The sequence below is a fragment of the Cyrtonyx montezumae genome, unplaced genomic scaffold (assembly GCF_038088225.1).
Source record: "Cyrtonyx montezumae isolate F1298 unplaced genomic scaffold, pur_monq_1.0 scaffold_8, whole genome shotgun sequence".
Taxonomy (NCBI): domain Eukaryota; kingdom Metazoa; phylum Chordata; class Aves; order Galliformes; family Odontophoridae; genus Cyrtonyx; species Cyrtonyx montezumae.
In genome coordinates, this window is record NW_027072089.1 from 34,518,244 (window position 1) to 34,590,332 (window position 72,089).

At 38.5% G+C, this 72,089-nt stretch overlaps 1 protein-coding gene across 1 annotated transcript; it reads left to right on the top strand.

Moving 5' to 3' along the window:
- The first annotated feature begins 2,528 nt into the window (after positions 1–2,528).
- CA8 (carbonic anhydrase 8) lies at positions 2,529–48,193 on the top strand. Its single transcript, XM_065752264.1, has 9 exons — positions 2,529–2,622; positions 2,799–2,990; positions 6,791–6,915; positions 25,344–25,439; positions 28,583–28,645; positions 29,992–30,040; positions 32,556–32,668; positions 37,583–37,755; positions 47,721–48,193. The coding sequence occupies exons 1-8, from the start codon at positions 2,544–2,546 to the stop codon at positions 37,715–37,717; spliced, it is 852 nt and encodes a 283-aa protein (XP_065608336.1). The 5' UTR covers positions 2,529–2,543; the 3' UTR covers positions 37,718–37,755; positions 47,721–48,193.
- The last annotated feature ends 23,896 nt before the right edge of the window (positions 48,194–72,089 follow it).

Here is a 72,089-nt window from a genome sequence, read left to right on the forward strand (position 1 = left end):
TCTGATTTCCTTCCACCTTGCACACAACTCGTGAACTCATAACCCTCTTGCTTCATTAAAAAATTTCTACCTCACTCCTTCGTCCGCTTCAGTGTCAATTTGATACTGATGATAACTTTTTCTCTCAGGTCAGCTCTGAACAGGAGTCATAGATACTACTGCTCAGCTGAGGAGCACAGGTCCACTGTGTAAATCAACAGCACAGGATCAGGATATTATTCTGTCAGGAAGGCCTCGATGGCAAGAAAAGAGCACTTCCACTTACCATTGTACCATCTCTATTTGGTAGTTTTTGTTGCCTCTCTTGGTTGTTCTCAGGGAGTGCAGACTGTCAGTGCTGGATTTTCAATCCTCTTCCCATCAGTGATGCAAATTTTTGTGTCACCACAGTAGGGGAGAGCCAACTGAAGAGGTCCCTTCTGAACTTATTTCCTTTGACAGAACAAATGTTCTCTATATCCACAGATCAGTTGGCATAGGAAGAGTCCTCCAATGTCTGTGAACTGGAGCATCCCTTTGTTGAATTTCATAGAATCATAGAATACTCAGAGTTAGAAGGGACCCACAAGGATCAGCAAGTCCAACTCCTGGCTCCACAAAGGGTCATCCAAAGTCTAAACCCATTACTGATACATGGTGAGATTACTCTCATGACTGGAGTGCTGCAATGGATGGCCATAAGCTCTTCAGAAGGGATAGTCAAGGAGGGAGGGGTGGTGGCATGGCTTTCTGTTAGAAAATGTGTTGAAGTTGTTGAGCTCACATCTGGGCCACTGTTCACCACCTATCAGTGTTTGTGGTCAACCAAAATTGTCCCAGAGAATTATAGACTTGCCAGCGTGACTCCTATCTACCACAAGGGTTGTAAGAAAGATCTGAATACAGGCCCATCAGCCTGACCTTGGTGCCAGGAAAGGTTATGGAGCAGATCATCTTGAGTGAGATCACATATAATGTGCGGGATAACCAGGGGATCAGGGTCAGACAGCATAGGTTCATGAAAGGCAGAACTTGCTTGACCAACATCATCTCCTGTGTTTGAGTGACTCACCCGGTGGATGAGAGAAAGGCTGTTGATGTAGTTTACTTAGACTTCAGCAAAGCCTTGGACACTGTCTCCTACAGTATTCTCCTGGAGAAGATGGCAGCCCATGGCTTGGAAGGGTACACTCTTTGCTAAATAAAGAACTAGCTGTGTGACCAGGCCCAGAGAGTGGTGGTGAATGGAATTAAATCCAGCTGGCAACTGGTCACAAGTGGTGTTCCCAGGGGTTGGTACTTTCCTGTTCAGTATCTTTATTGATGATTTGGATGAGGGCATTGGGTGCAACCTCAGTAAGTTTGCAGATTACACCAAGCTGGGAGGAAGTGTTGATCTGTCTGAGGGTAGGAAGGCCCAACAGAGGGATCTGGACAGGCTGGACTGCTGGACTGGGCTGAAGCCAGTGGAATGAGATTCAACAAGACCAAATGCTGGATCCTGTACTTTGGGCATACCAACTCCATGCAGTGCTACAGGACTGGGGCTTGGGGCTTGGGGCAGAGTGGCTGGAAGACTGTGTGGAAGAAACAGACCTGGGGATGCTCAGATAAATATGAGCCAGCAGTGTGCTCAAGTGGCCAAGACCAATGATGCCCTGGCTTGCATCAGAAATAGCACTGCTATCAGGAGCAGGGAAGTAATTGTCCTCCTGTACTCAGCACTGGTGAGGCCGCACCTTGAGTACTATGTTCAGTTTTGAGTCCCTGACTACAAGAAACCATCGAGGCCCTGGAGTGTGTCCACAGAAGGGCAACAAAGCAGTGAGGGGTCTGGAGCACAAGTCTTAGAAAAAGCAGCTGAGGAAACTGCAATTGTTTAGCCTGGAAGAAGCTTAGGAGAGACTTTATTGCCCTCTACAACTACCTGAAAGGAGGTTGTGGTGAGGTGGGGCGATTCCCCTTCTCCTGAATAGGAGGATTAGAGGGAACGGTCTCAAGTGGCACCAGAAGAGACGGGAAACGCTCCTCCTAATGCACCCACACTGGATGCCTTCCCAGCACCAAGAGCACATTTCTGACTAATTCGACGCCGTGTCCACAAGGACCCCTTGGTCCTTTCGTACGGGGCCGCTTTCCAGCTGCATGCCCCCATCCCCTGGTGCCTGTGGCTCTTCCTCCCCAGGTGCAGCGGGCTTTGCACTTGTTGACCAAGCTCTCCCTATCCATCCCCTGCACACACGGCGGTGCTGCCAGCGGCACCGCGGCGTAAAGCCGAGTGGTGAGCGGCGTCTCACGGGGAATCCTAGCAAAGCTGCAGTGCCTCGGCTGCCTTCACACACTCCGCCGGGGGCGGTCGTCCGTGCCCGGCCCACCCGCGACGTGAAGCAGCGCTCGGTCCGCGCTCACGGCTCCCTCCGCCCCCAGCCCCTGCCCCTGCCCGCCGCCGCACAACGCCAGCCACCCGCGGGGCGGAGGCAGGGCCGGAGCACGGAGCACTGCCGCGAGGCAGCCTCGCCCGTCCGCCGCGCAGACAGCCCCGGCCCGAGGGGAGCAGCCCCCGCATGGCTGACCGGAGCCTGATCGAGGGCGCCGAGCCCATCCCGCGCAGGGAGGAGGCTCCGGAGTGGGGCTACGAGGAAGGTGAGGAACGGGCGCCGGGCAGCGGCTGCGGCGGGGGAAAGTTTCCCCACGGGCAGAGGAGGTTGAGGCGGATCGCGGGAGAGCCGGGGAGCCCCGGACGCAGCCGGTCTCTGGCGGGGGCGAGGCGGGGGCTCCGGGGATGGATCGCCACGTAACGGCTTCTCCCGGCGCTGCAGGGGTCGAGTGGGGGCTGATTTTTCCCGATGCCAACGGGGAGTACCAGTCGCCCATCAACCTGAACTCGAGAGAAGCGAAATACGACCCCTCGCTCTTGGAAGTGCGCCTGTCGCCCAACTACGTCGTGTGTCGCGACTGCGAAGTGATTAACGACGGGCATTCCATTCAGATCGCCCTCAAGTCCAAATCAGGTATGCTCCGACTCTGTTTAGCTTCTCCAGTGGCGTTCCCCGGGCGCTCGTTGCCCCTCGGGTTGCTGCGCGCGTATTCTGGGGCGTAGGAGGGGCTGCTTCAGCACTGGCTGCGGCTCAGAGGAGGGGTGGGTGCTGCCTTGGGACTGACTTTGGGAGGGGACGAGTGTCAGTACCGAGCTGTGTAGGCAGTGAGGCTGCCCCAGAGCACGTTTGGAGACTCTCAGAGCGAGGGTTGGACCCTGCTGTGGTGCTGCCATCGAGTGCGCTGACAGCTGTCAGCTATTGCTATCGCTGTCGCTAGGACGGTGTGATACCAAACTGGCAAAGTGTGTCCACATTCCAAAGTCCGTGTAAACTAAACTTTTCCCATCAATCTGAGTGGGCTGTGAATACTAACTACTGAGTTAACACAGATACTCCAGTTATACATACCTACAATACTGATGAAGAGCAGGTAGCAAAGCAGTCCTCATTTCTTAAAAGGTTTTTTAGGTTAATTCTGCAAAGAACTATAAGCTGATAATTTCAAATTCAGTGAAATGACAGTATCTCACTCAGACCTTTGGATAAACTACTCTCTACAACTGTCAAGGAAGTTGGCAGAGAAAGCCCTTTGTGCTTTCCTGCCATGTGGTAGTTCTTACCATGTGTTTTGAACAGTATCCAAATTATTCTAACCAATTTTAGTTAGCAGCTGCCTTCTGGGGGCATTTAAACAGCTGAAGATTGTCAAACCATGAGACAGCCCAACTTCTGTCTACTTCTGAGATCCCAGTAGTCCTGTGAGCTGCAGCTGTGTTGGCGGCGAAGGAATCAGTTCAGTTTTATGCTGATTTTTTTTTAATCAGAAGGGTTCGTTCTTTAAGTAATTGTGTTTTCCTTTATAATATCCCTTCCATGATAAATTTCATGTTTTATTGCAAAACAGAACACTTCTTTCCACAGATTTTTGCAGATTTCCAATAGAACACAAATTTTGTACTTCCAGTCAGTTTTACTGCCTTCATCAGAAGCAGGGCTCCTTTCTCAAAGAGTAAGGTTTTCTCTGCGAGATCAGGAAGGTCACTGAGTTTCTCCTTGGAATAAGAGTGACCAGAAACAAAATTGCTACTTGCATGCCAAAATACAGCCCATTAAATCCCTCCTTTCTGAGGGGAGTTTGTAACTTGGTAGCAATGATTAATAAGATGGGACCAACACACCTACATACCTGTACAAAACCATTTGAGACCTAGGAAAAGAAAAATACCTTTCAAACTGGAATGCAGACTGATGTCAGATTGATGAGTGGTGAAATAGAAGAAATTAAGTGAAATAGAATAAAGGTTTATGGCTGAGATATGGGATTAGGATTTAGGAATTCCTTTCAATTTACTTTCAATTTCCTCTTAGTTTCATATCACATAATTTTCCATGTTTAAACAGGAGGTAATTTTTTTCATGTTTGGAAGGAGAGAACAACATTTATTATCCCTAGCAAGAGAAGAAAAGAGTTAATAATCTGTGTTTGACCTATTATTCTGGCTTATTTTCATGGATTGCGGAAACTCCTGCAGCTTCTCTTCCTCACAGGGGACCTCTGATGACAAGTCCATTTAGCCAGATTGTTTTAATGGGAAGTGTTGAGCACTAAGTGCTTTTGAAATTTTGTCCAGTTGATTTGCAAGAGAGTCACATCTACTGTAACACTGACAGTCAAAGAAAAACTTCTTTCTGGAAAACATAAACTGATTAAGTACATATTAAAAGCCAATTTGTCCTTTCTGCTGAATAATTTTATCCTTCAATTCAGGACACTCTCCATCTGGAATTCTCCAATAATCCTTCTTGTTATTTAATTGCAAACATTTTTACAGGCTGATTTCAATTTGATCATCATACATATGTAATATATTAGGCGGAACACGTGTGACCAACTGTGTTATGGAATTGTATATTGAAAATTGCTTTGGGGGATCCATATAACAGGGAAACTTCTCTTAAGCCATTAGTAGGTTGTGCATCAGATGATGGTTTCAGAATTGTTTTCTAGTAAGGATCAAAAATTGCTGGAAAGTAAAGTTAAACATGTTTCATGCATTGATAAGATCAGAATTTGATGAAAGGTAAAGAAAGATAAACATGCTTCACACACTGAAATACTTCTATCATGGGATCAGTGTATAAGTTAAGCTTCAAAAATGAAGTCTTAGAAGCTCCCACAGATACAAAACTAATTCATATAGAAAACATTGTCTAGTTAGACTTTTTAGGAACAATGTTTTAAAACAGCAAATGCTCTGCTGTCCTAAGAGGTAACCCAAGTTATCATGTAACCTTTTATTCTCCTAGGTTTTTCTAAGTACTTTAATTGGCAGTTTTCCCAAATATTCACTAGATTTACAGATTTTTTTCCTGTACAGATATAGGTATGAGTAGAATATACATAAAAAAAGTTTAAGAAACAAATTTGAATTCATAATGACATTTAGGACATTTCATCATAGAACCCTAATAGCTCTTTGATTACTTATTGTTAATCTGAATATTTTCTCCAGCACTACAGTGACTGAAAACTGTAACTGATCAGGATTCTTTTCTTTCCTCCCTCCCTCCTCTTTTTATTTCTCCTTTTTGATAGCTCTGTCTTTTTGGTGTTGTATTTTTTATTTTTATTTTTGTACAGCTGCAGTATGATTCAGTTGCTGAATTGTTTTACTACTACTGTTCATCTTATGGCCACTTAGTTTGTATATCAAAATAACTTTTTTGTTATGGAACTGCTGTTCTCTAAAGCTGTACATTATACAATTAAATAATCCTTATCAATTATCAAAGATTGTAAAAGTTTCAAAGTCAATGAAAGGAAAGCCAGAATGTAATGGATTATGAGGAAGACTATAAATGACCTTAAATAAAACCCAGCCCCTATGTAGAAGCCAGGACTCAGTGATTACAGCATAAAGTTACCTACACCATGCAGAATATTATTTGATCTGAAGCCAGTTCACAAATTCCTGGGTCAAATATTTCCACTGATTAATTCTGAAGTAGGTTGGACCTCAAAAAGACCCAAGCAAAATTGATTGCTTTTAGTGCTTACTGTTAGAGTAGAAGGCTCTATTAATGCAAAAGAATCAAGCTGTTTTATTAAGTGGTTGCTTTGTGTGGTAGTTATGGATAGATAGTTTTAAGAAATTCTGAATGCTTTAAAAAACTGTTAGGAAGAAGCTACAGCTGTTTTGAAGCTGTTTTTAAGGAAATAAGCACATGTGAACATATAGGTTTGATTATATTTGGCCATGGAACTATTCTGTATCTCAAAGGCTGACAGGTGGTGTATGACTTACTACCTTTACCTTGGCAAATATTGGCAACCAAAATTTTCTGTCTGCTCCTGTGGTACATAGCAAATATAGGTGATGAAAACTAAGCATTTGGACTAGTTGAAGGCAGTGACCAGTTCAGTTCACAACACCTGCCATCTGTTTAGAGCATGTGTCTATTGTCTTGATAACAGCAATAAACATATTCACCCTTCTGATTAAGGTACAGTGTTTTTATTTTATGTTATGAACCAGCTGTTCTGGCTCATAAAACTAAAAGTGCAGCATGACAGTGTTTTCACCATGGTTTATAACTGCCTGCATTCTGTACCTGTGCAGAACTTCTAAGGTAAAGTTCTCACCTCCATCAGGTTGCCTCTCTAATGCTGTTGACAATAAAGAAGCTTGCAACGGTGTCCTCATGGTATTTATTGTATCCATTGGCTTGTCTCTTACAAAGCCAAATGTGTTACCATTTGTGTTCTTTCCCAGTGTTAATAGGTGGGCCGTTACCTCGAGGACATGAGTTTGAACTACACGACGTTAGATTTCACTGGGGCAGAGAAAACCAGCGTGGCTCTGAGCACACGGTTAATTTTAAAGCCTTTCCCATGGAGGTAAGATTGAAGCTGCATTGCATAAAACCCTTTAAATCTGAAATATTTTAATTCATAGCCTGTCTTTATGGAAGTTCAAAAGGGATTTTCTTTTAGCTCAGCATTTTAGTGTTTTGTATTTCAACTACGAAACTGTCTTTCTGAGGTATGCATTAGTGAAAGTAAATGAGGATATACATCTGGAATAGAATGCCTCCAGCATTCACCCCACGTGATTAATTGGTAATAAAGGTAACTTTTAGAATTATTAACTTCTGTCTTAATGATATTAGTCTTCTAACAAGATTTGCTGTTTCAACACTTCCTATGTCACCTTGACTAATAGCTATAGATGGGGAGAACTGGACACTGGAAATGTTTCCTTGGTGAATAATAACCATTTAGGAACAATTGGATGAAGCGTACAGTAATTCGTTCATGAAATAGTTTTACATACTTGAAATCTGAAAGTTCTGTGATACCCTTAGATATGTTCTTTAATATCTCAATTAATTTAAAGATTTTGAAACACAAGCGAAGTAATAAGGGAGTCTGAAAAAATTCAGCTCTTCACCAAGTGTCAGTTTGGGACTCCCTGGCCAAAATACTAGAACTAATGTTTTCTTCCCTCCAGCAGCCTTTCATCATTCACTTGCCACTTTCTCATTGCTTATGCTTTTCAAAGAATGTCTTGGAGTATCACTTAGACCTTGGACTGCAACACTAACAGCAGATATCAAACCTGATGTTTAATGACTTCAGCTTTGCAATTTTTATTTCATTTACTGTCCTCTGTATTAGTTTTAAATTAATTTTCAAGATTTTTTTTCAGAGTTCTTTGAGTTATTTTTGCCTTAAATATATATCATAATACTTAGGAGCCTGAAGCAATATTTTATTTATTTGTTTATTTTCCTTTCCTGTTTTCAGTGCTAGGGAGTTTATGGCAGTGTTATTTGTGAGTGCAGACAGTAAGAATAGAACTGCTTTATTGTAAAGGCTATAAAAATATTAGAGTCCCTACAGCAGAACTCAGTGTAACAGGCATGTTGGCTTACACCATCAAGCTAACTTTTAGAGCTGTTCAGATACCTTCTTTTGGGTCAGACCTTAGTTTGTGGTGCTGATTTTGCACTGGTCCATAACAAAAGTCAGACAGATATAAAGTCACTCATGTGTCCTATATAGATTTATTTCAGTCACATCCTGGCAATTCAGGAGAATTAATTAATTGGGAAGACTCACCCAAAAGAAAAACAGAGAAATCACCTTTGCATCCTGATTACCTGGCATAATATAGTTTGTATGGGCAGTAAGACTTCATGCTACTACAGCATGACGCAGGAAGTAGTTTGTTCATTGTGAAGCAGCTCTGCCTGGTGCTGTCCCTCAGGATGGATTCAGCATGTGGTGGTCAAGAAATGTCAACAAGAATTATGTCAAGAATTGTTCTTGGAAATCCAGTTTCCAGTCTCCTTCTTTATTAAGGATCACTCTACAAACAGTCTTGGTGGTATGTAGGAACAGCCTATATGTGTATATATATATATATAATATCTGCAGGACTTAGAATGCACTTTAAATACAGTACTAATGTAGAGTTAGGCAAACAGATCCCTATACTGATTAATTCTGGCAGCAAATGACAGTGTGGTTGATGCCATCACATCCAAGGTCTGTTGCACACAGGCATATTGTTTGAGGCAGTTCATTATCTTCTGTTTCATGTTGCAAAAAAATGCAGTCTGTCTGACAGATGAGTTACATACACTTCATTTCCTATATCTGTGAACAGCTGCTGTATTAAATCCAGCTCAAATTGTCCAAACTAAATATTAGACTTGAGGTGCTTGTAACCCCTAATGAATTAGTAGTAGTGAGTCCAGAATGGATGATTTTCTTTTTGCATTCCAGGGGTTGCCCCACCTAGTTGGGTTTGTTAAAAACAAATATTTTGACTAGGGGACCAGAAAATTTGTTTTCTTGACTTTTAACATCAGCATTATCTTATGCAGCTGTGGGAAATCAACATATTCTGAATGCATACCAGTCTTGAATTTCACTGGGCTTCTTAGTTACTGAACATAAATGGTGATAGATGACTATTTTGCATATGCATGAGCACTCTGGGGAAGTTAATGCTCTCTTCTTATACTAAGTGGTATTTGTTTGTTTGAGCACAAATACATGGCTATAAATATAAATATATAAATATAGTGAGCATCAACCACAGTTTGGTTCTTCTTCCAGTGGAGCAAATTTAGCAGGATGTTTTTCCTGACCAACTAAGAGATGAATTTACAAAACATTTTAAAGAATTTTATACTCTCTTCCCTTTGTGAGAGGAAGACAAGCCAAGCAGATAGGCAGTAATATTCAAACCTAAGAGCTTGATTTAACTGAGTACATTAACAGAACAACAAACTAGGTGCAGACTACATACTCCATTAAGCTATTAGCAAATTGGAGCAGTTCTACAAAGAAGTTTAATAACAGAGATCTATCTAAGCTAGCTAATTTTTTTTTTTTTTTTGTCTCGAGTGGCCCTCTGGGTTTCAGGACTGAAGACCATTTTATTATTATTTAATGGACTGGGTAATTGTAGAACAGCTTCAGATTATCATTGTAATGATCTTTGTAAAGGATGACTTTAAAAGGTATTATTTTTCAAAGTCTGGAACAAAACTCTTCAGCTATTTCTTAATCATAGAATCATAGAGTGGCTTGGGTTGAAAGGGACCCTAAGGATCATTGAGTTCAAATTCCCCTGTTACGGCAGGGCCACCAACCTCCAGATCTGGTACTGGACCAGGTTGCCCAGGGACCCATCCCACCTGGTCTTGAATGCTTCCAGGCACTGAGCCTCCACTCAGCTTAGTGTCATTGGCATACTTGCTGAGGGTGTACTCGAGCCTGTTGAGGGTGCACTCAACACCATTAATCTTTAATCTTTGATTTCATATAATTTATAGAAATTTAGCAATATCTCATATTAGTTAGGTAATATCCTGTGTCTCTTAGTGCAACAATCTATTATTTCTTACTCGACAGCTGGGACCTTTGCACATGGTTAAGATATATAGGTTCATGGTGAAGTAGGTGTGACTCCTAAACTTAAGTAACTTTTGGAACAGCTTGAAATTGTTCGCACTGGAGAAAAACATTGTTTATGTGAGTTGGAGTGCATCATTATGTTTATTACCATCTGAAGTTCAGCAAAGATGTGTTTTCCACCTTTCTTGAGTGAAGAAGTCAGAATGTTGACAATAATACAGAACCGTAATTGTTTTCACTAAACCATCTGTGCTTGCAATCAGTCAGGAAAACAAGACAAAAGAATAAATAGTTGTCATAGGTAAATACTGTAACTCAAAGGAAAAGCAGAGTGCTGATACAATACTCCTCTCTGTTTCATGAAAACCAGATCAGAAGGGCTGTTCCTGCTTTTTGGACAGAAATTGGTAAGAGACATTTATGTAACTTTCTCCAGAAATTGTTCTCACTGAGTACTTCTGCTGTACATAAACAATGTTATTTGACCTTTGGCCACCAGTTGTATTTTCAGTAATCATCTTAATACTGAGAGACTGTTTCTTGTCAGTAAGTGGAACAAGGTAGCAAAAGTCAGGTCATGCTTCGCAGTACACATTTTCACAGTGCAGTAAAACCCATGCTTGTGCCCTCATGTATGTTACCTGAACCTAATTTAGGTTTAAATAAGAGAGGAACTATTCCATATATATGTTTCTCTCATTCAAACCAAGAGTATGGATTTTGAAACTCTAATGAGGCTCTGACTCTCTTCCTTGTCTTTGCTGTGTAAGAGGGAGACGGATGGAGACAGGAGTAGCAACTGACAGCTCATGTTAGCCATGAACATTTATTCTTGTTTTTAACAAACTTGCTATAGGTGCACCTAAAAATGGAATCCCATTGTACCTGATCTTTGTATAGACATAGCATATTATGGTGCAGGCCTAACCAATTTATAGACAAAAAAGAACAGAGAAAATGAACAATGGGATGGCATCAATGCCTTGTTATGAGAAAATATAGATATATTTTTCAACAGCTTATGAAATGAAAGAAAGCATAGGGAAAATTATGCCTTAAAGTTGTCTTCTCCTCATATTTACTCAAATGTTGGTGTAACCAAAGTCTGAACATAAGGAAACTGTTGTTTCCAGGCTGCTGAAATAAAGCCGTAACTAAGGGAATAAAAGGGTTCCTTTCAATGCTTGTGTATGACCAGGAACTTAATTCCCTGTAATTCACCCTCTTTAAAATGTAGGATTGTATTAGCTGTAAACCATGTGAAAGCTCTCAGTAGAAGAGGATTGGCAGAAAACTATTTTAAAAAATGTTTCAGAGATGTGGAGGAAGATTAAAACCTGTGTTTTTGAACAGACGAAAGTCCAGTTGCCTGAAGGACAAGAATCAGTTCTGCACAGGAAAACAAGTGTTCCTTTCTGTTGTGTAATGAAGAGCAGACTAATTCATTTTGAAATCGTTTTCAAAGCTACCGAAATATCTGTTAGAATGTGGTTATGTATAATTAAACATATCATACCGTCTGTCCAATTTAGGCTATTAAGTTTCCCTCAGTTCACACGAAATGGTGCCTGCCAATGGACTGCATCAGGGTTAACTATTTTCAAGTGTCAAGCTAGGCTGTTAACATTACACTTCTCAACTCCCAAATCTTTACAGTCTTTGGTGTGAGGATTTCTCTGTGTTGAGATCTTAAATCACAAACATGCTCAGCCATTTTTTGAAAGGAATTGATGTGCTTTTAACATAGAAGGTTTATTCTTTGCCAACCTTAGGTATTCTTGACACTTTGTTTAATCTTGCTGTCTACTTTATTCACTTACTTAATAGCTTGTTAGCAAATTATTTTGTTTAATAGGAAAAAACATTATTTGTAATTGAAATAGAAGCCATATGTTTCCCTGTCTTTTCCTCTTGACATGGGAATTTATAAATTGTAGGATTAGGTAGGTTTGAATGGCAAGCAGAACTTAATGCACAATGACAGCAGTTTCTAATAAGTGAGCTCAGTTTTGAAACCTGTGGATTTTTGCTGGAAGTTTTAATGGGACTATAATCTTAGTCATAAACTATAAAAGAAAATGTTTTAAACTGAGGAATAAATCCTATTACCTGAGTAACATAAGACCTGAGAGTGAAGAACATCCTGCTTAGGCAGTCTTGATTAAGAGACAAAAAAAGCAGATTCCAGAGTGAATTACATACCTTCATTACGAGGTTTGGAACACTGTTTAGAAATTTTCCACATTTTCTAGTGGAAGAGCAGTTTGTTACTCAATGGCTTGGAACGTTTTCTAAATTTTGAAATCATTGCAGAATAATATTGTAGGCCATGATTATGGATTTCTTATAAGAAAATGATGTCCTTCATGTAGTTGCAATGATAATGAATGGGATGCCTGTAACTATACCAAACAATATTCTAAGAGATACAGACAGATATATTAATTGTTTAAATAATAAAAAATGCATAGCTACAATCTTGCAATGACATTGTGAAAAATCATAATGTATAACTAGTATTTAACAAATCTTTTCTGGGGAGAGGAGAGGAGAGAGGAGAGTTGGAAGAGATCTTCAGGCATCATCTAGTCCAACAGCCTGACCACTTCGGGGCTAAACAAATGTTAAAGCATATCATTGGGAGCATTATCCAAATGCCTCTTGAACGTTGATAGGCATGGGACATCAACAACCTCTCTATGAAGCCTGCTAAGGGATTTGATTTAGTAGTTTAGTGGGTAGGGATGGTGATAGGAGGATGGTTGGACTAGATGATCTTGTAAGTCCTTTCCAACCTAATGTATCTATGAATCTATAATCTATGAATAATGGAAATAAATATTTCCTAATGCCCAATCTAAACCTCCTCTGGCATAGGTTTATGCCTTTCACATCCTGTTGTTGGATCCCAGGGAGAAGAGACCAGTACCTCCTTCTGCACTTCCCTTCCTCAGGAAGCTGCAGACAGCTGTGAAGCAGAATCATTGAGAAGTCATGAATAAAAGTTCAATTACAGTTTAAAGTAGACATGCCCATTGAACATTAATTTTTGAGGACAGAATTTTGGAAAAACCTAGGAAAAACAGACCAATATTTTAAGTGTATGTTTTAGTTTTGATTTCCAAATCTGCACTGATTTATAGAAATACAGAATCTTCTACACATTATATGTACACATTATGCCTTTTAGGAGCATAATAATAATGTGTAGCATTACATAGCACTCCATGGGCAAAATTAGTCCTAGGATTTTGGTTTTTGGTTATTATGTGTGAGCTTAGCCTCATACATGCAGGTGTTTAAGTATTTTTCTGTATTATTCTGTACGTCTTACACTCATTGGTCCTCTAATTCAAGTTTCTTCTCTTTGTTGCTATTGTACTCTTTCCCCTCCATTCCCCTCCATTCCCCTCCATTCCCCTCCTTTCCCCTCCTTTCCCCTCCTTTCCCCTCCTTTCCTCTCCATCCTACTCCTTTCCCCTTCTTTCCTTCCTCCTCTCCTTTCCTTCCACCTTTCCTTTTTGTAGTGGTACAAAGCTGGGAGGTCTTCGTTCCCTCCCAGTATGCTAAGTGAAAACTGGCAAGAAGATAAAAACAAAATTACCATCATTGTAAAAGTACTCAGGGGCAGCTTATGACTCAGTATTGCTTGCTGCTAAGTTCTTTTAATATTATGTTTTCATCATGGTTGAAGGAAAATTTGACCTAAATAGGCACATGCAGTCTCTGAAGTATACTTTGTTTCTAGGTAATTGGTCAACATGATTGGCTCTCGTTTTGCTCACTCACGTGTAGTTTTCATTTATCATAGAATAGAATCTGTGAGCATTGTAATACAGTTAAGATACATGCAGAAATGGGCTGTTGTACTAGAAACATGCATTTAACTTGACTAACATCTGAGAAACACCCAGTTAAGCTCTGTGAAAGAACTGTACGCATCTTCAGAAATAGTATTATTTCTCCATCTGTGCAAAATCTGCAATTTATTCACTGGATTGTGAAAGACATACAAGATGCCAGACACCAACTCAAAGAAGAGTGGCATTAATAGTCGGTACTGACATTTCTTTATTCTCTCATTTCTCTTTTAAGGGTTATCCTACTTTCAGCTAGTCATGTGCTTGAGGCTTCATGGATCACATATATCTGAAAACTCTTTTGAGGTGGCAGTTGCAGTAGTGTGTGATTTAAAACTTCTGCCAGAATGGAGAATTTCAGTACTCTTTTGAGAAATAAATGGCCCAAAATACAAATGATTGAGTGAAATAGGAAGAACTTTTCTAAGGGGAACATTTCAGGTGAAAGAAGTTTGCTGAAGGAAATTTCTGGGAGGTTTTTAAGAAGTGTGCAGTTTTGGCTCTTAGGGACATGGTTTGGTGAGCATGGTGATGATGGGTTGTTTGTTGGACTAGATGATCTTAGAGATTTTTTCCAATCTTATTAATTCAACAAACTGTGCTATATATAGATGAGTTAGTGTCGTCACTTGGTAGATGAGACTTCTGAGGAGGATTTAAGCCCTCATTTGAGCACACGTGTCTATTCCCTGTTTTTTTTTTTTTTTCATGGTTTTCAGCCCATCAATGGTTTTGCCTTGGTTCCACATCATTTTCTAATTTCTGCTACAGACATTGCTGATGCTGTGCTTACACCTTGTGTCAATTTCCTGGCATCTTGGCACTCTGCCCTCACTACTGTGCCTAACTATAACTTCTTTCAGAACCTTCTAGTTCTGAAAGAAGTTGGGAGTTTCCCCATTTTCTCCCTTTCCACTCTGAATGATTGATTCAGGACCAACTCGTAGCTTAGTATATGAGTGAAAAAGAGAGAAACAACAGATTTTTGATGATAACCTCAATACCCATTTTATTTGTATGTGTGTTAATGGTCCACAGTTGCCAGTAAGGTAGTCTCACTGCTCCTTCCTACCTTCCCCTTGTGCCAGTATTAAGCCATGTAATGAACTGGACTGAGGCACAGTTAAAGTTCAACAAAATTTTGCATCTAGGGAATGGAGAAAAGTATAATACCATTCCACAATGTGCAGAAGCACAGTTCATGGGAAAACAGTTGGATATGCATTATGAAGTTAAATATTCAAATGAAAACAAAGCCAACGTTACAGAAAAGAAATGGTCTCAGTTTCCTAGAGGAGTGCAGTATGGAAATGCAGAAATGCTTGCTGGAAAGTAGTTGAGATTATGACTTACAAAATAATATACAGCTGCAGATTTTCATCTTTTTAGTGAGACCCTTAACTTTCACACACAAAACCATGAGATTCAAATAAGCTATTAAAAAATCTTAATAAATTAGGAGGGAATTAGTTTTTTTCTTTTCTTTTTTTTTCCTTCTTTTTTTCCCGCTGTCATTAAAAAAATCTATTCTTGAGAAATATCATTGTCCTTCCATATACAAACAATCTGATTTTAAGTCCAGGGCAGCATGTTACAGCCAACACTTTGTGGAACTGGACATGCTTTTATTAAAAACCTAGCTGTATAAATAACACTTCCAGGGTTACCCATGTAACCTCCACCACTTTGTGTTTTCTGTGTTGATGGCACTGCTGTCTTGTAATATCAACTATTTATCAAGGTCCAGTCATTTTTCCAAGCTTCACACTTTCCAGATATGAAGATAAAAAAAACACATGCAGACACACTTATACAGACATGCAGATTGACCTTATTTTTTTTTCTTATTTTCTTTTTTATTTTTTTCCATTCCGGCCTTCATAGTTCAGGGGTAGGAAAAAGAAAGGCTTGAATGTGAATGTGCTACTATTAGCACAGGTAAGTGCAGACCCAGGGCATCTCAATTTACATGTTTTCCAAGGCCAGATGTGGTGTCAGGAAACAATATTCTGCTCTGTGCTGCTCCTTCACATTCTGAGCTGAAACTTGGCACAGTGAAGAACCCAACTTATGAATATGACTGTAAGAACTATATAGCTTTTCTTTCTGGATTCAGCTAAATAGAGTCAAGGATGTTTTGGCCTTTTCATTCCTTTACTTAGCCTGTATAATTTTACAGATTTTGGAAAAGTGTTCATTTTCTATTAATTCTTGTTTTGTTTTTATCTCCTATGCATGCCAGTAGAAATAAGCACTGCTTGTGCTTTCAAATGGGAAGAAAAAATAAATACAGGTAAATTACAAATTATAGTGTCCTCAGTTTCCCCTATACCCTTTGATGGCTTGCCAGTAGTTTTTTTAAGAAACAAACAAGTTAATGTCACATGTCAGTAGTCTCTGTGAGCTGCTGAGGTGAAGGTTTGACCTTTTCAAGTCCTAGATGAAAGGGATCTAGGTAGGGTTTGCAGAGCTTCCTTCATTCCAAGTTTCCTTCATTCTTCTCCAACACTGTCGTTGTGGTTGCATTAATCATACATTTTATGCCTGTATCTTTCTTCACTGTTAGTGCTGAGAGACTGTAGTTGTGTTTGGCTCTGTTTCAGCCTCCTTGTGCCACTTTCTTGTTTCCTAATGTTGGAAATGAAGCCTCTCTGTGATGAATTAATGACAGGAAGAGTGGGAATGGCCACAAGTTGTGCCGGGGAAGATTTAGATTAGATTTGAGGAAACATTTTTTCTCTGAAAGAGTGGTCAGGCACTGGAATGGCCTGCCTAGGGAGGTGGTTGAGGCACCGTCCCTAGCGCTGTTCAAGAAGTGTTTAGATGAGGTGCTAAGGGATTTGATTTAGTAGCTCAGTGGGTAGGGATGCTGATAGGAGGATGGTTGGACTAGATGATCTTGTAGATCCTTTCCAACCTAATGTATCTATGAATCTATGAATCTATGAATTGTCCCATCTTTAGTTAGAAGAGGGACACAAGATTTGACCCATTTTTTGCTTTTTTCTTAACAAGGTTAAATCTTTTTCTTTGATTAGCTTTCTATCTTTTGCTGAAACAGAAAGAAGAGCTCTCGGCTGGATTTTATTATTATTGTTATTGTTGTTGTTGTCGTCGTCATTATTTTTCTTTTCTTTTTAGCTTACTGTTTGTAGCTGTGGTCTTTTGATTCTCTCAAAGGTTGTACTTCCCAATATTGTATTTTTTTATTTTCAGTGTGAACTTTTTCTTATGTAAACTGAGACAAGTGCAAGGGACTAGATCCTTCAAAATGAACACAGGAGCCTGGTTAATGTTATATGTCACAATATTTTCATTATTCTTTTTCTATATGGTTTACCAATGTGGTAGATACTTCCATAGCACAAGGAACTTGGCACAGCTAGAGCATTTCTGTATATTTAACAAATAATTCAGTAGTCCCACTATTTCTTGTCTTTCCAGTGACATGCCTGAAAGTACTTTGCACAATTGCCTGGACAGCTTCTGTAGTTTATTTTTTAGTTTAGGCAATTATTGCATGGCTGATTTTGTGGAAAGAATAGATTTTGGAAGGTATTTTTGCAACCATTTCTTATACAATCTAACTAAAATCATTACGTTTATAACCACATTACAGTTCAACTCTCAAAGGTGTTCATGCAGAGAAGAGCACAGTCAATAAAGATTCTTCTGAATTAGCTTGACATCACAAGTGAGCATTTATTCTGAATGTTTTAGCGGTGAATTTAGCTTTTGACCTTAGACACTTTTTATCTCACAATATGATGCAAAGTTTTCTAAACAGCTCTGTACTCTACTTGGTTCTGATTTATTGTTTACACTTAATTCTACTGATTTTAGATTACAGATCACTTTGTTCAGGGAATGTCATCTTGTTCATTTCATACCCAGAGCCAGACAGGTAAACGATGGACTAGGCCTAGATCTTTAGACTTTCAATAAATTATAACAAGTGGAGGTTGAGCAGAACTTGTTCTTCCCCTTTCCTACATTATTACTTGGGAGATTTTTTACTCTTAAGTGTTACTTGTGTTTCTTGGCACTGCTTCCAGCCTGTCTTACATTGATCTCAGTGTTGCTTTCAAAGATAGGCACAGAGTTCCCTTCATGTCTTTATTTTGACAATAATCTATGTATGAAATGTTAAAGATAATTTAATTCCTGCTGAAATTCAGTGGCATTTTGGCATCTATCCAGAACAGAAGCTTTGAAAAATTCAACTCTACAAGCATAAACCAAGTACATTGATTAACACACTAACTCTCTTGGCTCCTGCCTCTTTCTCTTCTATGTACTGCTTTTACCCACAGTTCATAATAGAGTCATTTGTTTTTATTTGCATTTGCATTTTAAAAGGAGTATATTTTTCTTGACTGAACCATGCAAACTTTGTACTTTATGGGTTTTTGCTTCTTTTTTGTGTTATGAAGTACGTGCATGTACTCCTGCTTTGCATAAGACGTTTTCCAACAGCCTCTGTATCAATTCCATTAACTTTAATTTCCTGAACTTCTACTCCAGGCTGTTAATAACTAACTTTCTATTTTTTTAATCACTTTTCTTGAACCTGTGTGCCCTGGTCATATAGTTGGTTTGGTCCCTTTGTGAGGCTTTGAAGCTTAATTACTGTATGTTATGGTCACTGCCAGCAGCTTAGTCAATTGCTTCCTGAAACGATTCAGTGCCAAGTCAAGTATCAACTCATAAATTCTAGTGCACATGTATAATAGCAAGGCATATTTTTTTCCACATTTTGTCCTTATGTGATATTGTTTATGGAATGTTTGGTTTGTTGAAATTATGCATAATTACCATACTGCTAGGCTGTGTTTGCATCCATTATTACGAGCTGAAATATTCAGCTTCATTTTAACACTCAAACCGGGAGAAAGACTTTATGTCGGCCCTTGTTAGTCATCTGGAGTTTTCCATTTTTACCATTCCCTCCTCAGATTTTATGGCATGTTGTGGATGAAGTGGGAATGCACTGGTCTTTAACAAAACTGGGTGGGCCCTGTAGAAGAGTTGTTAAGTTCTACAGTAGTAAGCAAAGCAGTTGTTTTCATATCAAATATATAAAATTTAACAGGAACAAGTGCCGGACTCTGCACTTGGGAAAGGACAACCCTGGATGTACAAACAGTCTGGGAGACAAGAGCTCTTCAGAAAAGAATCTGGGGTGCCAGCTGTTGGCAAGTTGGATCTAAGTCAGCAGTGTGCACTGGCAGCCCAAAGGGCAAACCATACCCTGGGCAGCACTGGGCCTGGGGAAGGGGTGTCCTCTCTGCACTGTGCTATGTGGCCTCACCTCCAGCACTGGCTGCTGTTTTGGTGCCACAATACAAAAAGGACATAAAGCTATTATAGAGCATCCAGAGAACAGCTGCAAAGATGATGAAGGGTCTGGAGGGCAAGGTGTATGAGGAGCAGCTGAGACCCCTTGGCGTGTTCAGCACAGAGCAGAGGAGCTGAGGGGTGGCCTGCAGCTCCTCACAGGGAACAGAGGGAAGGAGGATCCACATCAATTGGCTTTCAGAGGCTCCTTCCAGCCTAAATTATTTTGTGATTCTATGGTTTTAAGTGCAAATTAAAAATACAGTAAGACCAGCAACAGATCTTAAAAGATCATTTTTGCTCTTAGTGAGTGTAGCACCCTGACAAGATTCACAGAGCAGCCAGTGCCATAGAAAAAAAAAGTATGCATTTTTGTAATAATTTTGTTATTGATAGAAACTGGCTTCCAGAACTAATAAATGTTCAATGTCATATAGAGTGACTCTGATTCTTGCCAGCATTCATCATCCCAGTGACTTATTCTGTGTAAAAATCAATCATCCCAGGCCATTTTGTATTGATATATGAAATGTTTTCTGTGATAGAGAAAGGATCTCATTAAAGTGTGAGGTTTTCATTTGTTTATTGCCTTTAAAGCCCAGAACTTAAGTCCTTACTCAGTTTTGAAACAGTATTGATTTGAGATAGGTAACTAGTTAATGTCAGCATCTGCTTTTCCTGATGAGCAAGGACATCAGGACTAGGATCAAAAGTCTTTTGGTAGAGTGGGAACCGGGTGAAAATTGAGAGGATCCTTGAAATTTGTTCTATACCAAATAATCCTTCTGTGGAGTTCACTCCGCTGCCTGGAATAATTCCTTAATCTTTCCTGTGAGGGAGAATCTCTCCAGTTGTTCACAGAACAGATCAGCTTTATCAGTACTTGCTTATTATTTGTCTTTATGAATTTTCATTAATCCAGTTTTAAGGATAAGTCACTACTACAATTTTTTAATTTACAGCTGGAATATTAAAACCCTCCAGATAATTTTGGATTTTGGAATGCTAAGGAGTTTCTCACTCTCTTTCGATATTTCTGTAAAAATTCACTGTCTGGCATTCTAAGCCAGCTGTGACAATCAGCAGCTCAGCTCTCTCATTCTAGTTGTATACAAACAACCTAACTACTGAGTATCAGTGCATTAGCTGACAGCTTGAACAGCATCTCTTCCACTTTACTTTGTTTGTACCTACAATGAAGCTGTGCTGATTATTTAAAAATCCTTTATGATTGTGTTTGCATCAGAGGCTGGCACCCACCCCTTGCGAGTAGCCACTCTCAAATCAGTGTCCTAAATCAATATAGCTGTCAAATCAATGTGAAACTGAAGGTTACCAAAACATAGATCAATGACCTAGTAAGTTGCACTGGCTGCTATGAAGTCGTCAGTGTATGCAGACATTATATTGATAGTTTCCAGACTTGTAAAAGTATTGAGGTATTAATTGCCATTAATATTAGCAAAAGTTACAGGCCATGTTGTTGGCCACTGTCCTTTCTAGAGTTCAAATTTTGTCATGTTTGTAGTCTTTTTACTCTCGTATTTTCTTTCTTTCTTTTTTTTTTTTTTACTATTATCTGGTATTTTCTTCTGATGTCATATTGCAAAAGAAACAAATAATCAGAAAGCAAAAGAGCTCCAGAAGGCCACACAAATACATAGGATAAACCACAATTTGGAAGGAACATTTTTCTAAGGACACTACAGTCTTACTGCTTTCTTGCTAATATTCCCCTTTCTGAATACCTTGTCCATTTAATTATTCAGCCTCCATCTGAGCTACATTTTTCCCGTTCTGTAGAAGAGTAATTTTGACTTGGCTTCCATGTATTTAAACAGATACTGACATCAATTTATTTAAACGTGTGTGCATGGGCTTATTGGAAAACAAAAGAATGAGGCCTTTTGACTTGTTGTTAGGATGCATTTTATCATTATTATTTTTCATTAGTTTTCCTGTCTAATTTCATGCTATATATCACTAATAACAGAATGTTTTCTGTGAAAAGATATTCCAAACATCACCTAGATTCAAAACCTGGGAACATAATGAATACTCTGTGGGTTCAGACCAGTGTTCCATCTAGTATTCCATCGTTAGCTATGGCAGTAAGAGGTGCTGTCCAAGGAGCACATCAGCCTTACTGATTTCTGTGTTGCAATCCTCAGTCATTTGCAAATTGTTTGACCTAAGACTACATCTCTGCCTGTTCTTTCATCTATCTGTGGACATAATTTATCCAACCCATTTATGAACCTGCTGGTACTATGTGGCTCTACTTGTGTTTATGGCAACAAGTTTACAACCTACTGTGTAAAAAATAGAGTGCTAATCTACTGCTACCTCTAAGACAATAATGCAGTAGCATTTTTAACACTGACCAGAATTTGTTCTATGCTGAGCTATAGAAACCCAGTACAAAATGATGGTTCTTGTTCCAAGGAGAATAATATTTATTTTAAGCATTCTTGACCAGAACCTCAAAGTCACAGAAACATTCAGACCAAAAGGTGATGAATACCCATTTTAGGTCCTTTAGTAATGTGGATTACTAAATGTGGACTTAGTCAAGTAGTGCCTACATTAGACTTGAGCACATCTGTTTTCACTCTGTGTTATTTTCTTTTTGTAGTAGACCATTCTGACCTCCATTGAGCTGAAAGGAGGCTCTGAGGGTCTGCAGAGAATCTTCTTTCTCCAAGTAAATGTGGGTCTTCCTGGACTTCAGTAAAGCCTTTGACACTATCCCCCACAACATCCTCATGGGGAAGCTGGCTGTCCATGGTTTGGATGAGCATGTGCTCTGCTGGGTGAAATACTGGCTGAATGGCCAGGCCCAAAGAATTGTGGTCAATGGAGTTGACAGCCAGTCATGAGTGGTGTCCCCCAGAACTTGGTATTGGGGCCACTACTATTTAACATCTTTATCAACGATCTTGATAAGAGGGAACAAGTGCATCCTCAGTAAGATTGTAGACAACATCACATTGGGATGGAGTGTTGATCTGCTGGAGACTAGAGGGATTTGGATAGACTGGATCAATGGGCCAAAGCAAATTGTATGAGTTTCAGTAGGGCCAAGTGTCGAGTCCTGCATTTTGGTCACAACAACCCCAGGCAACCCTACAGGCTTGGGGAGGAGTGGCTGGAAAGCTGCCTGATGGAAAGGGACTTTGGTGTGCTGATAGGCAGTCGGCTGAATATGAGCCAGCAATGTGCTCAAGTGGCCAAGAAGGCCAATGGCATCCTGGCTTGTATCAGGAATGGTGTGGTGAGCAGGACTAAAGAAATAATCCTCCCCCTGTACTTGGCACTGGTGAGTCCCCACCTTGAATCTTGTGTTCAGTTTTGAGCACCTCAATACAGAAACGACATTGATGTGCTTGAGCAGGTCCAAAGAAGGGCAACAAGACTTGTGAAGGGCTTGGAGAACATGCCCTGTGAAGAGTGACTGGAGGAACTGTGGCCTAGTCTAGGGAAGAAGAGGCTGAGGGAAGACCTTATCTCTCTCTTCAAATATTTGAAAGCTGCTTACTGCAAGAGCGGGGTTGGTCTCTTCTCACTGGTGACAGGACAAGGGAAAAAGGCCTCAAGTTGCACCAGGGGAGGTTTAGATTGGATATCAAGAAAAACTTATTTACAGAAAGGGTTGTTAAGCACTGGAACAGGCTCCCCAGGGAAGAGGTTGTGTCACCATCCCTGAATGTGTTTAAAATCTGACTGGATGTGGTGCTCAGAGACATGATTTAGGTGGGTTGTTAGGGTAGTATGGTTAGGTTGTGGTTGCACTTGATGATCTTGAAGGTCTTTTCCAGCCTGTGCAATTCCATGATTCTATGAAATGGCAAGGCCTAGAGATACCTTTAAAATGGGTAGCTTGTACTTTAATTACTATTCCCGTGTCCCAGGAGATGTGGGAAGAGGTATACGTACATATCTAACCAATATAGCATAGGAAATGGTCTCTGCCTTGATAAGCCTGCTGTCCAAGACAGGACAACAACCAGTTTCTGGATATACTGGGGTCATTGCTGGTACGTCGTGAAGTGCTTGTTTGTTATTTTCTCTCCAAGGCTAAGTGTTTTCCTTTCAAATCTTCAGAAACAAACAATTGTAAGAACATGGACAAACATGAGATTACAGACTTCACCTCCAAAGGAGCGCAGCAAGCTGCTGAATGTCAGAGCAGCCGTAGCCAGGACCTGCCTGTTGACATAGTCAACTCTTTTAAAATTCGGCTATCGCTCTCAGCTCTATTGTTCCAGTCACCGAAGGAAAAGCTTGCTTTGACATTTCAAACAAAATGAATAGCGTTGCCATGTAGCATTGTTCTCCGCAGCACCAAGGACATTGCCATCAAGACTGCAGTCACTGCAACCTTTTTCTTTCCTGCGCGCGCTCTGCCTGCCCGCAGCTGGCTCACTTGAATGTCAGGACTCGCGTTGGGGTGATGGGACTCCATGAGCTCCCTCTATCGGATGGCATGTGCACGCTCCAGGCTCTCTCCGGGAAATGCAGGGCTCTGGCTTCTTGAGTGGTGGCCAGAAAGTTCTGTGTTGGCTGAAGGGAACGTTAGGGAATGGGTTGTTATTGTTTGGTCCTTTGTTTTTATTCCTTTAAAAGCCACAGGCAGATTAAATGTATCGAAAAGCTTGTAATGTACAATAAAATATGACACCAAGTAAGTTCAAAACAAATTAACTCTAGCAAGGAGCACTTGTGTGTCTAGAAATTCTGTAGTCAAGAACATTAGTGTTCCCATGTGCAAGTGATTTTTTAATAAAAGGTTTTCATTTATATTTTTATTTTTGGAACAGCAAATGCCTTTAATCAACATACAAAGTATTGTTTGCAATGACAATTTGAAATTCAATTTGATTCATTTAAAAGTTCATATTGAGAAAGGCTTTTAAAATTACAATCATCTGGAGTAGCGCCTCAAGTTATCACCAGAGATGAAATAAAGGGAGAGGAACTGATCTTCTGAAACCCGAAGTCCCTTAGTTAAGGCAAAATTGAAACACAAAATAGAAAGATATGCTATCTATTTTAAAAACTGGTGTGTCTGAATGTGGAAATGATGTTCAGTAAGAAATGACACTAACTTCTTACATATGTCTGAGCAAAATCTTGAAAAATTCACTTGATTTTGCAACAGGAGGTAAATTTAAGAGCGTGTATTTTTTTAAGCTGTTTTATGTGTTTGGAGCATGCAGAAATTATTAGCAAATAAATTTAAAAGCAGCTGTGCTTAGGGTGTTTAAGCTACCAAATCCAGCTGCAGACATTACTTTTTAGTGTCAGTGCTGGAAAAACATGTGCTTGCAGTGCATATTAGCTCACAGCAGATGGTAGTGTCTCTCCCTGCTTCCCTCTCTTTCCCTTCCTTCATCATTACTTGTGCCCTTTTGGCCTTCCTTCCTTTCTGTTAGTCAGTTTTCCACTGCTTTTCTCAAACATCACTTCCCAAATCATGCCAGACAGCTGTGACACCTCACTAGAACAGACTTCATGTTTACCATTCAGTGTCTCCTGCCAGAGCTGTATCCATTCATTAAATCCTATAGATCCTGGTACTTGTGAAAGAAGGTAGTTGATGGACCTTATTTTCCTGTTTAGCATCCCTTTCATTGCTGTCCTGAAGGTGCTTCTGCAGCCATTTTCTCTGCTTAACTTTCTCTGTGATTTAGCTTGCCTGGTATCACTTCACCTACTCTTACTACTGAGATGTGAATGACTCATCTTGTATGCTGATATTTGAGATAAGTATCATTAAGATAGAACATCCAGCCAGTCAAATGTATATCTGGACAGTATATGTCCATAATCATGATAACACTTGGCAGACTTAGAGGCAGCGCTGGCAGGTTGCATTAGCTACACTGGCTGTTTCAGTATTCAAAGTGATATACTTACTGTTATCTACACCTCTGTTTTAGATATTTGGTAACTGACTGTAAATCACTTCTTTTGCAGTTGTTATTTTATTTTCTTGGAATTCCTGATGTTTATAATAGAAATGCATTTATATATACATGCATAGCCACAAGCATGTACCTGTATGCGTACGCTCAAGCATGTGGAGGCTTTATTAGTTGAAGTTAATTTCTGGTGGGTTTATTTTATTTATTTTATTTTATTCTTTTATTTGCAAAACATTTGTGTACTGATCTGTTTGTACCGCTTTTGTTTTAGCTTCATCTAATGCACTGGAACTCCACACTATACAGCAGCATTGATGAGGCAGTAGGGAAGAAGCATGGCATAGCTATCATTGCTTTGTTTGTACAGGTAAGTTTTCTGCGTTGCATGTGTTAGCATGCAATGACATTTTTTTGAGGAAAATGAGTTGCTTTACATCTTCTTTCATTTTTAATAATTTCATAATTTGTTTAAATGGTATATTTAATGCACATTAGTTGAAGAGGAGTTGATATGTAATCAAGTGTCATGGTTTTATGATTTCTGGTACTGGTATTCCACATCATAACATCATGTAGTGCATTTAGAGTTAAAGAGTTAATGCTCCAGCTCCGTGGATCATCAATAGTTCCAGGTATACCTGTCTCAGAAGAGAAGAAGAACTACATTCCCCAGAGGACTTTGCGATGCTTTGCATTTTTATGTATTTCCGCTCAGAGGGAAAGATAAAAACTGTCTGCAGTCACGGGACACCCTCTTTCCTTTGGGATGAACTCAGCAGTGGGTGCTCGCTGCCATCTGCCTTCAGCATTAGCGTAAGGCCTTCGGTTTATCGGACACTCTCTCTTGCTCATTTTATTTGATTTCTTAGCTTCAGTTCCAGTTATATTGTATTATATTGTGTTATTTTGCTTTCTGATATTTTATTTAGTAAATCAGCTTCCCTCCTCAGATGGTTGCCGCTGTTTTGTTTCTAGGCCCACCTCCCTTTTCCCTTTTCCCTTTCCCCCTTCCCCTTTCCTGGGGCGTGGGTCTGCAGGTCCACTGCACCAGTTGTCGCGGAACCGGGCCAAACCAGCCCATAAAACGTTGACATCAAGTCATCTGTCTCTGTGACTCTGGCTGTAAGTAGGCATCCACTCACCATTCCTGTGAGGGCAGAGTGAGGACTGTCAGGAGGTGGAGGTGCTTTGCTATCTCTCTGATGTGTTCTTCTCCATTTCAGCCCCGGCGTGCTGTGCAGGGGCTGGTGAAATACATAGAAGAGAGGAGGAAAAGAAAGCCTAATGACCCATTGACCCAAAAACCAGTAGTAGGTTGGTGTCTGTTTAAACATAGGGGCAAGCATATTACTTCATATATGAGAAATATGAGGTAGGATCACATTACTTCACAGACATAAGACTGGAACTGTAATGAATTTTTCTGCAGACTCTCAGGAAAGTCAGAGACACAGAGACTTAAGTCTTGCTGGGGAGAAGACGTGCAAGCTGAGAAGTTAGGCCCATAATGTAATTGCTATCAAAAATTTTTCAAGGGCTGCAACTTATGAAGAAGACTATCAGTTTCTCATCCTCCTTGTGAGAAGTGGCAAACTTTTTTATTTAAATGGGTTTGTAGGAGGAACTTTAGAATTCATGAGTAGATCAAATGGTTTTTCTTTCACAGTGATATTATTAATTTGTCATATTTCGTAACAAGTTTATGAATGCCTTTGAGCTTTACCTCTGTTTGAATTTAAAGTTACATTGGTTACGTCTCCAACACTGAGATAGACCTGCTAAAAATGGAAGTTAGAAAGTTTTTATTCTCTCAGTTTCGTGTCCTAGAGGGCTGTGTCATGATTGCTTATGTAAGTCACCTTCTAATTCCAGCAGAGGTAACCTTGGAGATAGGTAGAAAGTTATAAGTTCTTAAATAAACATATATATGGATTTTCACCCTAATCTGAGTTCTTAAGCATTCCAAATTGCTTTTTCATTAGACAGAAAGAGCTTCATATAACTAAAATTGAGTAAAATACTTTTCATCTGTTTATTAAAGGAGCAGAGAGAAGAAACTAAGTGACCATTTTTTTTCTCACTAAATCCACGGAATGGTTGTAAATTGTTGTCAACCATCACTGTAAGGTTAATAAAAATATTCTCACTGACCTAAGAGGCAGACCTTGCTGCAATTTAGAAGCATACTTTTGAAATGATTTTAATATCTAACATGAATTTGAAGGTTTTAATTTGAAATTCTTCTTTTTTTTTTTTTAGAAAAGAGAAAATTCTCTTAATTTTCTAGAAGTAAAAGTTACATTTTATAGATGTTCAATATTGATGTTCCTTCCAATAATGACTATTTCATTTATAAGAGCGTGTAGCGACAGGATAAGGGGAAATGGTGTTAAACTGGAAGAGGGTAGATTTAGACTAAATATTAAAAAGAAATTCTTTACTATGAGGGTGTTGAGACACTAGAACAGATTGCCCAGCAAGGTTGTGGATGCCCCATCTGCTTTCTGTAAGCATTCAAAGCCAGGCTAGATGGGGCTTTTGGCAACCTGGTCTAGAAGGAGATGTCCCTGCTTATAATAGGGGGGTTGGAATTGATGATCTTAAAGGTCCCTTCAAACTCAAACTATTCTATAATTCAATTATTTTATTCCAAAAAGTCCTAAGAAATGAACAAATTTTTCATCATCCAGCTCTTCTGTTCTCACTCATGTCCACTTCATTCTTCACCTCCATGTGTGTGGCAAAGAAGTCAAGCAGAAGGCTATTCTAAATCTTTCCATTTTGCCAGTGTTGTTGTTCAGAGATAAAAGCTAGAGGCTTTGGATGGTGATGTAGATCAGAAGCAACTGAAATCAGCATGCAGAGTGAACAGCAGTCATGAAAACTGGTTTCTTTTGAAAGCCCAATCTTCAACGCCTTAAAGACATTCAGTAAAGACAGTGCTGCCGGAAGCCAGCCTACAGAAGCCCAGAGGTGATTGGAGAGGGGGGATCTGCCATTCTGCACTCTGCAGGCAGGGAAAAAATGCTCCCCCAAATGCTCCGATTAGTAGCACCTTAGGAGCAAATTCAGAAAGTGCCCATTATGTTTGTTCATTCTGTTTCTTTCTGTGTGCTTTTCTGACAAAAAAAAAAAAAAAAAATCTGGTAAGGGCAAACTATATCCTTGACATTTATGTGTCACAATGCTACATGGTTTTGAATTTACATGCTGTATGTGCTACAAAACAGGCTTAGTCAAAACTTTACCAGACTTTACTGTGACACTCTTGTTCTGTAAGTTTCTGTCTTCACTTTAAATTTATTTAAGCCCTGTTTAATTTTGGGTGAAGCCCTCATAGTGATTCCATTGTTTGGAGCTGCTGTGTATCGGTGTGTTTGATTAACGTGACGTGAGGTAGACTTCACTCCAAACTATTTCAGAACTTAGTGTTCGAGTTGACTTCTGTCTTGCCTTACAGTTTCAGAAACAGCAAAATACTGAATTTCCTCTTTGCTTCTTGTATTTCAGATAGGAAAAGAACATGTGGGCCTAAAGGCTGTAACTGAAATTCTCCAGGACATCCAGTACAAGGTAAGGCATCATCTGAAGAGATGCTTTCTTCACAAACCAGAGATGAAGTAAGTGTTTGAAAAATGTGTATTAAAAACTGAAACCAAAAGAATGTTTTCAGACTCATTTATAGTAAAACAATGTGTGAAAGCCATAGTTCAGTGGCATACATCAGAAGCTCAGTGTTTTACAGTGTTTTCAGATAATATACAGTCTTTGTAATTAAATGCCTTTTTTGTGATGTCTAGAAAATTTTATCTCCCATATTAGTAAGTGATTTCAAATACGAGTCAGTATGAATGTAAGCACTGTGACAAAATGCTTAGTAAACACTAGTAACAGCATCCCCAAACTTGTCATTTGTAGAGGAAAGAAATAGATGCATTTTTCATTTGTAGAGGAAAGAAATAGATGCACTGAGCAACCATATTAACTTGTAGTGGGAAATCAGTGAAGACACACTGCTGCCTTGTTGGACGGATTATGTGGGGATGCTGAAGAACAGATAAAAAGCATATCTGAATTTAGGAGACCTGAGCACTCTTCAGAGTGCTAACATAATTACCTTGGGAAAGTTACTTCCATGTGTATGTCTAAACAGAAATAATCATAGTTACCTTAGATTTTAAAGCATTTTGTGCTATATTAATGAGCAGTTCTGCTTTGGCCTGGAGAGATGAGCTATTCACTTCAGTGGATGGTGAAGTGCAGAAAAATGAGAGACATATTAGAAGAGAATTTAAAATCTTTTAGGAAAATAATATATGGTAAACAATCATTACATTAAATATTAAAAACTCACTGTTTATTAAGGCAACTGTGAAAACATTAGTGCACAGAACTCTATAGTTCCATCACTGAAGGCAAAGCTAAGTAGAGGAAGATCTTGAATACCTTTGCGATTATGAGCATTTTATGATAGTGACTTTTGGAAAGTTGGCATCAAATGTGCCTTCTGCATACATAAATTTTTATTACTTTAAATATGTGGAATGACTATTTAGCAAGTGTTTTTTGTCAGTCAAGGAAAAGATCATTTTTTCCCTTGTTTTTTAAACTCATTTTGTATAGAAGTCCTGAATTTCATGTAGAGTAAGTATTTAAGGCTGGGGCCTTGAGGAGAGCCCAGCTACTAAAGGTGGAAAGTTAACAAACTTCTGTGATAATCTTAGATGTAAAATATACAAAAAATAATAAAAAAACAAAATAAAACCACAACTATTGTGTAGTTGCAGGAACAAACAGTGATGATTAAACGATGATATTGTTTTGCATAGGAATTCAAGGTTTCATGTTAGAAAACACTCTAATCAACCTTTCTATTCATCATAGCTAGAGATGAGATTGATTTGTATTCATTTTTACAGGGAAAGTCCAAAACTATTCCTTGTTTTAATCCCAACTCTTTATTACCAGGTAGGTGCCTTTACTTATTTTCATGTGGGTGGATTACTAGATAATTGCAAAGGCTGAAAACAGTCCTGAACTAAAGAACAGTCTAACTGCAATCTTGAGAGTGAATCCCATCAGGTGATAATACATTTTTTTTCCATGTAAAGGTGCTAATAGCAGTAGGGAAGAAGTTCCTGTTGAACCTGGAATAAATTCACACCTTTGTCACTAGATCGGAATGTGACATTGCAGTCCATACACTGCTGGCAACACTGTGACTACATTTCTTGATAATTATCTCACCTAGAGGAAGAGTGATGTGTAATCCTTTCTCTACTGTTACATGAAATAGGAAGATGATTTATTTAAACAGAGGCCTGCTTTCTCTTCAAAATATAGGTTGCCCACTTAATGAGTTAGTGTTTTGGCAGCAATGACAAAACAATGCTATAATGCAATGGCAGTTGTATAGGATACAAAAGGTAGCATCAGTGGGAGGCAAATTCAAATTCATGTAGCCAAGAATAACAGTAAGAAACACTACCTTGCCTTGAAAAGAACCTTGTATTTAAAAAAACCCACAAAACTCTATGAAATAAATAATTCTTCAAGAAATGCTTCTGAACTAAATACCATGCCACAGTAATAAGAAATCTAAACAAATTTTCAAAATAATCCTGTTATTTATTATACCATATTGATTATATCAAAGGAGTATCATTTAGGTTGCAAGGTCAAGTGCTCAGCATTTAGAAATTGCAGGAATTAAGGCTGCCCGTGCCCTTTCATAAGCATATATTATAAAACATGCTTTACCAGAAGTTGTTTTCACAGGCCCCATGCCTCACAGTTCCTGGTTTGATACTGATCTGCTGATCAAGTCACATAAACCAAAATTATCATAAATGATCTCTAACTATGTGTTCCTCATTTTCTAGGTGCCCGACTTGAGATCAAGGGGTCTGATTTACAGAAGTGCTGAGTACTTACACCTGCAACTGAAGTCAATGGGAGCAGTGCTCTGACTGCATTAAGTGCTATAGAAAGTTAACTACTTTGAGAAATCAGGTTCTAAGCATCTCGTATTGAACACTTCAAATAAATAGATGCATTTCAACTTAATCACTTTATGCCTCAGTTCCCCAGCTTTAAAAACTGTGGGCAATCTGTCCTTCCTCACCTCATCTCACTTAGGTGTTGGAAGGCTGAACTAATGTATGTGAAGCACTTGGACACTGAAGAAATGAGTGCACTAGAAATATGAAAAATAAAAAAGAGCAATTCTTGCAGGATTTGAATAGACCTAAGACCACATATTGTATTGAAAAATCCAAATGTTAATTGCTGCTTTTAAAGATAGAGTCATCATATACATCAGGAAAGATGTATATGATCTCATAATGAGACACTATTACAATGTATGCACATGGTGGGCTGAATTAATTCTTGCAGTTCTTAATTTTTGAGTGCTTGACAGTGCAACTTCTTGCTATGAAATTCTGTAGCTGAGAAAGAAAATGAGACCAACAAAACAAAATCCATCCACTGAGGAGCACAGGTTTCTTTAGCAAGATTTAATTCTACTGATATTCCTCTATGCTAGTAGCAAAGTGGCAGTAACAGGTTAGGTCAACCAAACAAGCTTATTTCAATTTATAACCTCCCATTCTGTCCTTGTCAAGGTAGTCATGACCTTCCCTCAGGTCTCCTATGTGGTGATTGTCCAGTTCCTCCCCGGGTTTGTTTTTACCTTCTTTTATGATCAGGCAGTATATTCTGTTCCTTCTGCTGGGTCAGGAAATCATTTGTGAGTGTGACCTACAGCAGCAAAGGACAGCCTTGTGTTGTATGTTTTCATGAGAGACAGAGTGATTTCTTGAACTTTTTCTGTGAAGTCCAACTTGCTTTTCCAGAGCTAAGAGACGGTAGTGCATCTCTAAAAATATGTCACCTGAATTATGGACCAAAAATATTAGTCTGGATGTAGAATTCAGTCCCAGTTTGATCACCACGGCCCTTCAGCCAGAAAATGGGATGTCTGCCTGTCTTAGAATTTCAATCCAGCTATGAACTTTAAGCTCCATGAAGTTGTAAGCTTGATGTTCTTCTTGACTGGAGTGGCAAGAATATCTCTAATTCCTCCATTCCTTTTTCAAAGGCCCAAAGGAGAGCAAGTCTAACAACAATTACTGCAGTAGAGAATGTGGAATCTGGAATCTTGGAGACTTTTTCTCAACATATTATTTATTTATTCTGTTAATTGAAAGGATTCAGCTATTGTTATTAGCCATTCCTATAAAGTAGCATTTTCATCTTTAAAATAATCAATCTACAGGGAGAAGTTGCTGTTATGTAATGAGTGTTTGCTCATATATTCACATAAGAAAGTAGTTGACAGTGCATAGCAGATCATAAATTCACACTTTAGATTGCTGCATACTAACTTCATCATACGGGCAAGCTCATGGCTATTATAAGCCATCATAATTAAAAGGCACAATCCTCTTCCTTAATGTCATTAAAATTCTTCTAATTTCAGATCCATTACTGCGTGACTACTGGGTGTATGAGGGCTCCCTAACGATTCCACCCTGCAGCGAAGGTGTCACCTGGATTTTATTTCGCTATCCTTTGACTGTGTCCCAAGTGCAGGTAACAGCTGTGCTTGAAGTGACCTTGTAATATGGTTATGAGCTAAAGGTTATAGTGTGCCAATATACATATCAGGGCACTATGTCTGTTCTCCATGAGGATCCCATTAGATCAGTACATGCCCTTTCAAGTAAAGGTTAACCTTTTGAGTCACTGAAGGCAACGCAAAGGTCAGAGATGAAAAACCTTGTTATCATTTATCATCTACATTTAAAATAATTCTTTATTTAAGTCAAAGTGAAAGAAAAGAAAGAAGTCAGTGGGCAAAAGAAATTCAATTCTTTGTCATTGTAAGCTTTCAAATACCACCGCTTTTTGATGTTAAAGGAACAAAAATGCACGGGGAGACACTGCATCCTGGAAATGAAAAATCTTAACATATGACAAGCTAGCTGTATTTGCTTACCTTGCTTTTTTTTAGTTCTATTTCATAATAAATGTCAAATGGAAACTACCTATTTAAATTCAATTTTATATGTATGCAATATAAAGTATATTTTTTATAATATCTAACAGTCAAATGAGAGAAATTGCAAACCTGTCTGCAAATAAGACCAATAAAAACAATGAAAGCTCCTGACAATTATTCTCCTGCAGTCTACAAATCCCAACTTGAGAAATGTGGATACAACCTAAGTGAAACTGTCTAGAATCCCTGAAGCTGAAGGTATTAATTTTTATCGCCTTCTCTGGAGGATGTGCAAACAGAAGGAAAAAAATACAAAAGATGATAAGATCAAATTATTTCAATTTTAATAACCTAAAATTTTGCTAGTAATCCCAGCACAATGTTTTAACGACTTATCATTTTGGATTAGCACTGTTTATTTTCACACAGAAAGTGAAGTTCTAATCACAGGTGAAAGTTATTGCTCCCAGTAAGTTTATTTCTATGTTAGCTGGAAGTTAAATGTATCCTATCAATCTTGGATCTGATATTTCTTTGTTTATGAAAGGACAAGTTTTACAGATGCTTATTACTGAATAGATGGTAAGCATGACTCTGTTGGTGATATTTGATTCAGAATAGCTTTAAAGGCAGTGTGTTTTGTTACGTGGCAGCTAATTGCCTTGAAATGATCTGGATAAATAAGAGGACTTCACTGGAAGTATGAAAACTGAGCCATTTTATAACATTTTGTCATGTTAGTTACATATTTTGTTTTCTCTATTCCTTTTAATCTAGTTAGTGGACAAAGGAAGGCACAGTTCAAGGTATCCGTGTGTGCTGGGAGACTGTGTGAAGGTTGAATGACAAAATAATTAGGCAGAAAAATGCAACTTTAGTTAATGTATGCGCTCATTTACCACGAGACAAAATGCTAGAATGTGATGTGAAGGGATCTTAGAGAATATAGAAATATCGTGACGTGGTTATTAAAACCCATTATTTGGCATTATTGCTTTCTTGCTTTAATTATTGAGCACATCTTGAATACTTACTAAACAGAGAGCTTCACATAAATACATAGTTGATAGGGAAAATAGTAGAATTTTTGACCTTAGCTAACTTGGAGGAATAAATGCATTTATGTTGTTGGGGCTCTGGAATAGAGAGAGACTGGAGCAGACTCATGCAAAGATCATCCATGAGCAGCAAAATAGCAAATTAGGTCTGCAACATCAGAGTGTGAATTCCTAGAGTCCAGTGCTATTTCTTTAGCAGAATTATGAGATGTTAGTTTGCACTTTCATTGGAGAGTAGTTTTTTCATAAGTAGTTCAGTGAGATTTGGATGAAGTATGTTCAGGCAACTGGAGAGTAGTGTTTTGCAAATAGGATTCTCGGAGAAGTTTCATTACTGAACTGTTGGAAACAGATTAAGCCTTGTGTGAAAAGCTGCATCCTGCAGTGTTCTTTTTGAAAATTCTTGCCTTCCTTTTGTGCTTTTTATCATCTTCACTTGTCTTACATTAAAATATACAGCACAGGAATAATCGTGTTGACTGCTTTCATAAGACTCCTTGCTCATGCGTATACGTTACTGAGGTACAATTAAAGAAAATAGAAAAATCTCAACTATTAGACCTGAAAAGAACAGGCAAAAATTGAATGAATAAAAACTTGCTTATGCTTCTCTCCACTATATATATATATTTAAATAGGACATTGTGAATTATGTGCTTTGTGGTACACCGAAGCCCAGAACAAATAGATTGTCTGAGTCAGGCAGAGGAGGGATTTTACACAATGATGCAGTCAGGAGCTGCTGTTCTGCTGTCATTGTCAGAGTTAACTGGTTCTGTATTGAATGACTAGGTCTCTAGTCCTTTCATCTACTTCTTTCAAAGTCAAATCCTCCTAAAAGACAGAAACAGTAGCTAGTATGTGGAACTGGAGTGGGAGTTGTGTGAAATTTGTGTAGCCTGTAAAATAAAACAATTTGTGAATTTCATGTTATTTTATTCAGGTCTGTTTTCTGGAAAGGTGTAGTGAAGGCATGTGAAATTTTCAAACAGAAGGATAAGGCTTTTATTTCTAATGTAAAAGGAGTATTCCTGGAGAAAACATGCAAATACTCCTCAGCAAATAATTAAGTAAAACAGAATAAAGCAAAATTCAGGATCTGAATACAGGGGATTGGCAAAAAACATTCTTGCAAAATCTGAAAAATGTCAGCTAACTTTATTTCTACTCAGCAGAAGTAGGAAAGTTAACACTGTGGAATTACCCTTTCTCTTTGACCCTGAGTTTCAGTATGAACGGGACTGGAGTCTTCTGGGTGTGAAAAGAACTTCTGTATATGACTGTTTCTGTTGAAGGTGTGTCAATATCCAAGGAAGTTCATCTGTATGTCTCTAAAGTGTTTCCTCTTCAAGGTGTGCTTTATAGCATTGACACGTAGAGGGTTGGGATAAGAAGATGAATAGAGTATAGTGAATGATTCTCTATTAGGTGAAGCAGTATGATCAAGGCACAGATATTGCCCTTTCACATGGAAATTAAATATGAACAGTAGCATCAGCATATCTAAGCGTCCTTTTCTGACAGAACCACTTCTCAAGAATGAAGCAGACTACCAGGTATTTAAGAGGGCCTCTGTCATTGAGGTCTGAACCATGATATGAAAGGCTGAGCAAGAAGACTGGTGGGCTTAGAAGGAATTATCCCTCCAGAGTGAGGCTGCTGTTCCTGACTTCCCTGAAGATGGAAGCACAGACTTGGAATCAGATCAGGCCTGCCTCCCTGACTGAAGAAATGGGAAGTTGCTTTATAAGCAATACCTCCTGAAGAAAGTCTTCACTGTAGGAACTGGGGCAGAGCATTTGTAGTTGTGGTAGATAACTCACAAATGCCAGCTTTGCCATCTGCTCTTCCCTTTATTTCATCTGTGTTTTAAGTCTGTTATTCTCAAAAGATGAAACAAAAGCTAAATTCCTCTAAAATGCACCTTCCTAAACGACAATTATTTCAGACTTTCCGTAGTTGATTCAGTTTAGCGATGGTGATAGACACTACCTTTATAAAATGCATTCAATGATTTACCAGCACTTGATTCTTGAATACATTTTTGGTTCTGTAGCCTGTAGTGAGTTTGTTTTCTGTTTGCTTCTAAAAGAAAAATAAAAAAATCTTCAAAATTTGAGATCTGCCTCTAAAAGCAGTTTCAAAGAGCTTCATAGCTCTTTCTTCTTTTCATTTTACAGTCTAAGCTATCTACTTCTTTCTTAGCTCTCAGAAGCAGTACAGTTAATATCTAAGGACTCTTTTTTTGAGGAAGAAGCAGCAGAGCAAAGCTAGCCTCTAAATCAACTAAATAAGTCTCTGTCATTTCTGCAATAGAGTGGAAAACATCAAAGAAGTTGGTTGTCTTACAAGTTGCAGTAAGAAAGTATTCTCTCTGGGCAGTATAAGAACAAAAATGTCATTACCTGCTGTTTAGTACCTAATTTCCTTTAATTCTGGAATCTCTCTTGCCTTCTCCCTTTAATCCTTCATAGAGAGCTTTGCATGAAGAAATTCATTCTTTATAATATCTTAGATAATAAAAAATTTAAAATTTGGGCTCCATTTTACTTTCTTTGTAGCTTTGTTTTCAAGTTACAGGTGAGCTGGATAGTAGAGATAGTGCAGATACAGAGCCTCAGCCTAGAGAAGTCAACCTTCAAATAGGTTTGACAATATGCCAGAGCAAAATACCCAAACAACTTTAAGTAACCTGTTGGACAGTAAAGCATAATGTTGCTGATATACACATAGGATTTCATAGCCTTTCATTACGTAGAGCTTGATGCTGGTGCAATGGATGGACATCGAAGCTCTGAGTCTTCTCTCCATCAGATTAGAGTGAAAATCTGAAGAGACTTTACACCAAAAATACATTGTTTTGGAAGATCTGAAATGTTTTGTATTAATTTTTGATTTCATTTTGAAAAGTATATTGAGCACCTACATCTACAGAACTTTTGAAGTAATATTTCATTTTTATTGTAAAAACATTTTTATGTATAAAATATAAACAGACTTTTGCTAAAGCTTAAAGCCTGTTCAAAATTCTGCTAGTTTAGCAAATAGTTTTGATTTAAATGAGGCAACAATTTTGGGCAATAAATAAATCACTGGAAAAATGACAAAACGATTTCCAGTTAAGTGAGTTATTCCTACACTTCTTTGAGGACCAGAATCATTGCTATCATGTCAGAGTAGTGAGGTTGATTTTGTGGGATGTAGTCTACTTTGAATAAGAAGGTTAAAGATCCCAAAAGAAATGATGAAAATGCAAAAGATATATTTTCCAAACCACATACATAGTTCTTATTTTTCTCTGTTCTGTTAGTGCTGACAACTATTTTTAAGTGTTAGTATTGGTGTCTGAACACTCCAAGTTTCAGTGCTACAGGGAAAGCTAATTTTGATCATTAGTCCCATAATGCAGAATGTATCTCAACTTCATGTCTGTTTTTTGCCTTTCAGATAGAGGAATTTCGTAGATTGAGGACGCATGTTAAGGGCGCAGAACTTCTAGAGGGCTGTGATGGAATCCTAGGAGATAACTTCAGACCAACTCAGCCACTTAGTGACAGAGTCATCAGGGCTGCATTTCAGTAGCAGAATTGGAAAAATGACAGAAATAAATCTGTATGAATGTAAGTATAAGCATAGCAGAAGAATCAAAATGTTGAAATAATTTTCATGCTGGAATTTTGCTGAAAGAGAAAACTGAATTAATTACAGCATAATGTTATGATACGTTGCCACAATTGTAAATTTTAACACTGTACTGTTCTATTTTATCCTATGGTAACAAAGTTGATTTGCCTTTCTGACATGCTAATAATTAGGTTCTTTAGTGGCTGGAACTGAGTATGTCATTTTGTGAATTGAAATCTTTAGTAGACAGTGGTTCAGGAAGTTAGATCATAGTTACTTCTTGTAGCTTGAAATTTCTATTACTGCTCATTATGCCTACAGTTTTATGACAGATTTCCTTAGTTGTGGAAAGCACTACTGAATTTCCTAGTGTTTTTAGAAGACCAGTCACTAGTGAATATTATAATCTAGTGTTAAACAGGGTACTCCTTTCTAAACAAAACAGTGAATCTTCTCAAAACCAGTCCTGATACAAGAGGAGACTAATTAATTAATTTCTCTTATGGGTAATTTTTCACATTATTTTATTCATCAAAGTAGTTGGTGCTTCTTGTCCTCAGTGATGCTTTTAGCCTTCATTGTATCAGAGAGCAGAAGAGCTAATGCACCTGGGAACCTGAATTATCCACACTTCAGTTAGTAAAACTCCCCATGTAATGCTCCCCCGGCTTCTATCAATTACAACATAAATACCCTCAGTACTCAACAGTTAACATATAAAGCTCATTGCACTTAGGTAATCAATGCTTTACTATAATGAAAACTCTAGTAATGAGATTCTAAGAATTAAGTTTAGGAAATTTTTCTATCAAGACAACTAGTTAGCTTGAAAGTAGTGAGTCAGAGACCAACATTTATGGTTGATTTTGTAATAAATGTGGCTCCACCTTGATACCAATAGTACGAAAGCTTATCTAGGAATATTCAAGAAAAGTGTAAATCCATTCACTTTCTTTCTTTAGTAAGTTCTACTACATTTTATCATATTAAAAACTATGCTGCAAGTAAAGACATTCAGTAAGTCCCTTTTCAGTGTCCCTTGTTACCAAAGCACTCACCTCATTCAGAAGGGACCTGCATTTTCCCTAATCCTCCTTTAACTACTGACATACTTAAAAAGCCTTTGGGTACAGACAGTTATTTGTACAGTAAATTAATGCCCTATCTTGGTCAATGATGGATGTTCCTACTTCACTTCAGGCTCTACTGTGGAGTTAAGGCTTTTCAGACTATGCTCTGGTTCCAGCACCCATCTTCATATAAAGTTAACAAATGATCAGGCAGCAGATAACACCTAAAAGAGATTAATAATTCAGTACTTCCAAAAATTGATCCATTAAAGCCTAGTGGGAATGTGTGACAAATTATTAAATGGTCTGGGACAGTGGCCAACAATTTCACCATCTTTTAATATAGCATAAGCATTCAATATAATATTTAGTATCAGCATCCCAGAAGTTAAGCAAAGAAAGCAAAACACTAGTCGTCCTATTAATACTGTTCTCTCATCCACAGATTTGGTTTTGGGCACATCCCTAAGCTCAATTCTCAATTAAATGGTTCTCTACTCTCAGAGAATGTCATCGCTTTAATCTTGAAATGAATGATTCAGATTCACCCAGGCTTCTGCATTAAAATTATTTTGGAAAATCATAGCAATACTAAAGTACAATTTTTCTCAGAGAATGAATAATGCCCTGAGGCCAGTACAGTTAATTCAAGTCTGTAACAGTGAAATTACTTGACACGCTGTCTTTGAATTTTAAGCATGAAATAGCTTCCCTTTACATCGTTGGAATCGAAACACAAAAATTTCCCTTTTGCTTTCACGTTTGAAATTGTATTACATTTGTTGATACTTATGAAGGATTGTTTATTAAAAAAAGCAAGTTTTATCTTGGCCATGCTTCGCATTATAATCTGAATTTTTAATTCTCAAATGTTGGAATTTTTAATGTGAATTAGTAGTTGCTGTTGGACAGCGCTAACTATAGACTTTAGAACACTGAGGAGGAACTGTGAATCTGGTTATTGTGTGCACCACAGAATTGGCCACTCGGCACTCTACAGCTGATTGAACTGTTTATCAGAAATCAATTTGGGTAGGGCTTCCTTTTAGTTTTAGGTGCATCAGTCAAAACCAGTAGCAAACCAATTAAAGGCTGGCAATACAGTCCTGCAGTTGATTTTGTCTCTGGGGAGGTGGGAGCTAGATATGTGAAGTTTGAAAGGAAATTGTGTGGCCTTTACCACCTCTCTTCTACAGAAAGAGGAAATAATTTTACCTATTTTTTAGTACTTTCCTCATGAAGTTCTTTTCAGGAGGAAGGTGTTGAAGAACAGGTCCCCATGTGGACCTCAGATGTCCTCAAAAAATATACACACCCTCCTTCCTAGGAATGAGTAATAATCCTTCAGCTATATCTAGAGCTTATAACACAGACTGAATCTTCCTATGAAGATCCAGTAGCAGATAGGGAAGTAATAGTGTGCAGGGTAGGATATAGATGATAACCCAAGAGGGAGTGTTTCTTGCTTTCAAAGTGATTACTTTTTATTTGAAAGCTCTGGTATGTCTTAATTATTGCAATTCCAAATGTACTGGTGGACTTCTTTGCTGACATGATGTCCCTCTGCCAAGGCTGCTGTAACACCTGTCTTAAGAGATTTCAGTATTTTCTTTTTTATTACAAGTAATTGTGGTGCAGCCTCTAGAAGAACCTTGATAAACTTTTTTTTCTGTGACCTCCTCACTCTGTCAAGGAAAGGAGACAAATGTTTCCATATAGGTGGTGTATGCACAAGAGTAGAGAAAGGTTGTGTAAAAGGTCTGATCAGTTTTGACTGAATCAGAATGCAGGCTTTATGCATGCTATGCTCATAAATCTGCAGCCTTGGATGAAACCTTGACAGATTGAACCTTTGTGGCTTATGATCAAATAGCATGTGTTGATATTTGATGAGATTTGTGGTAGCTTGTTGAATTGAAGGCAGAGATGACACAAACATATATCACAGTGTCTAATCCCAGGTAAAGATATATATATATATATATATATATATATATATATATATATATATATATATATATAAAAGGCTATTCTTAATATAATTGTTTTCCTAACAGTATTTTCAAAATGAGAAGTAAAAATAAATGTCATTAAAATACTAATATTGTGGTAGGTCTGAGGAATAGGAAGGAATATAATATTGTGAGGTATGAACCAACAAGCAGAAATCAGCACAGAATTAGGTTCACAGCTTAGACTAAGAAGGGAGGACACTGTGGTGACTTCATCCAGTGGATTCTGTGATGAATAGTTTGAATTGCTCCCTTCTGCAGAGCACTGAACGAGGGATCAGGGTGGCCTGTTTGGAGTGAGGTATTACTAAAAAAGTAATGGTACTTTCCCCCTTTCACAGCATTGTGCACTGTATAGTAGTAGTAGAACACAGAATATGAAAGGACATTCAAATAGAGGTTGAGCAGTAGAACTGTGCCTTGTCTTTGAGAAACAGAGCTGAGAGAGGCCTGATGTCTGTATTTCTTTGCCTAAATAAATGTCAGTGAACTTCACATTTGACAGGAGATTCTCATTACCAATCAGTATGTCTTTGCTCTCAGCTGCCAGTAGCTTTTGTGGTTCCTGAAGTTCACAAACAAGGTGCTGTGAGGAAGTTCCAACAGTTAAGAGTTATACGCTTTTCTGTTGCATTTATCCAGAGCTGGAGGAAGCTTTCAGCAGCCATGCATCATTATGCTACTGTGGCCATTCTTCTCTTTTTCCTGATTTAGAAGAAAACAAAAACAAATTCTCCAGAAATTATTAACACAAATTCTCTAGAAATACAGATACAGAGTTCCTAGATGTGATGAAATCTAAGTATTTATGCTGCCTTTCAGCAAGTGATTTTTTATCTGCCATTATTTTTTTCAGTGAGTTTAAATTTGGTGCTTGAAAGGACTGGTGTAATTGTCAGGTTTCCATCTTTGAAAGTCACACAGCATATGTGGAGTCATGGCTATCAACAAAACCAACTGTTGTTCTTACTTGGAGTGCCCAGCAAATTGCTGCCACTTCAGAGTACTTAAGAATGTACTTATATTTGAGTGCATGACTACAGGACCAAGGCCAAACACCTTTGGCTTGTGAGGCACTCACTGTAATCAGAGCTACTGGAAGCATGCCAAAAACTGGAACATTCAGGAAATGAAGAGCTTCAGGAGTGGCAGAAAGCTACCAACCTTTTCAAAGGTGGCTTTCCACTGCTTAGCAGTAGTAGAAGGAAATGGGGACTACACTGACACTCACGGTTAAAACTGTAGTGTCAGCCTAACTTTTTTTCTGATTACTAGGAATCCTACTTCATAAGCAGCGTAATGCCTCTGTTGCTTGTGAGGCATGCCTCTGACACAACAGAAACAATTTAAAGATTCAGCAGCCATAAGCAGTCCAAGACTCATGGACTGTTCATCGCTGTAGTAGAAATACATGTTGTTTCCAGCCCAGAGCATCAGTACAGGGAGTGACTAAGCCATAAGTAACACTGAGATAATGTTATTTATCTCAGTAAAATAGCATTGAGATGTACCTGTTTCCAGAGCAAGTACCATATTGGAATAGTCCTTGTTCAGTCATTTACAGAGCTCTTTTTAGAAATACATAAATATTAGTAGAGGAATGGAAAAGAGTTGAAATCTCTTAATACACAGAAAAAAGAAACAAGATACCGTGCTTCCTTATCAAAGCTAAACAGCGTCATAGGGTAGCCTAGGAATCAAACTTTTGCTATGTGCTTCAGATAAGATACTCCACGTTGACAAAGGCTCCCAAATTTCTTGGTATGTGGTTCTCTATCAACACCACACATTCTTTGGTATCCACAATGTACGGTTATCAGCCTTTTTATGAAAAACATTCTGAGAGTATAGTTTCCAGCTGCTTACCGTAAGTCATGTGTGGTTTATACAGTACTGTTTTGAAACAGATAATGTAGCCAGGAGCTCCTGTCATATAAAACTCCCTCACAGAATAATTATTGCCAATTTCAGCAAAAAACCATGGCTCTGAAAACACACATGCACAGAAACCCTGCCGCGTTATATTTGCTTACAGGGAGTGTTGCGGATTGCACTGAGGTAAAGTGATTTAAAGTATAAATCTTTTCTAGTTAAACTGCACCTGATTCTTAAGTGTACAGATTCTAGATTGTTATGAGTAAAATGTAACAGCTTTCAAATGTTAAGGATATTAGGACATGCAAGTGCATGTGTATGACTACAGACATAAAGAAGAAAGCCTACAACATGTATTCTACAATGTCGTACAACATGTTGCAAAGTGGGAGTACACTTTGTTTTGCTTTAATGAAATCTCAAAGGGAGTTTTAATGAGAATATTTTTAGTTCATTGGAACTGAGAATGCTGGTATTTACAGATTTTTGTTCTTATTGAAATTTATGATTCTAGACCTATATGGGTGAAAACAGTGCAATGAACACATGCATACAAACTCATGCTTAACAGACAACATTATCTTGGAAATAAATATAAAACCTGACCAAGTTATTTGGGTTACTGAAAATATTTTTGCAACTGATAATTCTCACTCAGAGAGTGAGAAATGAGTATTAGAAGTGATTGCTATTGGCTGTATTTTATCACTTACTTCAGATTTTGTGGCAGAGCAGTGCTACAAAGCAGAACTTTCTGTAATTTTTAGAAGCTTTTTATCCATCTGCTGAGCTCAAGAGAATCAATATACTTTTGTTAGCTAGCTATTGTTAAACATCCACAAAGCTAGAAGTACACTCAATACATTATGAACTCTTCATGGAAAGAATTATAAATTGCTGCAAGAAACATGAAGGTTTATAAGGTAGTGGGATTTCTTTTCTGAGATGCTCTGAATCCATGCCTGATAATACTTTCAGGTGCTGTTTTTAGGAAGGCGTAGAATAGTCGTAATATGTAGTCAGTGTTAAAAGCAATTTTGCTACTCGTGTCCATAGAAGTTTAACTCTTAATGAACTTTTTAGTTTAGCTAGTTTTACTGAGAAGATGCTTCTAAGAAAAAAGGAAACACCACAGAAACAGTGTGTAAGACAATAGTGGTAAGGGACATGGTAAGACAAAGGCATATGAAAAGCTCTCCAGAAAGGAGATGGGCTACTTTAAAGTAGCAGAAGAAAGTTTTTGATCTTGTATAATGATTTTTGCCAAAGGCTGTTCCAGTGTGGTTTTTGCTGAAATTTTCTTCTATCTTTTCTCATTTTTAAAGTACGTAATGGGACTTTATGTTCTTAAAAGTATACCAAGCTTGGCCCTGATCTTTGCTCCTCCTCTGCTCCCTGTTTTTGAGATAGTTACTGTCTTGCATTTTCTTCAAGATAATTCATTCTCTGTGATGAATGCGAGTATGTAAAATTGACAAATGCAAAAATTAGAAGTATTCTTGGAAACATGCATATGTATATATGTATTTACATTTTCAGGATGATTTGTACATTTTATTTACTTTGTTAATATTTCTTTGCTTTAAATCATGGGTATTCTGATGATAGATATCAGACTTCCCAACCATTTGTGCTTTAGAAAACTCCATTTGAAGTTTTGGAGCTCTATTTATATGTAAGACTCAACCCAAGCAAAGGAGATTTAAGAGGCAGAAATACACACTATAAACAAGTAAATAATCTAGGCAGTTTTCTTATTATAATATACAAGCACATTTGTGCGTTTTAGACTAGTTATTGTGTAGGTCCCTCCAAACCTGATGCCTCCTTTTTATTTCCGTGTAATCTACTACAGATACAAAAAGCACAATAACACTATTTCATAGAGCATATTGTTAGTTGTAAAAACTATTTTTCAGCATAGTCACCTTGAGCTATGCATTTTCACCAATGATGAATGAGAGCCTTCATGCTCCTCTTAGAAAAATCTGAATAAGTGGAGGTGACATAGTGTTTCACAGTTGCTATGATGACATAATTGCTAGAAAAATATTGCCCAGGGAGTGCATCTTTCATTGGCCTGAACAGATGAATGTCAGAAGGTGCCAAATCAGGACTATACAGTACATGGAGTAGGACGGTCCAGCCAGAGTTGATGTGTTCCACAGTTTTCAGACTGGTATGGGGCCTGGCTTTTTCTTGTTGCAAGAGAAAGGTTTTCTTCTTTGTCCCAGCTCTGGAAGTTTGAGCCTTCTGCTTAGTCATTGTCATGTAGTGGCCAGAGTTGATGGTTTGTCCAGGTTTCAGGAAATCCAGAAGCATCATCCCTTTCCTATTCCAAAAGGCAATGCAATCTGTTTTACCTGTGGAGGGTTGTGTCTTGATCCTTTTCTTCAGTGAGGAATTCACACATTGCTACTCCATAGACTGCTGTTTTCACTTTGGCTTGGAGTGGTAACACCATGCTACATCAAAAAGTACTGCTGCAGTCCTGGAAACTGTCACCTTCAGCTTCATATTCAGTAGGTCCTGACAAAATTGCATACAATGTTCTTTCTGTTCCTGGGCGCATATTCATATGATGCACCTGGCTCAAACTTAGCAGTATTCCAACATTGCCACCCTTGTTTCTAATGCACTGAAGCCAATATTTGAATTTGTACCATTCTCTAGTTGTAATCTGCTGATTAATGTGGACGAGTTGATTAAGACTCTCCATTTTGTAGTGGGACAGCTGTGCATGGTTATTTGGAATATGCCTTGTCTTTCTCATTGCTGTTGTCACTGTTGAAATGCACCACTCACCATCTCACTGCGCTCAAATCTGCTGTTTGGTCTCCATAAATGTTCAGCAAAAGTCTGTTGATAAATGTCAATGGATACCATTTTTCTACATGGAGGATTTCAGTGGCCCTTCTTTGCTTTCTACACACTTCCATGTCAAACACCATTTTGTCAAGCTGCTCGTTTGCTGCTATCTGACACAGAGTAACAAAATATAATGGAATATTGGCAGGGAGATTGAACCTCTACCACCATCTGCCAACACTGCCTCTGACGCTGTGGGCCAGCATCTTGAAATTGGAGGTGTTACTTTCAGAGCAACACTCATACATTCCCATAAACTCTTCAGAAGAGTAAGAGAAGCGGGTACCTTGATGTCTACATAGTAGATAATGGTGTGTTACTTGGTTATATGTGTTGTGGAACAGTGCTATTAATGTGGCATGGTAGAAAAATTAGTCTTAAATGTGAATAGAGGGTAAACATGAATAACACCACCAACAACACATACAATTAGTCTTTTGTTAGATTATACGTTAGGTATTTTTGTAACAAACACTACTGAAATCTTCAGATTGGCTTGTAATTAGGCTCATTTCCAAAAAGTAATCCAATAATACAATAGCTGCCGAAATTGCGTTCAGCTTAATTTCACTGACTTTGATTTTTGGACCAAAAGCATTAGGCTTGAACTAGTGAAAAATGTACAAAGTGTGCATTCAATTACAGAGTAATTAGATACTCAATCACCCTTATATCACACCAGGGATTCTCCAAGAAAGAAAAGAGATACTACTTACTGCAGTGTATAAAACAGTTTTGTTAATTAGTTTATCACTAATGGAGATTGAGAAAGTGTCACTTTGTCAAAGCATTAGTTTGCTTTTGCAGAATGCAGAAGTTTTGGCTTCTTCTGATCTCACTGAGCTTCCGTGCTTACTGATTTTTTGTCTGGTCCAGTATCTTCTATCCACAAGAGAAACCTTTATTTTCAGGAAGGTTTATACAAGGCCTTTATACAAGGCCTCAAGAAGAACTGACAATTGTCTGTGCTATTTCATAAATTATAACTATGGCTAAAATCAGCTACTCTGTGAAAGACCTACAATCTCCCTTAGAATATAGCTACTAAAAGTGGCTGAGATTTCTTCAGGTTGATTGTCAGATGATCCTGCTGCCAAACCTCATAGGTTCATAGTTCATAGGTTCATAGGTTCATAAGGTTGGAAAGGACCTACAAGATCATCCAGTCCAACCATCCTCCTATCACTATCCCTACCCAACTACTAAATCAAATCCATGGCTCTAGGGGGAGTGTTATATATGTAGGGCAAATACAGAAATCATTGCCGTTTGTCCTGCATGCAGACACCTACTTCTTGACAGTGTTGTAGGTGACTGACAGCTTCTACATTCCTCCTTAAGGAAAAGAGTAGGAACTGTCTAGAGATGTGCTGACTATTCCTGCAAGTAGTTGTAGCCCCAGGTAATCGTTTGCATCCAAGCACTTATGGATTCCTTGTGTATACATTTTGAGCACTAAAATAACCTCAGGAAAAATGAGATTGCTAGTACAACAGGATGAAATGATTTGTCATTCTCTTACCTACCACTTCTGAACTGAGGCAACCCAGCAGCTGATTTCCTAAGGTTGTGCTGCAGCATGTATGTGTGTTAGTATGAAGCCAAATATTAATTTATCTTACTGCTGATAAATGTGAATATTACTGCGTTAGGAAGAATAAAATGGGCCATTGCTTTCAATCTCCTGAGCCCATCTGACACCCAGGAGGGCTGTGTACTCAGCACTTTTCTTGGTAGGGCCCCTAGGATGGTATATAGTAAAAAAAAAAAAAAATTCTGTACAATAGTATATTTCCCTTTCTACTTAAAACAATACTCTCCATATTAAAATCAACTACCCGATTGATTTGGAAAGCCAATTGTCAAGCTTTGTTTCGAGTTTACCCCTGCAGTTAACTTGGCATTTTTTATTGCCATTTCTTTCGTTGCTATTAAATCTTCCAGTGCTGGCTTTTCCCTGAAGGAGAAGAATCAGGACCCTTATGCCCATAAAGTATATACCCTGAAACTGCCCCCACCTGCTGTCCATGAAACCACTGCTTTTAGTTTTCCCTGTCTCTTTGGCTGGACCTAAACATTCTTTCAGACCCACTGTGGAGGAATTTCAGTAACATAATTGTTCCATTCTCTTTTCAGAGAGGCAGAAGACAATGCTCCCACAGTGCCCTTGGATGAGAAATGGAAACTTTTGAGACTGCTTCTTCAGTTGAACCACAAAGCCTGTATTGTTTGTCTTCATCTAATTCAGCCTTGATAGACAGCTGTGACAGTTGGTCTGTCCACACAGACCAGTGAAATTCTGAGAATGGGGCTGTAAATTAAAAGAAGAAAACTTTAAATCTTCCAATTCACACTGTTAGCTATTTTTAAATGGTAATTACCATTGCTTATACAGTTTCTTTGCAGTGGCATTCAGTAGTGGTCTGTGATCCAAATTGTACTAATCTTAAGCTTGGTATGAACGTTAATATATGTAGAAATACTCATTGTTTTGAATGTTACATTGAATTTTATTTTGTAGCATCTCTTATGCTGTCAGTAACCATCTTTTCTGTAGAGGGGAGGTGTGTTCTGTAAAGCTAATAAAACCATTGTTTGTTCACAAAGTATTACACAGATTCAGAATTTATTTTTGGGCAGAAGTGAACACTTCTCTGCCAAACCGGTGCATTTAACATAGCCAATCAGAATAAAGCTGAATGACATTTGCATTATTAGGAACCTTATTTGAATAAAGAACAATTTTGAAATAAGGAAAATTAATTGATATAACAGCAAACAGAGTCATGGACTTTTACAAAGTAATGTTCATTTCAGGCAGAAAATTATCAGCCTTTGTTCTCCTGTGAATTATGACAGTTCCGTTTGTTTCTGCACATGGCTGAGGATGGTGGTCTGAGGCCCTTCTCTGCATGTCCTGGGCTGCTGCACAGCATGGGGACTGCCATGCTGGCCCACACATGGCACGACTCTGACAGAGCTGAAGAGATAGAAGTAGCCCAAGCCTGTTAAACAAGCTCTTAGCTTCCATTTCCTGCAAAACACACAACACTGAAAAACAAAATCTCATGTAGTGGGAAGTAGCTTTGATCCCCATCTGTGAAGTCCATTTTGCTAGCACGTTTATGGCAAGACCTGTGTAAGTACAAGAATACAGAGGCACAGAGGGCAAGCTCCAGGCAGGGCACGATGGAGATGCAAACCAGAGGTTCACAGAGCAGAGGTTACTCTCTGGGATTACAATTGTAAATATAGTGTCACAGAGGCACTCCACCTCCAGAAGGGCTGCTGCTGAGTACTGAGATACGAATTCTCAGAGTCATGCGTGAGTGTATTAGGGGCAACAGAAACAATAGGAGGAAGCCACACACCACATATGAACTTGGTGGATGCTGCTCACCAGTTCATGTGGTCCTGTGTGTACTGCAGGAATGTGTGGAGAGACACATAGCTGCTCTTGGTATTATGATGAAACGATGCAAATCCATCATGAAGCACCTGTTTATGAAGATTAGTAGAGATGTTGTTGAGAAATTGCTCTTTGAGCCTATGGAAACTCATAGTAATGTATAAGAATGTATAAGAATTTTCCTCTTCTGCACAAATTTAAGAAAAGTTTACATGCATTACTGTCAAAGGGCTCAAGATATTACTGCTGACCAAATATACACTTTCTATCTGCAGTAGTCCAGCATTTGTCAAAGTAACATCAGTGGATGCTGCCTCTCTTCCACATGGGAGGGCTTGATCCTTATATACCCCTTCAGACTTGGAATATTCTATGATTCTACGACTCTTCAGACAACTGCAACAATAACCCAACCCCATAGCCTGGCCTCCTCCATATTTTGACACAGGGCCAGGTGGAGTCTCTGTGTAAGGACTGCTGTACGTAATGTCTGCTCTGCAATGGCTTGGCCAGGTTGTCTGCAGATTTTGACAGTTACCTCGTAATTTGTTGTAGTTGCCAGCTCCAGCTCTAAAATTTCTAAAAATAATAAAGAAAAGATATCTGCCACTTTAGGATGATTTCCTATCTTCTTGCAACAAGCAATGAAAACTCTCCCCAAACTGGAGCGAACTAGATCATGAACATGCTGGTTCCTGGGGTGTACATCTAACTCATTCAGAACATCTTTTCCCTTTTCATGCGATGTATTATTAACTACCAGGTATTAACTGAAAAGAACCGTAGTATTAATATGGTAAACATTGACGTTATGATGAAATCTGAAGTAGTTAATTCTCTGAATAAATGTGTTCCTTATCTTGGAGCTGGTTGATATTATTCTGGCTGTGAAACACAGATACATTGCAAAACAAATGATGTAATGTCTCCACTGAAATACTGAAGTCCATTACTTCCCTCTCCTGTGCTCTTTTCCTGTGTTTGCTGTTCTTTCCTGCACTGCCTTGGACTTCTAAGTTTGAGTCATATAAATCCTAATACTGAGGAACTGAGGTTAGTAAACTTGTCTCAATGTTTGTGATTTTTTTTTGAAGGCTTGGTTTTGAAAGAAAGAAAGAAAAAAAAAAACACTTGTAAAAATACTTATAACTGTATTTTGTCTTTACAACCAGATCTAATTATAACAAATTCATTCGCAAAAGGCACTCCTAATTACTGAGTGGTCAACCCACATTTGTGGTGTGCTGGGAAAAATTAAATTAGTCTTTCTGGTTTCAGTAGGAATCCACAGGGAGGAATTTGCAGAAAGGGCTCTGTGTATTCCTTTGGTTACACTGCACCCATGAGAGGTTTTATGGAGTGTGGCAAGGCTCTGTTACTCTTCAATTAGAGTTCCATATGCCTGCCTTGTATTAACATTTTTAAGAAATCATAAAAATTGATAATGGTGTTCTAAGAGTAATGTAAGGCCCTCAATTAATAATGTCCTTTTCAAGTCTACAGCCACTAAAATTCTCCTAATTAGCTTGCTATCTGCACTGGAAGTGTTTTTAAAGGTAATTATTAGTGTCAGTGATGCGCTGTATAATTTTAAAGACTTATTAGATGTGTGAATTAGAGGTTTCCAGGAGGTGTGGAGGCTAGAAGAAATTCACAGGTAGCAGTTACACACTTGATCCAGAAATTTATGATACCATACTTAGAAGAAGCTATGTGCCTCATCGGCATAAACTGACTCTGCAGGTAAATTTTAGGATAGTACAGAGAATAAGGAACTTCTTTTCTCTTTTGGGAGAAAACAAGCGAGATGGGGCAGGAGGTTCCCTGTGGTTGGTCTTCCCACTGCAGCTGGTGGGCTCTTTGGATTCCTCTGTAGTTTTCTGAAGCTCTGAAGACAATCTTGGAGATCTAAAGCTCTTCACTTGTGCTCGGAGCACTTTGAACTCTGGGCTGTGGCCACTGGCTCCTGCTTGACCAGATCAGAGGAGTGTCTCAAAGCACCATGCCTTTCTACAGCTGCCTTCTGCCCTGTCTCCTAGGTTCCCTTTTTGTGAAAAGCAAGGCACAGCTGGAGGAAAGCTGCATGCTGGGCTGGTTCCAAAACACGTCTTAGAGGTGACCAGTGCATAAATGTATGTAGATTAGGATAGACTTGTTCCCCAACATTACAGTGGCAAGCATAGTGAGGTACCTCTACACAAAACTGGTCATGAACTTGAACAGTGAATCCAACAGGAAATACAAGCAGTCTCTGTCCAGCACCATGACTTTCTCATAAACATTAATTCACTGGTGTTCTTGAATCCCAGAAGGTAACTAAAGTCTGCCACTGCTAAGTGTTAGAAGTGCTTACAAGCAGAGCATCTTAAATAATTTCATTGAGAAATTTCAGCTGAATTTTGCTGAGACTGCAGAAACAATGAGTAAGGGGAGCTCCATGTGTAGACAGCTTCACAAGAAGTCTCATATCAGTGTATTCCTCAGAACTTAACAAGGTGCAAGCACAATCTGAGGCTTACCTTTGACTCACTAGTCAATCCACTTCAGCCTCCTCCCTGGTGAAGTGATGATTTCAACTGCAAGGTTTGTTTTTCAGTGCTGGCTCATTTCTGTGGCCCTTCTGTCCGGTATTTTCAAATCAGTCTTGCTGGTGTTCCTACCATGCTGTGTACAGAGGCACTCTCAGCTTTTAATTTCTGCTTGTCTTCCCCAGAGCCTGACCTCATCTTAAATCAAAGAGACCCCGTACCTCCCCAGACATCAGACAAACAACAAGAGATGGAATCTTAGGAAAGGAAATATTAGGTAAACTTTGAAAGAATTTGCCCTATAAAGTATACAATGAATTACTTAAGCCAAAAAAAAAAAAGAAAAAAGAAAAAAAAGCAACAAAGGAAAAGTGTAAAGGTAGCAGAGAGCAAAGACAGCATAAATAAATTCATTTTAATGTACTTTTTTCTAGCAGAGATGTAGTTGGAAATATTCCTTTTCTATTCCAATCTCAACTAAAATTCATTGCATATGGCTCATTCCAGGTGGAATTGCCCCATTTGGGTGAAAGCGACCCATTTTATGGGACAACCAACTGCCAAATTAGCGATTAGAAGCCACAACCTGCATGCCTTGTTCCGTCTGCTGTTCCCTGCCTGTTGTCCCTCTCCTACCAGCATGAGGAAAATGGCAGCATAGAGCAACCCTTATCCCAAATGTCACCTCTTCACCACATTCCCCATGTTTTTCTTTGTTTCCCTAGGAAAACAATAAAGAATTAAAGCCATAACACACACTCCACTATTTGAAAAGTGGAGTGCTTGAGGAAGCTGGCATTTCAAACACATAAGCATTGTTTAAGATGATAGTTATGTCTGAGATGGAGATGAAAACACCTTGATCTTACATAGACATAAACTTCTTGCATCCCTTAGGCTTTAATATAAATATACACCACAAACAGTGTTTTCTGAAGTGTCTCTCATGTAAACATCTAACAGTGGTGAGCATGAAACAGATGAAAGCTCTGATAGGGCAGAGAAACACATAACTGCGTACGATACACCATATCAGCAGTATTGTAAGTAGCAGGTATAAATTAATTCTGGAAAATATATGTTTAACCTCATGTTGTGAAGATACTGGGTTTCTTTTCTGCACTATAGGTCAGCTGGAAGTGAATTTCATTATCTTGAGTCATAATTAGAAAAATGTTTTATCTCTTTACTTGTATAATCGCATGTGAGGCTGAGCAAAAAAGAAACAAATGCTAACAAAAGGTAGCGGAAAGATTTATTCATAGCTTAGAAATGTGCAGTAATTCACAAAGATAAGGAGATGTTTACTCAAGAGACAAATTGAAAACAAACACGAAAAACCCTGAGAGCTGTGTGCTCTTGGCAGGAAAGCTGGTAATGATTATCAAGTGCATGTGAAATTATAGGCTGCCATTTAGAAGATGCATCACAGCATTTTGAACCTTCCTGATTTCTTGTCATTGTATGTTTTGTCCACCCAAGCTTCACACAATTCAAAACAATATCCTGGAAAAGCATGAGACCAGAACATCTCAAAATGTCTGTACATGGGCCATACGGAATGGCAAATGGACTTGCATAGACAAAGAATCTGTTTTCAACAGGATCTGTGGTATTTGGCCTTCAGATGATGATGTGAATGGACAGAATTTTTACAGGTGTCCTGTAGAGATGTTTAATTGCACTATATTATTCAGCCACTAGATGTCTGCATTCTATAGAGCTTTAGGCAGGTTTGGTCCCCAGCATAAAAGGCAGACAAAGAAAATGCAGACTCTGTGTGGTTATCTATTTGTATCATAGTCTGGGATCTGTTTTTTTTTTTTTTTTTCTGACCTATGCCCCGTGTTCAAGGAGAGAGAAGAGATGCTCTGCAAGAAAAATTTTATATATGAAAACTGAGTTTGCTTTCTATTAAAAATGGAAAGGAAACAAGAGATTGAGCCACTTTCAGGCTGCAATTCACACATAAGCACTAGAAATCAAAGTACCACACCTGAGTTGGCACAGATTCCAGTGAAGAGGTTTACTCAGCTGCACCAGCAGCAGTAGCCTATAGCACTGACAATGTGTCTGGCTGTTGAAGTGACGTGAATGTGGATGCCCTTTTCCCAGCGTTTCCTCAGGGTGCAATGATCTGCTACCCTTCCCAAGTGCCAAGAACCATGTGGAGAAAAAAACCAAACAACTAGCTTTCAGAGCCTTTGTCATGTCACAGTGTGAAAGTAATGGATCATTTGCAGTGTCCTATACTCCCTGCATTTGAGCTCTGCCTCCTCTTCCAAGGCCTCTGGAAATCTGTATCACATTCACTTCTTTTCCTTGCTCCGAGACACAACCTCCTGTTGCTGCTCCTAGATGCCTTCTCTTGATGCTGTGGTTTCTTTTTTGTATGTGCTTAGTAGTGAGTGGTTGCAAAGAACAACTGCTCTACATGTTCTACTTGATATGATAATATTTATGGTTTCCTAGAAGGATTTGAGCTCTGTTTTGTGTTCTGCTTCCTCACAGCTCTTGGTTAGTTAATCAAGTAACAGTACCTAAATTCAGTTTCTCATGTACAAAATTGAATCTATTAATACTGAATCTATTAATATTAAGGATTCAGTCACATTTTAGAGTTGATTACCATAATTGTGGTTAGTGTTTCATCACAATTAACTGTGTTTTTAATCACTAAAAGGCTAACAAGTGCTTCAAAGCTCATTTCACACACTTTTCATTTGATAAAGGAAGGAAGACCCTTTCAGGGTCTTGTATTCACCAGGTGCAGAAACTTTCCTCCACTGTCCTTCACAAGGTGTCACATTCTGTCTGTGTGGTCTATGTACAGGGCAATGAGGACATTTTTCTGTTTTTAAATAGAGATGCAACTGATAGGTTTCTTGTTGCTTGTTTTTGAACTAGATCTGAATCCTATTGTTATATATATGAGTGCTAAACTATGTGCTTCATTGAATTTGTTCTCTGCAACATTGCTTCTTAATTCACAGAAATCCTGAAATTATTTGGGGGCAGATGAGTTGCCTTGAGAGAAGTACCTTCTGTCTGCCTAATGCCAGGGACACAAGCGTAAGCTGAAACACCTTGGGACAGAGTGAGATGGAGCCCTTTGATCTTCTCCCTTTTTGTTCTGTGATTAAAATGTGAATCATTAAAGTGAAAAATCTCACCGAATGTAAAACTGCTGTTACTGAAGACAGACCTTGGGTGGCCAGACTCCATGATACTTTCTTGCATTACTGGTAGGTAATGGAAGGAAATTTATGTCCCTCTTCTGTTCAAAGTAGGAAAAATACTGATGCTTACATGGAATTTGTGAGGAAACAGCTGAAAAGATTGCCCAGTGACTATAGCTGAATTTGGAAATGTGTATGCAATTCCAGGTTCAGAATACTTAATAGACATTCGTCTGTATATATGTTCCTTCCATGAGCACAATCAATACTTATTTTCTCAGGAGTGGCAATTCTACCACTTAGGATTTTTATTTTGGTAAAAGAAGCATTCAAAGTCTGGCTGCAGATAATGCAAAATGAATGACCTTCCTATCAAAGGTACATGAGGAATACAACTCGGCTTAACATGAGCCGGCAGTGTGCTCAGGTGGCCAAGAAGGCCAACAGCATCCTGGCCTGTATTAGAAATAGTGTAGCCAGCAGGAGCAGGGAGGTGATCATCCCCCTGTACTCAGCTCTGGTACGGCCGCACCTCGAGTACTGTGTTCAGTTTTGGGCCCCTCACTACAAGAAGGACATTGAGGCCCTGGAGCGTGTTCAGAGAAGGGCAACAAAACTGGTGAGGGGTCTGGAGCACAAGTCTTATGAGGAGCGGCTGAGGGAGCTGGGATTGTTCAGTCTGGAGAAGAGGAGGCTCAGAGGAGACCTTATTGCACTCTACCACTTCCTGAAGGGGGGTTGTGGTGAGGAGGGGGTGGGCCTCTTCTCCCTGATAAATAATGACAGGACGAGAGGGAATGGCCACAAGTTGTGCCGGGGAAGATTTAGATTAGACCTGAGGAAACATTTTTTCTCTGAAAGAGTGGTCAGGCACTGGAATGGCCTGCCTAGGGAGGTGGTTGAGGCACCGTCCCTAGCGCTGTTCAAGAAGCGTTTAGATGAGGTGCTAAGGGATTTAATTTAGTAGTTGGGTAGGGATAGCGATAGGAGGATGGTTGGACTGGATGATCTTATAGGTCCTTTCCAACCTAATGAACCTATGAACCTATGAACTTTTATAGTCATACCTATCATCTATTAGGAAAAACTGAGCAGCCCAAATCTAATGATGTTTCACTGTAACTGTTCCATGCTAGTACCTAACAACAAAGCATGTTTCCAAGTATTTAAAGATTGCTCTAAAATGCATAGTGCACACCAGACTTCCTTTTGAAAACCGCTGAAAAATTTTTTCCTGTTAATATCACATATGACAGGGATCAAGAATTTTGTAGTAGAATACTGAATATTTTCTACTGGATATTGAAATATGAATATATTTATCTTTGTAGAAAACACCAAGTGCCTGAAAATAAGCTGTTTCAAGAAAACATTTATGTTTTAATGAACTTACACATTAAAGGCATCATAGTTCCCTGCTCAGTTCCTGAGTAGGCATCTAGCATGTCCAGAAAAAGAAATAGCTACACTTGTTCCAACACTCTGCTTTGCTGTGGGGTGAAAAGCATGGGTCCATGCTCAACCAGTATCACTCAGACACAGTGTGGTAGGTCTTCTACATGACAGCCAAAAACACTAAGTATATAAACCCAAAACTGTCTTGTCAAGAGACAGCAGAGCTTTGGGACACCTTGCTCCAAGTGGACTCTCCCATACCAACCTGGTCAGGACATGTGGATTATCTGATCTTTGTCTGCATGGGCTGCCTCTGAGGTCTTTTCACAATAGGTCTGCTGGCTTCTTGTCTTTGCCCATGAGGAATGAAAATGCAATTTTGAACATTTCTACTATATTTTTCTGAACCAGAAGGACTTTTTCTTCTACATCAGAATACCAAATTTCAAATTTCAACCAGTTTTTATTGTGTTGTATAGAACTTTTATTTTACCAGCATAATTTCTCTTTTCATTTAGCCTCTAGTGTCTTTCCGGAGCAACCCTTTGTTTTTTAAGTAATTGTTTTTATTTCTCAAGGAGAGAGTAATAAAAAAGAGGAGTGCTCCTTGAGAAAGTATTTGGCATAAATGAAGAGAGTGATTATGTGTGGTTACATAATTGTGCATAAACATCAGAGACTTTGTGATCCTGCATACACACCTTCTCTTACTAATTATCCAGTTAGGTAAGAGCAGCCTGTTATTTACTTTTTAATATTTTCTGTAGAAAGACATTACTATGCCTACATTAGTTTGCTTTTACATGTATTTTATTAATTATTTATTAGTAATGCTGCTTTCTAACTTACTTCTGAGGAGGAAGAAATTATATACCTTCAATTTTTGGCATACTCCTTGGACTAATTTTATCCCACCGACACTGCCCCTACTCATCACTGCTCTCCCCAACACTTGCTTCATTTTGTCATTGTACATGTGGGCATGCTGGTGACCCCTCAGTTGCCTTATGCTAGTCCCTCTTCTGAGCAGCCAGAAGGAGAGAACAGAACAAAATCAAGGCATAGCATTGCATCAAAGGATTCTAGTTGAGAGTTAAGCTTTGATGGACATGTACTTCCTGGGGCAGAGCTGTTGTCATCCAAACAAGAAGCATTCACACCTGTAAGAAGATATCAGTTTGAAAAGAAAGGCAAGGAGTTAGAAATCTGTCAAGTCTAAATCTTCTCTCAAGAGTTTTTCAGTTACTAATTTAATGTGATTGTGTGGTATTTTAATCTCCTTAGTCTCTTAAATTGTCTTTCATTAGGTTTTAATGAGATTTTCTTATTCTCTTTCAGATAGAGTCATCCCATTTTATTGGTACATTCCTCCTGTTGGTTTCCAGCTGTACAGAGCTATAGTAAAAATATATTGAACTCCGTATGTGCAATCCAAACTGCTTTACCAAAGTGACTTGCAGTTATTTGTAAGCAACCAACTTTAAAGCACAAAGGTGCGTTCTGTCTATTTAACCTATTCTTCATAGCACAGACCACAGAACTTCCCCTGGTAACACCTCTGTCTAGTCCAGAAGCATGTAGTGACTTCCTGCCTAGACTTGAGCTGTGTTTAGTCTGTGTTCTCAGTGTTTTACATTTGGTGTTACATGTAGCCACACTGGCATTACATGAAGTTTTATGCATGGCTTTCATATACTTTTTTTCACTTGTTTATTTTCTTTTTTTTTTCTTCTTAATTCAGATCTTTTTTTTTTCTTCATCAGCTTTCTTATAGCTTCTACACCTTTTGCTTTCTCCCTCAGTTCTTTCTGCCACATGCCATTTCTATCAACAAGACATACGCAGGCTGTTTCCACAGCATAATCTCTCTTTCTCTGGATCATCCCATGGTACGAATCACACCCGAGTGAGGCATGGGCACATTTTTGATAAATTAGCAAGAATACAGGGTATGGATATATGCCAGGCTTTATCCCAACTATGGGTAAACAGATGATGTGTATTCAGCATAAAATCAGAACGGGCAGGATGAGCTAAAAACTGATCTGTCAAGACAGATTGAAGTTGTACTAAAAATTCAAAATATTTGGAACAAATCTGAATTGACAGACTGAAGTTGTTTTAGTGTTTTGTGTCATCTGGCCATGGGGTTTTTGATCTTGTAATAAGTGTCTTAAAACAGGTTTGCCATCTTGCATATCTCTAGCCTCAGTGTTGGCAAAGTAATAAACTTCCTGATATTAAGACAAGAAAGAATCCTTTGGGTAATTTCACCTGATCCCTGAAAAACCTGGTCAGTAGAATTTCCTTCATTAATCCTTATTGTGTTCAACAACCTCCCATTATTCTTTAATGGCAAGGTCCTGTGATATGAAATAAAAGCATCCAGTAATACAATGTGTTTTGGTCAATGAAGAGTGTAGGATTTGCACTCTGATTCACTCTTTCGCTTTGTGCACATCTCTTAGCTTAGACACAGAACTTGTCAACCTGAGTCTCAGTGCTTCCCAAGCCCCCTTGTTTTGGAAGACATTTAGCCTTCTGCCAACAGAGACTGGACAGGGAGCAAGCAGGCTGCTTGGCTTTCCTCAGTAGTCCTCGATGCCAGCAGTCAAACAGCTACCAGCTGAATAGAAAGAGGAGCTGAGGCAAGCCCTGGTCTTATCAAGGAGAGGCAGGCATCCCACATCTGGCTGGTTGTCTATAGCTTGGGGTAAGGCATCAGCCATGGAGAAGAGACATCTGGGATCAGTGTTTTCCATGCTGAATAAATGGGTAATTGCCTGTTGACTCCCAGCTGAGATCTGTGTTTGTCTGTTGAAGGAAGAACACTCCTACAGGGGGTGTGCAGGCTCAGCATATGCAGTGCTCAAGTGTCAAACAGGGACAATGTGGAGATCTCAAGCTGCACCAGGGGATAATCTCAAGTTGTGCCAGGGGAAATTTAGGTTGGACATTAAGGAAGAATTTTTTCATGGAGGGGGTGTTCAGTATTGGAATGGGCTACCCAGGGAAGTGATGGATTCCCCATACCTGGAGGTATTGAAGAGACTTGTGGATATGTCAGTAAGATACATGGTTTAGCAATGGGTCTTTGTACACAAGGTTGGACTTGATGGTCTTAAAGGTCTTTTCCAAATTAATTGCATTGTGATTCTATAAGATGCAATCTAAAAGAGTGCCACCAACATCAGATATTGCAAAACTGAGTAACCGAAGGAATAATTTCCCAAGCTTTATGATGGGATAAATACAAATGATGCTGAACTGTGAATTTTATGAGAAAAAAGTATCCCTTCTCATTCGTACTGCAATCCTCATTTGTACAATTTCTCTTCAAACTTCCATTCTTGCAGTCACATCACTTCTGCTTTGAGAAGCCACCCCAGTGGCATTGGCAGGCCTTTTGTACATCTGAAGTTTCACATTTGAATCCAAGGTACTCAGATTTTGAGATGGAAGGACTTCATGAAAGTGCTTATGCCTTCCTGGATCAGTGAGGGAGGTTGTAAAACATGCATTCTTCCTGTGATGGGCCTTGCTTGGGTGAAGTCCAGTGGGAACAACTTTAAGCATGATTTGAATCATCTGCTCCTGGAGGATGTCTGTCATTGCCATGCATTTATTAATTGATGGCTCCCTGGGGTAGAAAGGCAGGACTTGTCCTGTCCTGCCCAACCAGGTACAGGTCAGCCCTGGGCACTAGGACAACCCCAGACCCTAGCGTCGGGCATCTCTGTTAGTTCAGCCAACCTCCTGCTGATCTGATGCTCTTTTTCCCCTGTCTGCCTCCATCACGTGGCTCACCCTGGAGAACAAATTCACTTCCAGCACAATCATCTCTCTGGGACTCAGAGATCTGCATGGCTTAATTTCACAGGCCTCATCAATGTGCTGTGGGAAGACAGCATCTGATTAAGTAGTAACTAATCTCCCTTTGCTATTAGAATGAAAAGTAATACAGTGGAACATTTTGCACATTACCTGTCTATCTCCCAAAGTTAGAGAATGAAAAAGGGAAAAAAAAAGAAACTTCATTTTGCAAAGAATAGAAAACCTCCTGATCAGAAAAGAAACAATTCAGGCAATCGTGCAGTATCCAATTCTAAATTAATATCATTTCACACTAATTTCATAGCTCTTTCTTCATTCTCCATACACATAATTAATCTGTAATGGACACCACCCTTCCCCCGCTCCCAGCCCCCCTGCCAACACTGCTAGCTGTTTTGCACTTCATCAGATGGTGTACTCAGGAAAATGGAAGCAGGTAAGGAGTCCTCAGCTTGCTGCTTCTGGATGGCCAGCTGGCCCCTTCTACTAAACCTGGCTTGTACATCCTAGTGGGATGCTGCTTCAGTAATCCTTACGTTGCCCTGTTTACAATGAATATAGAGAAGCAGGAATGTTTTCTTGTCTACATTAACTCCCAGCCTAGAGTGGAGTTTTTCCTACAGGGCCTCTGTAAATGACAGCTCTTACACAGCTGCGGTTTCCCCAGTGGACTGGGGGTACAAGGAACCAGAAGATCGACTACACAACATGTCTTCCTTTCCATACAAACTTTAAGAGTTACGCTCCTTGATTTGAGACGGTGGGACAGCCTGGCGACATGCAAGCTCAGAGCTGTGGTATGACAGTGCCATCAGCTGTTCTGAGGCCATATAGCAAACAGCCATGGGCTGATACTGCCTGTCTGGCAGCCTGGTGGCTAGGGGTCCCCCGTCCCCCCTAGGTCGGTTCCTGGGAACCCACTTTACAAAGCCAGATTTGCCTACAAGATAGAGAGGCAAATCCAGTACTCCAAGGCAGAAACTGGAGAACTGATTCTCTACAAACCAAACTGATGTTTCCAAATGTTGCCAGCAGAGGATGTACCAAGCACATGTTTTGCTGGATCAACATATAAACAGATCCAACAGCCTGATTTACCAGCAGAGGTAGTGTAACTTCTATACAGACACAAGAAATTACAGTGTAAACATCAATTCATGAAAAAAATAATACACAGAGGGAGACAAGGAAGTTATGCACTGTTTTCTTCTGATTTACTTACCTACTAGCTCATGACTCATATTAAATGGAAATGCTTTTCTGATTTCTTCAACGTATCACTAATACTAGAAATATCTATGCTAGGCCACTTCCAGTATTTAATCCAGTCTCTTGCAGAGACAGCAGCCATTTTGATGTCTGAATATTTTTCATTGCAGCAATTCATCTTCTAGATTTGGAATAGTCAGCAATTTAGGAACTGGGCAGAATAAAAAGTGTTCAAGAGACAATGGTTACTAGGCTGAGGGATTGACTGTCTTGAAAAATGGTTGCTGTAAAAAGGAATGGTAAGAGCATCAACCGTAGATAACTAGACAGCATTTAAAATTGGTGTTTTAGAGAAAAGTCTATAATCTTCTCTACAAGAAATGTCAAAGCCTTTTTAATGGTTACATCCTTTATCAACAAGAAAGTATACGTTTTTAACTGAAAAAACCCCAATCCCTAGCAGATTTTCTCACAGCTTTTTTTTTTCTTCCATAATACAGGCACTAAATATTTCTAGGAAGCCATAAGTATATTCCAAAATATGCAGTCAGAAAGTGTATAATATAAAGAAATATTTAGAAAGAGGTATTCTGCACTAGTTCTATTTTCAGATTTCATTAATGGTCTGGCTCTGTTCATTCACTGGTTCAGTGGCAAACCACCCTCTCCAGTGGAACAGGATCAAGCCTTTAAACATTTATTTTTAAATGAATCATTTGTCATAACATACCGAAAAGAAAACAACTTCTAACAGGCATTTTATCTTCTGTTCATAAACTGAATTATGTGGTTGTGACTCTTTCCTAGAGTTGACTGTGACTTGTTAGCTCATGTTTATGTCACTGTTTTTTTTTTTTAGTTAGAAAGTCTCTTCTAGGAGGAGTTATTAAATTTCTGAAACAACTTGTTTACTCAGTACATGTTCTCTCTGTATTATGATAAACAAATAAAATTAGATGGACTGATGAAACAGTCGCTGGTCTATGTTGAAGTCTGAAGAGAAGGGTTATTCTGGATATATGGGAAACTGCAGTTATCATTTATTTGAATGGGCGTGTCAGTATCAAAATTAGAATAATATTTTTTTTACCCTATTACATTGCTCACAACATCTGGAATTGTTGTAGTAAAAAGCAAAGGATGAAAAGATTCATCTTCATTATTGTAAATTCAGTCAGGTTCTTTCAAGTGGCAACATATTAGGGTTCAGTTTAAAACAATCATACATTTTTCCAGTTATTGGTAATATCACTAGTGGCCTAATTCTGTCACTTTGTACTCAGACTGCAAGTAGTAGAAAGCTTGCATCTAGCAGTAAATGTAATTACTGGGCAGACAAATATAAAATAAGTACTTTTGATGCTTCATATATCTATCTGTCTATCTATCCATCTCTCTATCTATCTATCTATCATCTATCTATCTATCTATCTATCTATCTATCTATCTATCTATCTATCTATCTATCTATCTATCTATCCTACTTTCATACTCTTGTGGTCATCCTTAAGTATTTGTCCATTGCTGCTGGTGCTCTTAAGAGACACATAACTCAAAGGGTGTTGCATCTAGAGCACTATAACCTCCAGTGCAGCAGTGAGCAGAGCTGGGGAGGCTTGCAGGCCCCTTTTCTGTCCTATTCCTTGTACTCAAACCAGAATCCAGTTCACTGTACTCAGGATCACTTAGAGCACATCTCTTTTGCCCTTTCATTAGCATGGTATTCACAGTAAGATATTGTCACTTGTACAAATAAAGGGGTGGTAAATTCCTGCAGAGTAAAACAGTGTGATGCATAAGAAACTCCATCACTCAGTTAAAGAGTGGCAGTCAGAGCTGGTTAACACAGCTTTTCATCCTGACAACACTTTCAGCTCAAGAGTTTACACATTTGCCCTGAAGACCTTATTTCTTTTACAGCTATGATGTCAGAACCCCCAAAGAATTTTTGATTGGCTTGCTGTGGAAGATTTCAGTTATACTTCACCTGATATTCTGTTCTGCAGTGGACATATCTGGAACCAATTTCTGCTGTGCAACTTCATTCAAAACCTCACTGTAATCACCAGCACTTCTGAGACTTCTCAGAAAGGGAAGCTGTCCAGTTAGATGCATTTTAATGCATCTTTCAGCTAGCTCTATGACCCAAATGAGAAATCTGCTAGCATATGAAAGGACATCATGTGGATTTATGCTATTTGCTTGAGAACTATGAAATCATAAACCAATGAATGGATTACAATGAGTTAAATACAGTATTTTCTCCTGCCAAATTCAAATTTTTCAATATTTTTAATTGTATTTTTTAATTGAAAGCAGTTTTCATTTCGCTCAACCCAGCCATATGAAAATTTAAAAGTTAAGCTACATTTCTTCATTTGAATACACTGTCAAATATACTTGAAAATAAAATGCTCCATCACGATAATGTTAACTCTACTCCATGGGTTTGAAATGTTAAACCTAGTAATACTCCTTCTTTAAAACTGTTTCGATCTTGTTTCACTTGAAGTCAATGAGAATCTTGCCAGTGACATACATGAAAGCAAACATGTGGCCTATAAATTACCTTCAGGCTTTAGGACTCCACAGGAGCCACAGACTTCTACCTTTTTGGAAATTAAATATTTCCAACTGCACTGAACTGTCTATTGCAAGTTTTTGACACATCTCCAGAACACTGTTAAAGTGAACTCTGACAAACAGTGTAATATTTTTGTTTCATACTGCTGCCGGATTCTGATGTTTTAAAGCAATAGTGATAAAGTGAAAGAATGCATTTTTTTGTTTTGTTTCTGAAACAGTTGTATTTCTCCAATATGTGAACCCCAGCCCCAGGGCCACAGGCAAATACACACAAGGAGAATTGCAAAGCACAAATACTGCCTGACGGTTTCAACAAGTCTGTGCACAGCCTGAGAGCCCACCTACACAAAGTTACTAGGAAGCAGTATCTGCTGTAGCTGTTTAAAGACTTTTTGAAGGGTGATAATCTAACGGTTTATTAAGAAACTGAAGATACTTTTCTATTACTGATCTTTTGTATTTTGATGGAATTTTTCAAAAGGAGGGAAAAGACTGTTTTAAACACTTTTATTGCCAAATTCTAGCTAAACTGATTCAATAGACTCTTGTTACAAAATACTAAGGCACTAAGTAGGCAGATGGGAGATGGATCAGATACGTTCAACCTTACACAGAGAATCTCTTCCCATGTTCAATTCTTTTGATGAGCTGTTGACACAGCTCGTGGAAGACATTTTCTGCAGTTGGATCATTTGCTTTGTGAAGCCGAAGTTAACTCAGCTAATGTTTTAATTACAGCCCGAGAACACGAACAGACATGAAAGAAAGCAAGACAGAAACAGGAGCAAGCACACTACCTTACTTATTCATCAGATTTAAGGTGACATCTCCTCAGACATCTGAATTAATCTCTTGTTTATGGAGAAGTATCCTCTTCCTCTTCGTAAGCAGAGAAGGTAGAGACAAGCACTGCAGCTCAAGTACAAAACAGGTGCCTCAAATGGCACAGTGTCCTGGCCTTGTGTGTCTGGTTTCCTTGGACTGATGTGTCTACAGGTCTCACGCTCAGACCTTATGTGCAAGTGAATTCAGGAGAGTTGTAGAGGTACACCATGAGTGGGTTAGTACTTGTCAAAAAATACTATAATTGTCCACACTTTTTTTTTTTTTTTTATACACTATTTCATCAGAAAGGAGTACTGGAAGTTATGTTGTGATTACTGTGACATATTACAAAACCCCCATTCCCTACAGAAGTTTGAGGAACTAGTCTGACCACCACTTGAAAAAAGAACCCCAGCATTTACAGATTACTGGTGAGCTTTGCACCTTTTGCAGGGAATTCATTCTCACCTTTCCTTTACTGCTATCAGAGTAAGTGGGGCCTGATTCTCAAAGATTCAGCATGGTTACAGATCCAGCAGGCTCTGAGAGCTTCCAAACAACACCTCCTGAACACCAACATAAGTGGTCTGTGTGGAATTCTTTCTGCAGCAGGATGTGCATTTGCAAGGGCAGCCTGAAGCATATTAGAACCGAATTATTATGTCTTTCTATGAATAATATGTATGTCTTAATAATTCTATCTCACTTTGGATGGATAGTGATGGATTTTTTTTTATTTATCCAGTAAAGATAGAGTTTGGGGTACAATCTAGTGGTTAAATAATTGCCAAGTCACCATAAAGTCATTAATCTATTTAATGTGCACAATCTTACATTCAATCAACTGATGATACAAGCCAAGCAGAACTAATCAAAATATTGAAAGTGGGTGCTTGCTGCCAGCATCTATCTCCCATATACTAGACAAGCTATTTACAAACCTAGAATGTGAGCTACTTAACTGTGAGTGAACTGCGTTTTTAAAATAAAATGCTGCTAAAATTAAATAAAAGTTTTCTCTAAGAAGCGCTCGGGAGTTATAGATTGGCTACAGATCAGATTTTCAGTGAGAATACCATTCAGCCAGAGATAATTTCTTCACAGCATACTGCCCTTCTAAAGACCAAGAAATAGATGTTATCACTAGACGTTCCAGAATCTTATAAAACTGCTGAAAATATTTGCAAGAGTTCATCACTTCCTCCACAGAATCACCTATACCTAAACTTTCCTGACAAATGTTCATCAAGCCTACTGTCCTTTGTCTGATGTTGCAGATCTGGGTATTGTGGGCTAATGTACGTCTCTTCAGCTAATTCCTCCAAACAGGTGGAGATCATCTCTTTAGGCAATCTCATTTAAGAACACAAACATAAATGCATTTCTTTTTGCGATATTGCCAGGAAAAGAAAGCAAATATAAAGGAAACTTCTTAGTGAAAATATAAACTTAAAAGAAAGATCAGTGCTGTGTTAGATCTGTAAATCTGTTTTTCTTCTAGTGACCATCTATTGCCTTTTCATTTTAGACACTAATCTACTGATTCCTGGATTTGTGACTACCTGAGGGAGTCACCCTTGGCAAATGGCACCCAACACATCTTAGAGTTGCTGCGTAGACTGTGTCCACTAATCTGAATTTGATGTCTTGCTACTCATCAAGGAACATATAAAGTAAAAAAGTAGAAACCAGGAACATTAGCCTGGTATTTTAGGCCTACTGGACTACACTATATCTAAGAGGCTCATAGTTATTTGAGTCTGCCCCCATATTAGTGATCTACCACCATGAACACACTGTCTGAAGTTTGGATATGTAAAACTGGGGTACCAGGAGGCTGAGACTTTTATGACAACACAAATATCCAAGTCTTCTCAAATCTTTAGTTTACTGAAACATGTGGATGCCTGCTTGCACACATGTGAGAGGAGTCATGCTACTTCATTAGAGGAAATGTCTTCCCTAGGCTCTGAAAGCAGTGGATGTTTGTTCATCTCCTCAGAAAGAAAAACAGATCCAACCTGAATACAAGAGTTATGTTTTTTAGTTACTGAAGCTACTCTTTGTCATTCGTGCAATCCTCACGGAAGATTTCAGATTTGTTTCTTCCACCAAGATCATTTCCAGACAATATGTCATTCTTTCACAGTCACTTGTTACGTACGCTAGTATGTAACAAGAATATTTATTTATCTATTTATTAGCTTCTTAGATAAATGACATTAAATGTGAAAAAGAAAATTAGGAGGCCTTTTTGTGTTTTCTTGGTTATTTGGAAGGAAAGTTTATTTCAAGAAGTAAATATAAAAGCTTGATTAAAATTTTATTCCAAGAAACTATAGAAAAGCACTTCCAAGTCCAAATTAATTAATAACTATATTTTAAATGAATGGATGCCAAAATATATTGCCAATTCTATCTTGATTACTTAACAGTAATAATAAATATTTCTGGCGTCACAACAGATGATTTGTTTATTCATCAGATCTATAAGGTTACACAGTAAGTTTATATATTTTGAGCTTAATTTCACTTAAACAGTAGCCCTCTAGTTGGTGAAGCAGTGCATCATGTTGTATTTCACAGTAATATCTAGTGGGATAAATACTTCCCTAATGACAAATTCTCCTCTGAATCCATTTTACTTAGGCAGAAAAAAACTGAGCTATGTTTTTAGTAGCCCTGTTCTCACAATTCATCTACTTTTTTCTCTAGAGTGCAAAAAAAGAAAAAAAAAAGGCTTCTAAGAGATCTAGTGAGTATTTTTTAAGCATCTGACACTTTACAGTACATGATGGAAACCTGCCATCTTTCTTTACAGCTGATGAATATTGAATCAAGAAATTAAATAAAAATTAGCCACATGTCCTGTTCAGCTACTCTTTAAGTATCAATTTCATGCACTCTTAAGTTTTCAGCATTCTTCTATACTGGATTAGACAGTCTGAAATATTTCACTTTCTATTTTTTAGTGTGGTTTAACACTGGTTTAGATTCTGGTGCAGTAATTACCAGTCAAAGGCATTCATAAAGTTATAGAATCACTAAGGTTGGAAAAGATCTCTATGATCATCTAGTCCATGTAAAACCAACATTGTCCCTGTTTAGCTGTAGGATCCTGAAGAAACGCTCATGACTACTTCCTGAGCTATTTTGTGATGTTCTGCTTGCTTTGCAGCCCTGCAGGAGTAGGTAACCTTCTCAGGAGATGTTCAAGACCAGCCTGGACGCCTCTCTGTGCAACCTGGGCTAGGGAGCTGCTTTGGCAATGGGTTGGGCTTGATGATCTCTGGAGGTCCCTTCCAACCCCTACAATTCTGTGATTCTGTGATTCTGTATCCTGTAGTTGAGTTACTAGAACAGGAATCAGTCCATGAATCTTTCACCCAGATGAACTGCTTTATTTCAATTTTGCTATAAACATCACAGGTCTAACATTTTGGAATAGGCTATATGAGGAAATCATAGAATCATAAAATGGCTTAAGTTGGAAGAGTTACAACCCCTCTGGCATTAGCAAGGCTGCCACCTACTGGATCAGGCTGCCCAGGGCCCCATCCAGCCTGGCCTTAGATGCTTCCAGGGATGAGGCACCCACAGCTTTTCTGGTCAGCCTGTGCCATTACCTCACCACACCGAGTGAAGAATTTTCAACTAACACCTAACCTAAATCTCATCTCTTTTATTTTAAAGCCACTCCCCCTTGTCCTATCACACTCTGCCTGTGTGGAAAGTCAGTCTCCATCCTGCTTTGAAGCTTCTCTCAAGTACTGGAATAATGCAGTGAGGTCTCTGCAAAGCCTTATTTTTTCCAAGCTAAACAAGCCAATCTCCCTCAATGGTTCTTCATAAGAGAGCTGCTTCAGCCCTTTTATCATCTTTGTGGTCCTCCTCTGGACCTTCTCCAGCAACTCTATATCTTTCCTGTACTGGAGCCCCAGACCTGGACACAGTAGTCCAGATGGAGCCTAATGAGGGCAGAATAGAGAGGGACAATCACCTCCCTGTCCTTGCTGGTCACCCCTCTTCTGATAGAGCCCAGGATGTTGTGGGCCTTCTGGACTCATGTCCAGATTTTCATCCAGCAGGACCCCCAAGTTCTTCTGAGAAAGGCTGAAAATCCTCAGTCTTTACCATGAAGCCTATGCATCTGTAGCTCACTTGTGTTGATTCTGTAGTTGTTTATACTCAGTTCCTCAGAGATCTGGAGACAATGACTTTTTCTTCAGAAACTTTAACGAATATTAGGTTGTTGGCTTTAGTAGAATGAACTTTACATGAGAAAAGGAAGATGTCAGTTAACAAAATGATTGTATTTATTTATTTATTTTATTTATTATAATCAGAAATAGACCACATAAAACAGGAGTTTTGTCTGCACTGAACGTGTCAGTATGACTGGTGCTCTGAAATTCATTGTTCCTGTGTGGGGGAAACCAGGACTGCTAGTATGCTCCTGAAAGAGTGTGATCGCAGGCTGTGTCCAAAGTTCAGCTAAGTCAGCAAAGTTGGAGACAATAGTGTGTGAACTGTGAGTGATGTATGCCGTGCTCTGCCTTGGCCCTAAGTTAGAAAGTGATTCCCATCTGCACATGTACTCTTCTGACTGTAGGTTAAGCTGTTGATGCAAGCTCATTAATATTCACGATTTTATTTGGTTTAAAAGGTATTTAAGATTTCTTTCAGATTTAAAAGGTAAGTAAGATTGGCTGTATGAATGAGCCCTCAAAAATTCTTGCTGTTGTGTGTTGGCTTTCTTTAAGTAACTCAGAGCAAACATTTTAAAGCCATACGCACAATACCTTCTAATCTATTTCCCTGCAGAGTTATGTTTATATTTGTCATCCATTCAATTAATTGCTATTTCTTCATAGTAAGCAATAAATATTGCATTACTTAAACAATGACCTGTAATGCATTTTGGACTGGTGATCTGGGCAGTCTCAGCTGAGAATTTTGGTGTGAGAAAATGAATTCTTGCTAGGAAGAATATAAAGTCATGAATAAGTATTTACCTAAAGATAATATCTACTATGTAGATATTTTTAGGTGAGAAAAATAAAGGAATCCAAAATATCTTGTCACAATAAATCTATTCTTCTCATCTGCTCCTGGTTTAACATTTTCTCTTGACAGATTAAGAGAGATGTGTAGCATATGGATTGCTCTGCTATGAATTATTGCATGTGGTATTCAGGCCTAAAGTACATAACTCTTTTTAAAATGATCTACAATGGAAAATTGTTAATAAATTTTTCCTACTCAGATCAATGCTAGCATTAGTGACAGGAAAATCAATTTAAGATTCAGCTAGACTGGAATTTTTCTTGAAATTCATAAATGTATGTTTAATTTTATTCATGTAATTCTTCTACTTATTTCTGATGCTCCAGGTTATAGTTCACACCATAAAGAAAAGAAAGAACAAAAAGAAAAAGAAGGTACCAAAAGTTACAGAACACATCCCCAGTCCACCATTAAAAACTTATCACATTCTATTTATGGCTAAAATTGTATTGTAATGTATTTTTAACTAGACACAGATGCACACTGACAACAGTATGATGACAGTTCTATTTCCATAATACATTCAACATAGACTACACTTGCAAATTTGTGACTTTTTTTTTAATGACCCTATTTATTGGTTCCATAACTCTAAGCAATGTTTACCCAAGGTCCTGAAGAGCTTCTGCTGGTGATTTTAAACACAGTGAGCGAAATCCAGGCCTCATGAAGTAAAAGCAACTTTTATTATATAGGTTGTAGGACTAATATTTGCATATCCTGATTCCCAATAGATTGTAAAGCAACATGTGAATATCTTATGTGATAACTGAGTAATGTTCCTGGCACAATCAAGAGAGTCCTTTCTAACCTTAATATTGACATTTTAATTCTTCATCTCAAAAATCCAATCAACAGGGTTATGGCCTTCTGCCCCATATCAAACCATCTTGAATGACTGAAAAAAAAAGATGAAGCTGTTTTTTTTTATTTGAACTCTCATTGACATCTTGTCTTTCACCATTACCCTTTCATTTTGCTAATTTCTGAATTCCACTTCACCATGTTTATTTTAAGCTGAAAACTAATAATATCTGTTGAGTGGGCGGTTGGAGCTGTGTTACAAGAATTTTCCAAGCAAAGTCTATATTTAAAATGAAGTATCTATAATTCAGTTGAAGAGAATGAATTTCATAGCTTTGAAAAAAATCCTTTTCTGATATGACTCATGGGCATGATGGCAATTACAGTTGTCAAATGTACTTGCAACAGATATGGGCACATACCTAAAACTGCTGCCAGTTAAGCTTGATGAAAAATGAATTTATAATAATTAATAGCTTTGAAAAATTGCAGTCCCACGTGCATCTGCAGTATTTTTAATGTTTTCAAGCAAAATTAAAAAAAAATGCAATTTTGTTGATATAGACTTTGTTTAGGAAACTCTGATTAAAAAGCAGGGTGGACCTGAAAGTATATGTTGCTGGACTGCATAATTTTTCATCTGATTAGAACACACTGTCTTATTTTACAGACACAGGATCTATAAATGCTCATGAATCTAAAAGCATGTGATTACTGAAAATAATATGGTTTCATTGAACAAGTGAAGTATGTAACATCTCCTTTTGAGTATCCAGACCAGATGAAAGGAAACAAAAGGATGCATACATAGATATTTGTTCGAATACAAGCTGACAATGCATACAGAATGTTTTTGCAAAACCTTAGCTACATAAATGCCTCTAGCCAAGTAGGGAAAATATTATGTGACTAAAAGTTTATATGTACATGAGTTGTTCTGAAACTAAATCTGCTATTTATTCCAGTGGAAACTACAACAGATACAAAGAGCATAATAATGCTATTTGATATAGCAAGTTCTCAGCTGCAGAACACTATTTTTCAGTGCAGTCACCACCATTAGGTATGCACCTTTAGTATTGATGAACAAAAACCTGAATGCCACATTTGTAAAGATCTGCAACAACTGAGGTTACCCACTGTTTTCACAGCTGCAATGGTGTCATCGTTGCTGAAACACATAACCCACTGCCTCACTGTGCTCACATCCACTCTTCGGTCTCCACAGATATTCCGCATGCATCAAGGAATATCAGTGAGCTCAATGTGCTAACAATTCTGGTATTTTATTTTTTCAACACTTTCTAATAATATTTAATTTTAATCCCAATTCCTCTAAAATGGATTTTGGAGTATACTGCAAAAGATTTCTAGCTTAAGCCAACCCTAGTCATTTGAAGTGTTGCTTGAAGTGGTTAATCACTTATCAATATAGTATTCATCTATTGCATCTGAAGTGCACTGAATTCCAAACTTTGGAAATCACATCACCCCAGCCATATAAAGAATTTATTTTTCTTTCTCTCAAAAGAAAGAACTCAGCTCAAATAGATTATTTTAGCCATGTATATCTTACTTACAGAAGGGAAATTTGTTATTTTTCTTATCAGTGCTGATATTTCCCATCTTTGACAACAATTTTGCCTTGCTTTTTACAAATTCCTTCCAC

What these genes read in the sequence shown, in the direction of transcription:
- CA8 (XM_065752264.1), top strand. Translation starts at nt 2,544, where the DNA reads ATGGCTGACCGGAGCCTGATCGAGGGCGCCGAGCCCATCCCGCGCAGG. An exon ending in TTAAAGCCTTTCCCATGGAG is followed by an intron (nt 6,916 to 25,343) that starts GTAAGATTGAAG and finishes CTTTTGTTTTAG; the next exon opens with CTTCATCTAATGCACTGGAA. An exon ending in TGACTGTGTCCCAAGTGCAG is followed by an intron (nt 32,669 to 37,582) that starts GTAACAGCTGTG and finishes TTTGCCTTTCAG; the next exon opens with ATAGAGGAATTTCGTAGATT.